The following is a 63384-nucleotide window of genomic DNA, read 5'->3' on the forward strand; positions in this document are numbered from 1 at the left end:
AGAAGCAAAGTTTCTCTGTGACCTTCTCCTGCCCTCCTGTCTCTCACCCCTCATACTCCCCCAAGGCAAGTCATAGAAACTAGAACCCTTTTCCCCCCAAAGCCAGCCATAAAGCCAAAAAATATGACTCTAACCTTCCTCTCAACCACCTTTCTATACAACAGCTGGCCATAAAGAAATTAAGACCCTCATTCCAAAGAGGTCCTACCCCATACCGGGGAGGAAGAAACGCTACAACAGAGAGGCCAAGAAGAATGTGGACAGGCTTTGCTGGGTTTCCCCACTCAGTCTATTTCCATTAGCTCATCTGTCCCTGCTTCATGGACTCCAAGCATAAAATCAGATCATTTCCCTTGCATCTTTAAGGGGTTTTCATTTCTGAAGGCTCCCATGTCACATAAACCTATGATTCAATAAATTATTATGCTTCTCTCTTGTTAATCTGTCTCTTGTTTAAGGCTGTCAGCCGTGACCCTTATGATATCAGCTCTTTCCTCCCCTACATAAGCAATTGCTCATTTTCTGTTTTTTCGGAAACACAAGATACCTTTTTAAAGCACCTTGGATATTTTAGAGACCTTTTGTAAAAATGCAACTTAATACCAAGGGGACACCTAATTCTTCCTACTTTGTTGTTGTTGTTGTTGTTTTGAGATGGAGTCGTGCTCTGTCACCAGGCTGGAGTGCAATGACACGATCTGGGCTCACTGCAACCTCCGCCTCCCGGGTTCAAGCAATTCTCCTGCCTCAGCCTCCCAAGTAGCTGGGACTACAGGTGCATGCCACCATTCCCAGCTAATTTTTGTATTTTTAGTAGAGACAGGGTTTCACCATGTTGTCCAGGATGGTCTCGATCTCTTGACCTCGTGATCCGCCCACCTCGGCCTCCCAAAGTGCTGGGATTACAGGCATGAGCCACCATGCCCGGCCCTCTACTTCTTTTAAGCACACAAGTAAGTTTAACAAAGTTTCAAAGGTTCAGGGAAAGGCTGGCCCTGTTTTAGATCACTTCCTCCATTGAGGATTGTTTCTGGTGTCAAGACAAGTTTTTCATTTACTCTTACATGCAGTGAGCAGAACCAAGTGTTTATAGGATAGCACAGTGTAGAGCTGTGCTGTCTCCACTGCCTAATAAAAAATATTACACAGCCAGGTACGTAATTTTAAGTTTCTAGTAGCCATATTAAAAAAGTAAAAAGAATCAAATGAAGTTCATGTTAATATATGTTATTTAACCCAATGTAGCCAAAAATGTTATCACTTTTAACGCACAATGTAAGAATGTATTAGTGAGATATTTGACATCTTTTTTGTGTACTAAGCTTTCAGAAATCAGGTGCCTGTACTCAGAGCACATCTCAGTACGGATTTTGCCACATTTCCAGTATTCAATAACCACATGTGACCAGTGGCTCCCACATTAGACCAGGCAGGCCTAGAGCAAATAAAAGCACCGGAAGCACCCAGAGACACCTTCTCAGTGATGGCCATTTAAAAAGTAATGTTAGACACAAAAGAGTACTTACCTGATGATCTTGTTCTGTGAAGTTCTAGAACAGGCAAAGCTAAGCTATGATAACAATCAGAACCGGGGTTGAGTGCGGGGCCTGGGGCGGATTGACAGAAAGGAGGTACCAGGGAACTTTGCAGGGTGAAGGAAATGGTCAATGTCCACTTTGGGATAATGGTTACAGGAGTGTATAATTTGTCAAATCCCGTCGATTTGCACACTGAAAATCGGACATTTTGTTGTATATAAACCATACATACAATTCTTTTCTATGTTGCCCCCAAAAAGCTATTCTGTAGCAGCAGCGTAGTTCGGCACTATGCGCCCTAACCATCTAGTACGGGGAAAACGCGGGGGTCGTTGTTTAAGGGGTGCACTGGGACCGGGGAGAGGACAGAAAGGCCATGTTACCGGCGCTGATCACCAGCCTCGCCGACCCCCGCTCGGGGCTTCACTTCCGCCAACGCCATCTCAGGGCTCTCCTGGCTCCCGAGGGCCGGGAGAAGTGGGGATCCGGGTGCGGGCGCTGGCGCGGGCGGAGGCGGGAAGAAGCGCGTCCCGGGGACGCGCGGAACAGGCTCCGACCGCACTGGGCACGGGCCAGCGTTCCCCAGTCCCCGCGCCACACCCGGCAGCCGAGGTCTGCGAGCGCGGGGTGTGGGAGGCGCGGGGCTGGCGGCCGGACTCGACTCAGCGCTGGCAGGGAGCCGGCGCCATCAGAGAGAGGACAAAGGAGCCCGGCCCCACAAGTGCACCGGGGCTGGGGGTGCAGGGCGGAGAGGCCCTGGGGACGAGGGATGGCCCGGGCGCCGAGGCCCTGGGGGTCTGGGACAGGCCCAGAAGGGAAGTTACCTGCGCGGTGGTGGTAGCACCGGGGAGGGTGGCCGGTGGGCACGGCGGGCTCCACCCCGCGGCTGGCCTGGCGCTCACCTGTCGGGCTGGGGAAGGGGTCGCTGCCGGGGCTGTCCAAAGCCGCCCCCGGGATCTTTCCACCGCCCACACGGGCCTCGGGGTGCGCGGCGCCCTCCTCGCCCACCTTCCCCTCTCCTCCCTGCTGCTGGCCCAGCTGACTCACGCTGGTGAGCTTGGGGTTTGCACCCGGGTTTGTGCAATGGTCCAAAACAAGCGCCTAAAAAGTGATTCCTCCAGCACAGGCAGCTCCCGTCACCCTCCGCTCTGGACGCACTGGGCCCCAGGCCTCGCCCAGCCCGGGGACCGCTCCTCCCTCCCGTGGCTCACTTTGCAAAGGCACTTCGAGTGCGCGGGTGAACTCCACGCTTCCCGGAGAACCCCGGCTTCCTGGCAAGCCGAGACCCTCTCTCGGGTCCTCCCGTGCAGATCTCACCCTTGTAAAGAACTTCACTGGTCACAAACGCTTGTGGATCCCCTACTACGCCCCAGGAACTGCAGGAGCGCTCAGGAGAGAAGGAAAAGGAAAGAGAATGCCTGCCTTTGAGGAGCTAGCTCACAGTCTGGTGGGAGGTCCACCCGTCTGTTGGAACCAGTAAGGTTCCCTAGAACAATACTTCGGCAGCAAAGAGCTGCGGGGGTGCAGTGAGGGGAGGAAGGCAATTAAGGCTTCCAAGAGTGACTTTTTTTTTTTTTTTTTGAGACGGAGTTTCGCCCTTTTTGCCCAGGCTGGAGTGCAATGGCGCGATCTGGGCTCACTGCAACCTCCGCCTCCCGGGTTCAAGCGATTCTCCCTGCCTCAGCCTCCGGAGTAGCTGGGATTACAGGCGGATGCCAAAACGCTCGGCTAATTTTGCATTTTTAACAGAAACGGGGTTACATCACGTTGGCCAGGCTGGTCTCGAACTCCCGACCTCAGCTGATCCTCCTGCCTTGCCTCCCAAAATGCTGGGATTACAGGCTTGAGCCACTGCACCCCGCCCAAATACTCTAAAAAGTCACTCTTCGGGTGACTCACGCCTGTAATCCCAGCACTTTGGGAGGCCAAGGCAGGCGGATCACCTGAGGTCGGGAGTTTGAGACCAGCCTGGCCAACGTGGTGTAACCCTGTCTCTACTAAAAATGCAAAATTAGCCGGGTGTGGTGGCACCTGCCTGTAATCCCACCTACTCCGAAGGCTGAGGCAGAGAGAATCACTTGAACCTGGGAGACAGAGGTTGCAGTGAGCCGAGATCAGGCCACTGCACTCCAGCCTGGGTGACAGAGGAGACTTTGTCTCAAAAAAAAAAAAAGAGTATTGGAGGATGATTGGTGCTGGGAACGGATACAGGAGGTTTTTCGGGTGAAGGCAAGAAGCAAACCACTGAAGGAAGCTAACATGGACAACAGAAGGGTCTGAAGTGAGATGGAAGGTTTTAGGAAAGTGGTGGAAATTTTGCATAACCAGTGTGAGATGCTAGAGCGACAAGTTAGACAAGAGTCACTGAAGACCTAGTGGAGTTTAGAAACCATCATCGTGTAGTGGTGTCCAGCTATAATCTGCTATAATCTGGCAAGGTATCTACAGAAATATAGCTCTTAGTTATGAAACCCAAGTTTCCTGCTTGCATAGAATAGAGAAGGACAAGAGGGTGAGGAGGTGGAGGGCACAGAACGACTGCGATTGCAGTGATGGGCCAGAGCTCTAGTCCTAGAGGACAGGAACTATTAATAAAACCAGCGGGGAGCTGATGGACTGGGAGACAGATGAGAGAAGGGCTCCAAGGCCAGGGCCTCTGAGGAGAGGACTGGCAAACTGGCAGCAGAGAGTGTGGTGCTGGAGTTCAGGCCTTCAAATGGATATTCCAGGAAATGAGACAGTTTGGGGTGTGGCAGCTACAATGGAATAGAAAAGTGAGATGGGCATCACTGGCCTTGGGTTTAGTGCCCACAAGGCTGGTGTGTTGGACATCGAGGGTCCCAAAAGGATGGCAGGAGGTGGAGGAGTCAATCGAGGTCAAGGAACTTTAGAGAATTGGGGTTGTGGGGTGGGTAGTGAGCCTGAAACTAATAGATGACTGTGACAAGGAAAGGGAGAAGGTTGCAGAACAAATGTCAGTGCCTTTCAAGACACAATGGAGGCCTGGCGCCATGGCACACCCCTGTAATCCCAGCACTTTGAGAGGCTGAGGCAGGCAGATAGTTTGAGTCCAGGAGTTGGTGACTCACCTGGACAACATGGCAAAATCTCATCTCTACAAAAAATACAAAAATTATCACGTGTGCTGGCATGCATCCCAGGGGAGGCTGAAGCAGGAAGATCGCCTGAGCCCAGGAGGTCAAGGCTGCAATGAGCTATGACCGTGCCACTGCACTCCAGCCTGGACGACAGAGTGAGACCTTGTCTCAAAAAAAAATCAATTAATTAATTTAAAAAAATAAACACGACCAGGCATGGTGGCTCACCCCTGTAATCCCAGCACTTTGGGAGGCCGAGGTGGGTGGATCACGAGATCAGGAGATCGAGACCATCCTGGTTAACACGGTGAAACCCCGTCTCTGCTAAAAATACAAAAAATTAGCCGGGCATGGTGGCATGCGCCTGTAGTCCCAGCTACTCAGGAGGCTGAGGCAGGAGAATCTCTTGAACCCGGGAGGTGGAGGTTGCAGTGAGCCAAGATCGCGCCATTGCACTCCAGCCTGGGCGACAAGAGCGAAACTCCATCTCAAAAAATAAAATAAAATAAACACAATGGAGTTTCTCCCCACCAAGGATGAAAGAACAGTGTTGTGGAGGAAGCAGTAAGGAACTTGGAACAATGATGTCAATTTCTGGGAAAATAAGCAGACGCTTCACTCATCAGGGTACCCTTGGGGGAGATCCAGGTCTCCATGGGTGTTGGGGGGTCCAGGGGAGGGACAAGGAACCACCTTGTCAAAAGGCTAGAGGCATAAACAAGTCTTCCAGAGGGCTCAGGGGAAAGAATGTTTGTGAAATGGGTTGGTATGGGTGCTAATACTTAATACCTGCCGCATATGTAAGGTTTCCTTCCACAGTTCCATCTTTCATTACCTTTTTAGAACCAGGACAGTTGTTATGATCCCCTTTTTAGAATGAGGGACCTGAGGTTCAGAGATGTGAAATGTCTTGACCAAGGGTACGTTAGTTAATATGAGTGGCAAAGCCAGGACATCAATGCACAGCCAGACTCCACCACAGGATGTGAGGCCTGATCCAATTGTCCTATTCTATTCATCCATGAGGCTAATGGATAAAAGATAATCTGTATATACAAAGGGCTTATTATAATAACTATTGTATTATTAATCTCAAATGGGAAAAATAATGAGCTGGAAAACAAATTTGATAACAGGGTGTGGATTGACTGAATTGTGTGGGATAAGGATGTATCCTCATTCAACAAATGTCAGTTCATGGCCCACCACCAGCATAACATTTTGCTGAATCCGCACAAGATGATTTTTTTTTTTTTTTTTTGAGATGGGGTTTCATTCTTGTCGCCCAGGCTGGAGTGCAATGGCATGATCTCGGCTCACTGCAACCTCCACCTCCCGAGTTCAAGTGATTCTCCTGCCTCAGCCTCCTGAGTAGCTGGGATTACAGGCGCCCACCACCACGCCCGACTAATTTTTGTATTTTTAGTAGAGACAGGGTTTTACCATGTTGGCCAGGCTGGTCTCGAACTCCTGACCTCAGGTGATCCACCTGCCTCGGCCTCTCAAAGTTCTGGGATTACAGGCATGAGCCACCGTGCCTGGCCAGATGATTTTTTTTAAATGAAAATGAAGCCCATCATTAAGTTGATTGCTTATGTTCTTCTTTTGTAATCTTTTTTTTTTTCTTTTTTTCAGTCAGGGTCTCGCTCTATCACCCAGGCTGGAGTGCAGTGGCATGATCACAGCTCACTGCAGCCTCCAGCTCCCAGGCTCAAGCAATCCCCCTGCCTCAGCCTCCTGAGTAGCTGAGATGACAGGTGCAAGCCACTACACCCAGCTCATTTTTTATTTTTTGTATAGACAGGGTCTCGTTATGTTGCCCAGGCTGGTCTCAAACTCCTAGACTCAAGCAATCCTCCCACCTCGGCCTCACAAAGTGCTGGGATTACAGGCATGAGCCACTGTGCCCAGCCTAATCTCTTATTTTTAAGAATTCTACCTTTCAGAAGAGTTGTAAAACTGTCTGTCCCTTGGTGACCACAGTGTTCACCACGATTTTGAGTGTACCTTAAGATAAAGCAGAGTAAGGCTGAAAGGGCTGGGCCCTATCTCTGCTGTGGGAAGGACCAGCACTATACTTCTTTTGCAAGTGAGGGAACTTGAGGGGCAAAAGGATGAGTAAAACCTCAAGTTTAGGCCAGGTGTGGTGGCTCACTCCTGTAATCCCAGCACTTTGGGAGGCCAAGGTGGGTGGATCACCTGAGATCAGGAGTTCGAGACCAGCCTGGCCAACATGGTGAAACCCCGTTTCTACCAAAAATACAAAATTAGCCAGGTGTGGTGGCAGGTGCCTGTAATTCCAGCTATTTGGGAGGCTGAGGCAGGAGAATCGCTTGAACCCAGGAGGCAGAGGATACAGTGAGCCGAGATTGTGCCACTGCACTTCAGCCTGGGCAAGACAGAGTGAGACTCCGTCTACATAAAAAAAAAAAAGTCAAGTTTATTCACCTACTAGATGGTGGAATTAGAAGCCCATCCTAGGCTTCTCACTCAAATTCCAGGCTCTGTTCAATCATACTTGAAGCAAATATCCTATTCCCGAAAGTCTCAACCACTTTCAGGTTCTCATTGACTTAATAAAGCCTAGAAAGGCATTGATCCTAAGACATCTTCTGACTTCAAAGCTGAATCAATACTTGGACTCTAAAAACAGGCTGGAATGTCATCAATGCCACTGAATTGTACACTAAAAAAATTTTATGTTTACTTCAATTTAAAATATTAATAGTGTAATATACCAAAAATATATATCATTGAATTGTACACTTCAATGGTATAAACAGGTGAATTGTTTAAATCTCAGAAAGCTGTTTGGGGGAAAGAAAAAAACAGGTTGGGCTTGATAACCTAAAATCCTGGACCTGAATAAAATGTAAATATAAGTCAGGCTGGAAAACTGGACAGCAGGGAAATCAGAGTTGTAATCAATTCCTCATGTATTCCCTCAGGTCACCGGAACTGTCCTCCTCTTCTCAAAATAGTTGGGGAGCAAGGAATCATGGATGTCCTTCCACAATTAATGACTGAAGACTGTGCTTGGGAAATGTGTCCATGAACTCCCTGCTCTGAAGGGGTAGTTATTCACATCACTAGTTTTTTGTTAGTTTTACATGTTATTGTGGGAAAAGTTAAAAATATAAAAAAGACAAATGTTTAATTACCCAGCTTCAACCCATGGCCAGGCTTGTTTCATCTATATCCCCCCCCATTCCCCCCACCCCCATCCTGTATTAATTTGAAGCAAATTCCAGACGTGGCATCATTTATTTTTTTCTTTTCTTTTTTTTTTTTTTTTTTGAGACGGAGTTTTGCTCTTGTCACCCAGGCTGGAGGGCAATGGCAGGATCTCAGCTCACTGCAACCTCCGCCTCCTGAGTTCAAGTGATTCTCCTGCCTCGGCCTCTCGAGTAGCTGGGATTACAGGCGCCCGCCAGCACACCCAGCTAATTTTTTGTATTTTTAGTAGAAACGGGGTTTCACCATGTTGGTCAGGCTAGTCTCAAACTCCTAACCTCAGGTGATCCACCCATCTCGGTCTCCCAAAGCGCTGGGATTACAGGCGTGAGCCACTGCGCCTGGCCCAGATATGGTATCATTTCTTTGGTAAAATCTCAATATGTGCGGTGGAAAAACAGATGGATAAACAAAACGTGGTGTATACATACAAGGGAATACTATTCACTCTTAAAAAGAAATTGACACAGCCTTGAAGACATTATACTAAGTGAAAGAAGCCAGTTACAGACAAATACTGAATGATTCCACTTATATTAAGGTATCTAGTCAGACCCATAGAGACAAGAAGTAGAATGGGGGGAGGAGGGGGATGACAAGGACAGGAATGGGGAGTTGTTTAATAGGTAGTTTCAGTTTTGCAAGATGAAGTTCTATTTTTCTTTTTTCTTTTTTTTTTTTTGAGACGGAGTCTGCAACCTCTGCCTCCCGAGTTCACGCCATTCTCCTGCCTCAGCCTCCCGAGTAGCTGGGACTACAGGCGCCCGCCACCACGCCTGGCTAATTTTTTTCTATTTTCAGTAGAGACGGGGTTTCACCGTGTTAGCCAGGATGGTCTCGAACTCCTGACCTTGTGATCCTCCCGCCTCGGCCTCCCAAAGTGCTGGGATTACAGGCGTGAGCCACCGCGCCCGGACTATTTTTCATTCTTTTAATTGCAAGATGAAGAGTTCTGAAGATTGATTGCTCAACAATGTGAATGTACTTAACAGTACTGAATTGTACACTTAGAAATGGTTAAGATGGTAAATCATATTAAGATGGTAAATTTTGTGTATTTTACCACAATTAAAATTTTGTAATTTCACAATTCCTTAATTTTATCAACTACCCAGTGTCCAAATTTCCAGTTCTTATAATAAGTATCATACTATTTTTTTCAATGTGTTTGCTGAATTAGGGTCCTAATAAAATGCACAAGGGGTCATGTGTTACATCTCTTAAGTCTTTTTTAATCTATAGGTTCCCCACCACACTCCTCTCTTCCTTGCAATTTATTTGAAGAAACAAGGTTGTCTGTCCTGTGGCTTCTCATAGTCTAGATTCTGCTGACAGCATCCCACTGTGTTGTTTAACACCTTATTCTGTCCTCTTATTCCCTGTTGGGCTTGGCGGCTTTGGGTTAGTTTTGAATTGGGCTCAGGAGGAGGCTAAAGACATCCAATTCTGCGGGAACGCAGCCCTGCGGGACCTGAAAAGGCGAGACTAAGTCACCAGCCAAGCTGCCTAGAGGCAATCTTAAAATGAGACTGGCTAGGACTGTGACAAAGACACCGTCCACATGCCTACTAGGTCAGTCACCTACAAAGCTGGCGAATGAGGAAAAGAGGGAAGGCAGGGCTACGCTGGGAAAGCTCTTTGTCCCCTATCCACGCGCACAAAACAGTTGTCACAACTGACGTCACCAGGGGCGGAGCCTTTGGACGGAAGTGACGCTTGCGCGGCCGCGGCGGAGTCGTCATAGAGGCGGGGCTGCGGCGGCTGCGGTGTTCCTCCGACTTCCGGACATCTCCCTGGGAGTCGCGCAGAGTGGAGTCAAAGGCAACCAGTGCTCGCTGCGGTCTCTGGGGATCGGGATCGCGGCGGCGGCCCCGCGAGCGGGATGTTCCGGGGCTTGAGCAGTTGGTTGGGCTTGCAGCAGCCGGTGGCAGGCGGTGGGCAGCCCATTGGAGATGCTCCACCCGAGCAGCGGTCCGAGACGGTGGCTGAGTCTGCGGAGGAGGAGCTGCAGCAAGCGGGAGACCAGGAGCTCCTCCACCAGGCCAAAGACTTCGGCAGTGAGTCTACCCTGGCTCTGGGACCGGGAAGGGGGGGCGCATTCCTCCTCTGGGACGTCCCTGGGGCGCGGGCCCGACTGGCTGGGGGATGAGGGGGCTGAGGTGGGAGGCAGGGGAGGAAGATGTGTCTGTCGGTCAGTCCTCTCCGGGTCGGGAGAGATTGGTGAGGATCTGGACGAGGCCAGAGCTTCATCTAGCAGTCAGGTCCTGTCCCTGAAGTTCCTGGTGACAAGTCTACAAAGTTTGCAGACATTGGAATCAGGTATGCAGTCAAGCAGTGTGACCCGACGTCTTCAGGTTTGACAAGGAATCTTTTTTGTTCAACTCGAAAACCTTCATTTACACCCCCCAAGATCGGGGATCGTTGGCGAGCTTGAATTGGTTGAAAAAATAATTTTTTGCCCCTAGGTCAGAACGTGTTGTCTGAAGTAAACTGACAGTTACTGAATGTCAATGTCTGCCCCGGTCAAATGCTTTTTAGGTACAGAGACCTTTTTCCTTAAGGAGGGAGAGAAAATGCCAACTGTCTGCTATACGCAAGTTGCAGTACTAGATGTTTTATGAAAGATATCCCATTTCATCTGTTAAACACCCCCAGTGAGTTGGGGGAACAAGCCCAGAGTTATTGGGCCAAAGTTATACTGATAGTGAGTGGTAGAAGTGGAATTTGAGCTTCGATCTGTCTCATTTTAAAGCCCGTGCTCTTTCCAAGTTTACAGTCTACAGGGGTTGGGGGACAGGTGATAATAGACGTGGAGTAAACACATGCTGTAGTAATTCTCATTTCTGGAGAGACCATGGTGGGCTTCAGTGATCAGAGAAAGCATCTTTGAGGCCGGATATGGTGGCTCACGCCTGTAATCCCAGCACTTTGAGAGGCTGAGGTGGGCGGATCATGAGGTCAGCAGTTCGAGACCAGCCTGGCCAACACGAGGTAACCCCGTCTCTACTAAAAATACAAAAAATAGCCGGGCGTGGTGGCGGGCACCTGTAATCCCAGCTACTCAGGAGGCTGAGGCAGGAGAATCGCTTGAACCGGGGAGGTGGAGGTTGCAGTGAGCTGAGATCGCACCACTGCACTCCAGCCTGGGTGACAGAGCAAGACTCCATCTCAAAAAAACAAAACAAAACAAAACAAAAAAGCATCTTTGAGGAGGTGAGCCCTAAAGCAGCCCAGCACTACAAGTGAGAGAACTGCAACAAAGGTAGATACTAAGTTCAGCAACATTTGAAGAATCTACTAAAAGATGGGGGTGGGGGGATGGGGGTGGAGACGGGGATGTGGGAGGAGAGTAGCCTGAGAGTAGATAAACACATATTTGAGTAAGAAAGGGCCTAACAGTTTTTCTGGAGACAGGGTCTCACTCTGTCGCCCAGGCTGGAGTGCAGTGGCACGATCTTGGCTCACTGCAAACTCCACCTCCAGGGTTCAAGTGATCTTCCTACCTTATCCTCTCCAGTAGCTTGGATTACAGGCATGGACCACCACGCCCAGCTAATTTTTGTATTTTTAGTAGAGATAGGGTTTCGCGATGTTGGGCAGGCTGGGCCCTAACGTTTAAAAGTTTACTGTGGGATGAAAGGACAGGGAAAACAGACATAATCTCAAACCATGACAGTATATAATCTCAGCCCAAGGCCCCCAGATAGAATAGTCTTGCTCTGTCGCCCAGGCTGGAGTGCAATGGCACGATCTCGGCTCATTGCAACCTCCACCTCCTGGGTTCAAGCAATTCTCCTGCCTCAGCCTCCTGAGTAGCTGGGACTACAGGCACGCGCTGCCACACCTGGATAATTTTTTTGTTTGTTTTTTGTATTTTTAATAGAGACAGGGTTTCACCATGTTGGTCAGGCTGGTCTCAAACTCCTGCTCTCAAGTGATTCACCCACCTTGGCCTCAAAGTGGTGGGATTACAGGCGTGAGCCACCGCGCCTGGCGCCTCTGAATATTTTCTAATAACTGCATTTTTCACATGGATGTGTACTTTGGAGCTAATGCTGCCATCTTTCTGCTCACCAGATTCTCTTTTGATATTTACGGAAGCTGAGGTTAGATGGAAGTACCCACAAACACACACACATTGTGAATTTAAACCTTCAGAATAAATGAGAATTCTTTCCTTTCTGAAATTTATGTGATTTTAGAAAGTTGTAAAGGTTCTAGTTCATATACAAACTGTGAGAGACAAGAGAGATGATCAGATATTTTTTATTTCTACATATTGATCCTAAGAAGTATATTGTCTTTAAGAAGACCCATTTATGTTTTGAAAACTGGAATTAAACATCTGTGAGCCTGACTCCCAGAGTAGGTTCATTTCTTAAGTCTTTTGAAATCTACATAAAATATCAGCCGGGTGCGGTGGCTCACGCCTGTAATCCCAGGAGCTTTGGGAGGCCGAGGCAGGCAGATCACGAGGTCAGGAGATCGAGACCAGCCTGACCAACGTGGTGAAACCCTGTCCCTACTAAAAATACAAAAATTAGCTGGGTGTGGTGGTGCGCGCCTATAATCCCAGCTACTCAAGAGGCTGAGGCGGGAGAATCGCTTGAACCCGGGAGGCGGAGGTTGCAGTGAGCCGAGATCGCGCCACTGCACTCCAGTGTAGGTGACAAAGTGAGACTGCATCTCAAAAAAAAAAAAAAAAAAAATCTCCTGGGAGCCCCGTTTGTTCTGCATATATTTGTTGAGTGCCTACCTTCAAGACTGGACACTAAATACTTCCTGGTTCCTGGTGACCTATTTATACATTCAGGCAACTCACCAGTTAGTGGTGGACACCCAGGCCTGCATTCCACTCCCTCACTCAAAACCAAACCTCCTGGTCTCCTGATTCTTGGCCCTCCCTCCTGATAAACTTACAACCTGCGATTGTCACTGTCTCCAAAGGAAGGAACAATTTATAGGAGAACTCACTTAAGAGCTCCTCCCTACCTCCCTCAAGGCCCCATGCTGTTAAGTTGGTTGGTTGGTTTTTGTTAAAGTCAACCAAATTAAAGCTTTGCCTCTACTCTTTCTTAAAAAAATAAATAAATAAAAAGAAATTCTGTACCTCTGAGAATGTTAAATATCTGAATCAGTCACACAGTTTACATCAGTGGGAGGATGGCCAAAGATGAGCTTTGTGATCTTTAGCTTTTTCTAAACCGCCCCTAAAACTATTCCATGCCTAGGAATGGAGAAAGGGCCATCTCCTCCTCCTTTGAAAAGTGCTATTAGTATTGCAGTGGGACTGTGTTAGACTGTCCTCCTTTTTTTCTGTAGGGAAAGTATATTTCAAGTTCCAGCTGCCTAACTTGCAAACTAAGAGGACTCCTAAAGTTAGAGTGTACAGAGGTGACTATGTACCTGCTTTGATGTGGAAGTAAAATATCTAATTGAGTTCTGATAACACACCCAGGTTTACAATGCAAACAGTCAATAGCTTGGATCCTAGGGCTTATGAACAATACTTTTTAAAATTGGGGATCTCGATTTGAAGAAGAAACTTAGGGACATTGCAGAAAATCTGAAAGGTCTTTTGCAGAAAAGAAGTCGTAGATGTTCCTTATGAGGATAGACCTGAGGCTGTGGGGTAGAAATGACTAGAGAAGTGAGAAGAATTTTCTGATTAGAGTTGAGTAACAGTAATTACTGGCTGCCCTTCTAAGTCCTGTGCTCCCTACCCCTGGAAGTGGGGCTACCTGGATAGGAAGGTCCATTCCCACACTAAGATGCTGAAATTCTAAAATTGTATGAAATATAGTATCTTTGAAAAATTAACCAACCACTTTATAAGAATATTAATTTCCTAAGACTTTGCCACTGTATGCTTATTCTCTTCCTATTCTTGTGGCAGGCCTTAAACTCTACCTTGCTCTGTGTTTACTTTAACAAATTTATGTTTTTTCTGACCTTTGAATCTGTTCCTACTTTACTTTATTCTTACCATTCCTTTCAGTTCTTCAAGCCCTTGTCAACTTGCTCAACTGACCTGAGGCAGTGTGGGATTGGAGCATGAGCTTGGGATTTAGAGGCGGATAGCCTGTGTTTGAGTTCCCTGCACTACTTACTGTCTTTATTGTTATATCATTTGCAAATTACAGAAAGTCCAGTGATCAGAGGCTTAATGAAAGGAACTTTATTTTTGTGTCAGGGAGTCCCCAAAAACCATCCCCAGGTTTGATGATTGGCTAGGAAGACTTATGGGACTCAGCATATAGTTGTATTCATGGCCGTGATGTATTGCAATGAAAGAGTACAAGAATAAAATCAGGAAAGGAAAAAGGCACATGGGGTGGAAGTCCAGGGGTAAGCAGGCACAGTAGAGTCACACAGGACGTGCTTAATTCCTCTAGCAAGGAGTTGTGACAACACGTGTGAGATGCTGTCTTCCAGGGAAGCTCATTAGAGACTCAGTGCCCAGGATTTTACTGGGGACTGGTCGCGTAGGTATCCTCTGCCTGCCACATATCCAAATTCCAGACCCTACAAGGAAAGCGGGAGTTCAGCATAAACCACAATGAGGCATTCTTAGCAGTTTAAGAAATGGTGGGAGCCCTCCCGAAATCTAAGTTCCCGGACACCCAGCCAGTGGCCAACCTTGAAAGCAAGCCTTTCCAAGGACAGCAGTCTCAGGCCTGCCATGTTAATGCTTTTCTGCAGAATCTCCAAGAAATGTGGGGATGGGAGGGAGGTCCCAGGGTCGGTTCCATGGCTCAACGATGTGATCAGGGAACCAATCTCTTCCACGCTTCCTCTCCTTCATCCACAGTGAGTTGGTTTCCATCCTCAGGCTGATCACTTCAGGCTCACAAGACAGCAACTGCAGTAGAAAGGGAGGACGAGGACTCTCCCCATAGCTCCCTTTTTATTAAGAAAGAAAATCTTTCTGGATGCCGACTTGCAGGTGTCCCCTTAAATTTCTTGGGGTGGAGCTGTCACATGGCTTTTCTAAGCTTCACGGGACTCTCAGCAAGTATGTGGCAGAGATCCTGACAGAGGTAGTGCCATTACCTTCGTTGGTGTGGACTTGTCAAGATTCATTCTCTGGGGCTGGCCACATGGGCACGCATCAAAATTGGGGTGGTTTTAACAAGGCAGAAGAGATGGGCTACTGGCTGGGCAGTCAGCAAGATCTGCCCCTATCACATAGGACAAATCATTTTTCCTCTGTGAGCCTCAGCTTCCCTTTTTTTGAACTGGGCAGATTATTCCTTCTCCTTGTCCCAGGAAGGTTATGAGAATAAAACGTGGCATAATTAAAATGAAGGTAAAATAACTACTTTAAATGTTAGCTGTCGGCCCCCACCTTCCAGCAGGTCGCTAAGTCGTATTCAGATATATTTGAGTTTGACTTCCTTTTCTTTGGCGCTACTTCGTTTCAGACCCTCACTTTATGGACTGAAGTGGACATTGTACTCCTGTTACTTCCTGTTAACTCCTATCTTAGTTTCAATTTTTTCCTAGCCAGTTCATAAAAACTGTCTTTGGCCAGGTGCGGTGGCTTACAGTTGTCATCCCAAAACTTTGGGAGGCCAAGGCGGGTGGGTTGCTTGAGCCCAGGAGTTTGAGACCAGCCTGGACAACATAGTGAGACTCCATCTCTATAAAAAATAAAAATCAAAATAAAAACTGTCTTCAACATGGTGTCAGCTGATCTCTTTGCAAAATTAATAAATCACTTCTTGTCTTTATGGACTTCTTCCCTGAAAATCTCTTGTCATGCTCTCCATCTCACTCCCAGGCCACTCTAATAACTCTATGGAGACAGTTCTCCCTCCATGCTGCCACATGTGCTTAATGAATAATCTTGTTCCTCTTTTTGTCTTTGATTCTCTATTTATTTGTTTTGCTTTAGAGATGGACGTTCCTGGAGGGCAAGAACTTGTGCTTTCTCAGATATTCAGTGTGTTCAGTAAACTCCATCCATGGAGTCATTAAAATCTAAGGAATGCAATGATTATGCTAAAATACCAGTTTTTAAATGACAGTTCTCCCTTGGAATAAAAATCATTGTTTGAATTCAAAATATGTTTCTGAGGAAAGGATAAAAGGAATTTATTTCCAAAAGAACCCTCTTCTTTCGGAACTTTAGATTTGTTTCTCTGACTGCAAAGCATGGTTTTGTTCCTGGACCAAACTGAGGGTCAGGCTGCTATTTCTCGTGGCCCAATAACAAGATGCAGGTCAACTGGGAAGGAAGAGAGTTTTTATTTCTGTAAGTGGCTCCAGGGAGAAGGCCTGGAAATTATCACCAGACCAACGCAAAATTAGAAAGTTTTCCAGAGCTTATATACCTTCTAAGCTATATGTCTACGTGTAAGTGTGCACTCATCTAAAGACATAGGTGATTAACTTCTTTTAATCTATAACTAAGGTCTGAGTCCTGAAGACCTTCCTCTGGAGCCTCAGTAAATTTACTTTATCTAACTGGGTCCAGGTGCTGAGGTGATTACCCTTATCTTGTCTCCAGCTAAATCATGGAGGTTTGGGGAGTTCCTTCAGACTCCCAATCAACTTGTTTGTGGAGGCCTGGGGAGTCTCTTCAGACCCCCCAGTAAAACTTACTTAATCGTGCTTTAAGGTTCAGGAAAGTCCTAGGCAAAACTCTTGGGCTTTTGTTACATCCCAGCCTTTGTATAAGGTCACTGGCTTTTAATATTTAACTTAACCACTCAGTCAGTACTGAAACAGTTGTGATGGAAGCCTATGTTAGTGAGTCCTGGCCTGCCGCAATCCCCACTGTCAATTTGCGCATGATTTCTATCATGCTTGTATATTTATTTATCATGAGAATCGTAGGGAGATGGGGCATCATAATCTTTCTGGCTACTTCTTGCTTAGAGGGGCTCATCATTATGGGGCACTGAATGCAGCACTGAAGTAGAAGAGGTCGACTTGTTCCCGGTAGCACTCTCTGTTTCAGAGGCTTAGAGGCAGCACCTGCTGAAACATAATAGTATGTAACAGCAACACATATAAATAGGTTACTGCTGTTTTCTTCTGAAGTTTAAGTTGTCTAGTCTTCAGTTCACAGGGCTTTAAGAAAGCACAGCTTAGGTTTCAGTGATTTCCAAATAGGAAAAATGGGGAAAAAGGAAAAGGAAAAATTGAAAACATTATTTTGAAGACCTGTGGCCAGAAAAATTAGAATTTAATCCAAACTGGAAAAAAAAAAAAACTGAAAAACATCAGGCATAGAATTTAACAACAGGTATACTATAGTTTTTGAAACATAATTTTTCTCTCTCTAGTTTCCTATTTTTATTAGAAGACAAATCATGGTAGGACCAATTTGCTTTATTGTACTTGGCCAGATTATTTGTATAAAGTACAGCAAGAAAAATCATTTTCTTTTAAAATAAAATTTTTTTATTTAATATATATTTTAAAAATTAAAAAAAAAAAACAGGCTTTGATGGAACTTTGTTCCATAGAAGGAATCTGAGATAAGACTTTTTTTTTTTTTTTTTTTTTTTTTTGAGACAGAGTTTTGCTCTTGTTGCCCAGGCTGGAGTGCAATGGCATGATCTCGGCTCACTGCAACCTCCGCCTCCTGGGTTCAAGTGATTCTTCTGCCTCAGCCTCCCAAGTAGCTGGGATTACAGGCATGCACCACCATGTGCAGCTAATTTCGTATTTTTAGTAGAGACAGGGTTTCTCCATGTTGGTCAGGCTGGTCTCAAACTCCTGACCTCAGGTGATCCACCCACCTCGGCCTCCCGAAGTGCTGGGACTACAGAAGTGAGCCACCTTACCTGGTAAGATAAGACCTTTTTAAAGCCAAGCCCAGCCATGGATTTGTACCATGAAATACCTATGACTTGGGTGAATTCCTCTCCTCTTGAGGTCCCAAGATAACTTGAGGTTCCTGGCCTGTCAGAAGGTGACATTCTTTACTTACCACAGATCAGAAACCCCGTACAGGGACTGTGTACACAAAATATGAGGGCAGTTTTCCAAGGGTTTTCTTGGCTCCCTAAGTCAAGTTTGATTCATTAAAGGAAAACACACCATTCCAGTTAAAGCCTTGGTAAAATAACCAGTTTTTCCAGTTGTGTCCTGTTATAAATGAAAACAGATTCTTATTGAACTTATGCAAATAACTATATTGCCATAATTAAGAATACTCACAAATAGTTTCCAAATTCTGGAGAAAATTGGGTGGAAACAAATATGCTCCACATTTTGTTCATGGGAGTATACTAAATTGTTAAAAGCTGTCAGTAGCTCAGAAGAAAAGTTTCCTTGACTCTGAAAAGTAAAACAAAGGATTAGCAATATTTTAAGCAAAAACTCAAAAAGATCACTCCAGTCTCCTATTCAGTTCATGCAGTTAATTCCTGTCCTGCTTGATATTAATGAACATGTTAGCTCTTCAGGAGTCCTGAACATTTTTCCTCTATTCTGATGTCACAATCTCCAAAGTTATCAGAAACCTGCAATCAAGAGCACTTGTTAGAGCTTTATAGCTGTTTATAAAATCAACTTCTAAAGAGGACCAAAACAGCCAGGCACAGTGGCTCATGCCTGTAATCCCAGCACTTTGGGAGGCCAAGGCAGGTGGATCACCTGAGGTCAGGAGTTCAAGACCAGCCTGGCCAACATGGTGAAACCCCATATCTACAAAAATACAAATAAAATTAGGCATGATGGCGGGTACTTGTAATCCTAGCTACTTGGGAGGCTGAGGCAGGAGAATCACTTGAAACTGGGAGGCGGAGGTTGCAGTGAGCCAAGATCATGCCGTTGCACCCCAGCCTGGGCAACAGAGTGAGACTCCACCTCAAAAAAAAAAACTAAATAAAGAGGACCAAAACAAGACAACAATTGTTCATGGATGACAAAAAGTTTTCGGGTAGCCATAAAGACATAGTTGAGGCTGGGCATGGTGGCTCACGCCTGTAATCCTAGCACTTTGGGAGGCTGAGGTGTGTGGATTGCCTGAGCTCAGGAGTTTGTGACCACTCCAGGCAACACAGTGAAACCCCGTCTCTACTAAAAATACAAAAATTTAGCCAGGCATGGTGGTGCGCACCTGTAATCCCAGCTACTCAGGAGGCTGAGGCAGGAGAATTGCTTCAACCCGGGAGGCAGAGGTTGCAGTGAGCCGAGATCACACCACTGCGCTTTAGCCTGGGCAACAGAGCGAGCAGCTATCTCAAAAAAAAAAAAAAGACACAATTGACAAAATCTGTTACCTCTGTGGCACACAATAATTTAACATAATTATAATTATTACTGATAACGTATACTGATATATCAGAATTATAGGAGTTTCACATGATTTTGGAACACATACCAATAACATACTTACACATATATGGCCCAAAGAAAGTCAAACCCCATTTTATATTTGGCAATGCTTCCTGTGTGGTTTTTGGTACTAAATAAGCCAAATTTCACCTTTACGTTAGTGTACTATTAATGTTAAACCCAATTCTTATTAAAACCTCATAGACATATTGACACAATTTTAGTGTTTGACCATAAGGTAAGATTTTTATAGATCTTTTATAACCCTTTATAATTTTCGTTAAAGAGCAGGTTAGTGCTTTCAAAGAAACCTGTTATGCTTTTATTTTATTGATTTTATCGATTTTTTTTTTTTTTTTTAGAGACAGAGTCTCACTTTGTCACCCAGGCTGGAGTGCAGTGATGTGATCTCGGCTCACTGCAACCTCTGCCTCCTAGGTTCAAGCAATTCTCCTGTCTCAGCCTTCCAAGTAGCTGGGACTACAGACATGTGCCACCATGCCCAGCTAATTTTTGTGTTTTTAGTAGAGACAGGGTTTCACAATGTTGGCCAGGCTGGTCTTGAACTCCTGACCTTGTGATCTGCCCACCTCGGCCTCCCAAAGTGCAGGGATTACAGGCATGAGCCACCGCACCCAGCCTATGTGCTTTTATTTTAATACTCAATTTACAGAAAAACTGGATGATACTCTTTTAACTTTAGCCAGTATGTTTACACACAGAATTTCCTTTACAATCAATCTTCCACAACTTGCTTAAACCTTCATCTTTATTTTATCCAACTTAAAACTATCCTTTAATATCTTTTAATCTAGGCAAAAATCCACATTTTCATGCCTCCTTATAATCTTTTTACCAAAAGCATATTTTACTTTCCTTGTAAATATGCTTTTTACCAAAAGCATATTTTACTTTTCCATGTAAAACTTTCTTCAGGCCGGGCACGGTGGCTCACACCTGTAATCCCAGAACTTTGAGAGGCCAAGGTGGGTGGATCATGAGGTCAGGAGTTCGAGACCAGCCTGACCAACATGGTAAAACCCTGTCTCTACTAAAAATACAAAAATTAACTGGGCGTGGTGGCAGGTGCTTATAATCCCAGCTACTCAGGAGGCTGAGGCAGGAGAATCGCTTGAAACCAGAAGGTGGAGGTTGCAGTGAGCCAAGATCGCACCATTGCACTCCAGCCTGGGCGAAAGAGCGAAACTCTGTCTCAGAAAAAGAAAAAACAAACAAACAAAAAGTCTGTTTCTTCAGTAGTGTTAAATACATGTTACACTGTTAACTCTTAGCAACCTTTACTTTCGGTGAAAACCTTGGTAAGTTTGGGATTTTATGTACTAGGTGTGGAGTCTAAGATGTAGACAGAAGTGCAGATAAGGTCTGACTTATTCCAGCATCTAACTCCATGTGTCCCAGGCCTTATCTAGCTGTAAAGCAGGCAAGTTGTACAGCTGAGAGTCATAGTGGCATTTTATAAAGCATTTAAGAGACCTAATCACCTTTAAATTGTACAATATTTGTTGCATAAATTCCCTTTCATAAATTCTTTCACAACTTACACAGACAAGCTATGACATACCTTGACTTTCTGACTTGTCCTAAGCATCCCTCTTTTTAAACATCCAGTTACTTTACTTTAGGACAAGAATTTGCCATACAAGATCCTTTCTTATATAAAATCTCTTTTCTCTAATACCTTTTGCATAGCTAGGGGGCATGGCTAATTTCACATGTCTCCAGGCCTTTTGTAGAATCTAATGCTCCAAAATAAATCAAACAATGTTTAAGTCAAAGAAGCAGTTTATGATGCAAAGCATTTAGCAAACCTAATATTTGACCTGCATAATTTAGACCAAATGTTTACATTTTGAAGATATTTTATTTTACCAGTAATCTTTAAAACTGTCTTTATTTTTATAACTTTCTTTATATCTCTCTTATTTCCTGGTTTCTTTTACCATGTTTTATATATAACCTTTAAATAAGCTTTGAGTTAGACAAAAATTAGTTGCCCTTTAAAAAGGACACAATGTTTAGAAAGAATGTTTTCCTACAATATATTTTTATTGGAAAATACCCAAATAATGAAATATCTGTTATTTAATATAACTTTAGATTCAAAATTATGACATTTGTTTATGAGTATCCCATTACATTTATCTAATTATTTATTTTAATCATTTACCTAGATTATTTATGAAAACTGCAATAGTCATCATTGAAAGTTATGAGACCGCCATTGCAAAATTATAACTGAGACAGTGAAAGTGATCTGCCGTAACTGACTCCATCTTGCTTCTAGCCTCCAAGCTATTCTTGTTCATTAACTTAGTTTATAGTTTAGCTTTGAAACAAAGATGATAACCGTCCTTTCCCAGAACAAACTTCCTTTATGTCTGTGGACTAGACTGCCTAAGACCACAAGATCAGAAGTTAGGGTATTTTACTAAATAATTCAAGATGTAGCTATCTTCATTAAACCAATATCAGTGTTTCATTTATTAAAAATTACACAAGCAGCCGGGCACGGTGGCTCACACCTGTAATCCCAGCACTTTGGGAGGCTGAGGCAGGCGGAACATCTGAGGTCAAGAGTTCTAGACTAGCCTGGCCAACATGGTGAAACCCTGTCTCCACTAAAAATATAAAAATTAGCTGGGCATGGTGGCAGACACCTGTAATCCCAGCCACTCAGGAGGCTGAGGCAGGAAAATCACTTGAACTCAGGAGGCGGAGGTTGCAGTGAGCCGAGATTGTGCCATTGCACTCCAGCCTGGGCAACAAGAGCAAAACTCTGTCTCAAAAAAAAAAAAAAAAAAATTACACAGCAAAGTTCACTCTGTTTTGGGCTGAGTTATCGTTTTGTAGCCTCTATGCCAAATTTTGATACCTTACAGTATTTGGCAGAGATAAGTATGAAATTGCTTGATCAATAAATGTAAACAAAAATATATGCTGGCAACTCTGAAGACATTTCTAATACTACTTTACCAGTAATTTTTAAAGCTAGCTTATTTATTAAAGATTTTACTTAAGTCACATAAACTTGAAAAAGCATTTGACTAGTCTTTCTTTTTTTCTGTTAAAGTATTTAAGCACTTTTATTTTTCTATGAGCCAACTAATTAGAACTCTTTCGTATATTTTCAGTAGTGAAATAGTTTGGTCATGCTTTAAGGTTCCGGAAAGGCCTTGGCAAAAAACTCTTGAGCTTATGTTACATTCCAGCCTTTGCATAAGGTCACTGGCTTTTTTTTTTTTTTTTTTTTTGAGACGGAGTCTCGCTCTGTAGCCCAGGCGCCCAGCTAATGTTTTGTATTTTTAGTAGAGACAGGGTTTCACCATGTTAGCCAGGATGGTCTCGATCTCCTGACCTCGTGATCTGCCCGCCTCGGCCTCCCAAAGTGCTGGGATTACAGGCGTGAGCCACCGCGCCCGGCCCGGTCACTGGCTTTTAATATTTAACTTAACCACTCAGTCAGTACTGAAACAGTTGTGATGAAGTCCTATATTAGTGAGACCTGGCCTGCAACAGTTTTACAAACTAGTGTGGCTGTCTACGCATTTTATCATACCACTCTGTACAAGTAGAGTAGTCATAACTAAAGAGAAACAAGTGATTTCACTCAATCTCAGCATTTGTTCTGTCACTCCCCATTCATCCATTCAACAAGTACGTACTGGTCGCTGGTCATCTGCTGGGGATATAGTGGGGTATCAGACAGCCCACGTCCCTACACTCATGGGGCTCAGCATGGGCTTTCAGTCTGGCTGAGAAGACATTCACCAAGTAATCGGTAGAGTGTTTTGAAGATTGTTGATCAGGCAACAGTCTTCAAAACACAGGATGTGCGGAGGGAACACATCTCAGGACATCCATCGTAGTCAAGGGAATATTTCCTAAGGAGAAGTGATATTTAAGTGGAGACCCACAGCATATGGAGAGTTAGCCAGATAAAGAGAGAGCAGACAAAAATGTTTCAAACCAAGGAGGCCTCCTTGGAGGTAGTGAAGAATTTCCATGTGATCATATGACTGTAGACTGGGAAGAAGGAGAAAGATGAGAACTAGACCAGAGATAAGTAGCAAGTAGCTTCCTGTGGTATGTCCTGGGGGTGTTTTGTTGGGGTTGACAGATAAACACTACCAGACACAATGGGAGAAAGTAGATTGTTAAATGGGAAGCTGGTGAAAGGATCATTCAGATGGAGTGATAATATTACTGGCTCCCAGACACCTATACAGTCTGCTGGTTTCCTGGAAGTAATACCACCCACAGAATGAGGATGGAATCTGTTGTGCAGAGCTCTCTTTGCCATTCTTATGGGACCTTCTCCACCTGCCTGCCCCTTCAACAGGTGTAAGTAAGAGAGGCAAGACCGCCCTAATGTGCCAGCTATTTCTCATGAGAGGAGGATGTCAATTGCCTGGGAGCATCCCCCAGCAGGTCCAGCTTCAAGACCTGCCTCAAGTCTCTTTCAGCAGCCTGGATTCTGTAGGATGTGGACTTTGAAATGATATTTGTCTACAAATTAGCCCTTTTTTTTTTTTTTTTTTTTTTAGACGGAGTCTCGCTCTGTTGCCCAGGCTAGAGTGTAGTGGCGCAATCTCGGCTCACTGCAGTCTCTGCCTCCCGGGTTCAAGCAATTCTGCTGCCTCAGCCTCCTGAGTAGCTGGGATTACAGGCGCACGCCACCATGCCCAGCTAATTTTTTTGTGTTTTTAGTAGAGACGGGGTTTCACCATGTTGGTCAGACTGGTCTCGAACTCCTGATCTGCCCGCCTCGGCCTCCCAAAGTGCTGGGATTACAACAAATGAGCCCTTATAGTGCAATAGAACCTTGACACATGTCTTTTCACGTCTTCCAGAAAGCTAATTCTGTGGTTTTGTTTTGTAAAAACTGGAAGTTTTGTGGGTTCCACTTTTAATCTTGTTCTACTTATTTGCTCATTATTATTAAGAATGATTTCTAGTCCAGGCTTGGTGGCTCACGCCTGTAATCCCAGCACTTTGGGAGGCCGAAGCGGGTGGATCACCTGAGGTCAGGAGTTTGAGACCAGCCTGGCCAACATAGTGAAATCCCATCTCTACTAAAAATATAAAAATTAGCCGGGTGTGGTGGCAGGCGCCTGTAATCCCAGCTACTTGCAGGGCTGAGGCATGAGAATCACTTAAACCTGGGAGGTGGAGGTTGCAGTGAACTGAGATCTGAGATCACACCACTGCACTCCAGCCTGGGTGACAGAGTGAGACTTCATCTCAAAAAAAAAAAAAAAAAAAAAAGATTTCTGTTTCTACTAGGGCTTGCCAAGATTTCTATTTCTTATTTAAAATTCCCCCAGATTTATCATGGGACATGTTAATTTGAGAAAGGAGGGGCATTTTTTCTTTGAACAGGAGGGAAGGAGGAGAAAATAAAGATGGCATACATGAGATCTAGAAAGGAAGGAAAGTATAAAGGAGCCTTGTTCTTCCTGGCAAAGTAGGAGGGTAGATTATTTACTGAGATAAATTAGAACCAGAGACTTGAGCAAGAAAATTTTGAAGCAGCTACTGGGAAGAGTATACTAAGGGTCTTTGAAAGAGATGAATGAGGCCAGGCCCGGTGGCTCACGCCTGTAATCCCAGCACTTTGGGAGGCTGAGGCAGGCAGATCATTTGAGGCCAGGAGTTCGAGACCAGCCTGACCAACATGGTGAAACCCTGTCTCTACTAAAAATACCAAAAAAATTAGCCAGGCATGGTGGCAGGTGTCTGTAGTCCCAGGTACTCGAGAGGCTGAGGCAGAAGAATCGCTTGATCATAGGAGGCAGAGATTGCAGTAAGCTGAGATCACGCCACTGCACTCCAGCCTGGGTGACAGGGTGAGACTGTCTCAAAAAAAAAAAACAAAAAAACAAAAAAAGAGATGAATGAAAGGCCCAGTATGATTGGCCAGTCCACCAAGAAAGTGGTGCTTTTCATCACTGTCAGTGCTTCTCATTACTTGTTTCAGGTCCTTATGAACAAGGAACATGCCCTAATGCTTTAGATTCTCATAAGATCTCTTTAAGGGAAAAATCTCAAACATAATAACCACAGATTCTTTTTATTCTTTACAGACTATTTATTTAACTTTGCATCTGCTGCCACAAAAAAGATAACTGAATCAGTTGCTGAAACAGCACAAACAATAAAGAAATCCGTAGAAGAAGGAAAAATAGATGGCATCATTGACAAGGTATATTCAATTATCTTTTGGAAGTAGAAATGTATGAAATTCATTATTTCCTCTTGATTGTTTCTTCTTCTTATGAACATTTTTTAACCTAAGTAGAATATCATATTCTGATAAAAATGTTAATTGTTGAGATTTTTGGTTTTTTCCTCTCTTTGTATAACAAGTAAGTATCATTAAATTACAGTACTTGATTTAAATAGCTGTTTTTATTTTAATATATTACAATCAATACATTGATACTTGGGGGTTATACTAAACTTTTCATGTTGTTTGTTTGTTTGTTTGTTTTGAGATGGAGTCTCACTCTGTCACCCAGGCTGGAGTGTGGTGGTGTGATCTCAGCTTACTGCAACCTCTGCCTCCTGGGTTTATGCAACTCTCCTGCCTCAACCTCCCAAGTAGCTGGGATTACAGGCATGCGCTACCACACCCAGCTAATTTTTGTATTTTTAGTATAGACGGGGTTTCACCATGTTGGCCAAGCTGGTCTCGAACTCCTGGCCTCAAGTGATCCACCCGCCTTGCCCTCCCAAAGTGCTGGGATTACAGGCATGAGCCACCACGCCTGGCCAACTTTTCATGTTGTGAGTTTAACTTTATAACTGTTTGAGGATATATTTATGCCTTTGCATCATGCGACTAAGGTCCTAGCCCATTAGGAACAACCCTTTTAAGACTCTAAGGAGTGAGTTTGTTTTTTGCAGTGGGCCTATGGCATTTCATTTATGTTGGTAGATATTTGAACTAAGGAAGTCATCAATTAAACCTTAGATACATTGCTATTTAATTTGACTATGTATTTTTTTTAACAGACAATTATAGGAGATTTTCAGAAGGAACAGAAAAAATTTGTTGAAGAGCAACATACAAAGAAGTCAGGTATGGTATAGGTTTGTCTTAATTAACCTGCCAAGTTTTATTGAGCACCTGTTATGTGCTAGATACCACACTGAGGGTCTGAGAACACAAAAATGCATATGCAATGGCCCCATCCTTTGGGTAGCACAAAGACTAGTGAGGGAGACAAACCCATAAACTTCCATGATTTAAAGGAAGGGACTAGATTGTTTCTGGGTGAGGGCTGCCAGTGCTGGCCCCACTGGGGAGCTGGCTGTGAAAGGGGCAAGTAAGCTTTCAGTTCTGACTTTCTCTTTTCTTTTCCCCCACCGAGATGGAGTCTTGCTCTGTCACCCAGGCTGGAGTGCAATGACGTGATCTCAGCTCACTGCAACCTCTGCCTCCCAGATTCAAGCAATTCTCCTGCCTCAGCCTCCCGAGTAGCTGGGATTACAGGCACGAGCCACCACACCCAGCTATTTTTGTGTGTGTGTTTTTTTAGTAGAAACGGGGTTTTACCATGTTGGCAGGCTGGTCTCGAACTCCTGACCTCGTGATCCGCCCGCCTTAGCCTCCCAAAGTGCTGGGATTATAGGCATGAGCCACTGCGCCTGGCCTCAGTTCTGACTTTCTACCACATGCCCAGCACAGTGCACAGTATGCACATGACCGGCATTTAGCAAGTGGTGGCTCCGTTCCTGCTGTCTTCAGGAGAAAAAATGGAAGAGCTTCCGAGGGAGGCGAGTGACCGCACCTGCAGTGACAGAGGGCCGTAAAGAGTCACGGGTGTTTGGAGAACATACTCAATACATTACTGCTGACACATGCCTCTGAAGTTATAAGGCCTCAGCATGCCTACTCTTACCATTTTGTAGCACCCGAACACAAAACCAGCCTCGTGTCTTTAGATTTGGCAAAAGTAGTATAACTGTAATCCCAACACTTTGGCAGGCCAAGGCGGGAGGATCACTTGAGCCTGAACTTCGAGACCAGCCTGGGCAACATAGTGAGACCCTATCTCTACAAAAAAATTAAAAGAAATTAGCCAGATGGGTGTGGTGGTGCACACCTGTAGTCCCAGCTACTTGGGAGGTTGAGACAGGAGGATCACTTGAGCTTGGGAGTTTGAGGCTGCAGTGAGCTATAATCATGCCAGTGTACTCCAGCCTGGACTACAGAGTGAGACCCTGTCTCAAAAAAAAAGTAGTAGAAAACAATTCAGTTCGAGTTGTGCCACAATTAATCCCATGGTGAATTTCCATCAGGCATTCTTGCACCTAGGTAAACTCAAAAGCATGAGCAACTCTTTTAGACAAGTGAGGTATACAAGTTAGCATCACTTAGTGATTATTTGGAAGCAGCAAAAGTGATCCTGGCTTGGGGACTTGCTGTAGGAGCTGATGCCTCTGAGATACGAACTGTGAGGGCGTGGGGGTGGAAGGTTTGGAGGCAACTTCAGTTTTGAAGTGAGTTAGACATCCCGGAGATAGGAACATGTAGAAAGACAGGAAAGAGAACACAAGTGCTTTATCTGGGGAAAATTTCCTTCTTTTTTTGCATCAGCCACGTTTCAGGTCCTCGATAACTACATATGGCTAATGGCTTCCGCACTGGACAATGCAGATATAGAACATTTTTGTCATTGCAGAAAGTTCGTTTGCTCAGTGTGGCTCTGAATTAAATAAGCAGGCTCCTGCAGCAGTTTATTCCTGTTTGAAGCATGAAGCAGAATTCAATCTAGTGATATAGATTATTATCAAGTCACATAAAAACCATGAGAGTAGATGAGCTCCTCTATGGAAAGTGTGTCAAGCATGAAGGGAGATGAGCAGAAGCTCCACAGTGTTTAGGGAGGGGAGGAGGGGAAGGAACTGACATCACTGAGTGCCTGCTGAGCAGCAGGCATTTTATATATAACATCTCATTTCAAGACGCAGTCAGGGCCAGGCGTGGTAGCTTCATGCCTGTAATCCCAGCACTTTGGGAGGCTGAGGTAGGCAGATCACTTGAGGCCAGGAGTTCGAGACCAGCCTGGCCAACATGGCGAAACCCCATCTCTACTAAAAATGCAAAAATTAGCCAGGCTTGGTGGCACACACCTGTAATCCCAGCTGTCTGGGTGGCTGAGGCGCAAGAATTGCTTGAACCTGGGAGGTGGAGGTTGCAGTGAACCGCGATTGTGCCGCTACACTCCAGCCTGGGTGATAGAGCGAGACTCTGTCTCAATAAATAAATAATAAAGATGCAGTCAGCAAGGGTAAGTAATTTGCGGAAGGTCACTCAGCTGGTAAGTGATGAAACTGAAATTTGCCTTCAAAACCAAATACAAAAATTAGCTGGGCCTAGTGGCATGCGCCTGTAATCCCAGCTCCTCGGGAGGCTGAGGCAGGAGAATCACTTGAACCCGGGAGGCAGAGGTTACAGCGAGCCAAGATCATACCACTGCACTCCAGCCTGGAACAGAGCAAGACTCCATCTCAAAAAAAGAAAATAAAAACAGTGCCCATTTACCCAAGAGAGTGGACAACTAGGAGAGAGAAGTAGCAGAAGCCCAGAGAGGGGAGAGTTTCCAGGAGAGCAGTCAGCCATGGGAGGCAGGGCCAAGAGGTCCACTTACAATGACCATGAGAAGGGCACCTTGGAAATGTGTTCCATGCGTTTCTTCACTTCATAATCACAGTAACTCTATGAAGTACTTACTGTTACCTCCGTTTTCCAGATAAGGAAACTGGCCTAGAGAGAAGAGAACTAAGAAGTGTCCTTGGGGTTGGAGAACCAAGAGGTTTTGGTCACTCTAAAAAGAATAATTTCAGGAACTCGGGGTGGGGAGCATCTCCTCATACAAGTATCTTAGGAGGGCCTCATTATCTGAGCATAAATAGCACCAGGAGAGACTACCCAAGGTGAAGAGACTTGGAATGGAGACTAAAGTGTGTGAGAAAAAATGTTTTGGGGGCTTTACCCTAATTTTTTCTTTAAAATGTGCAAATATGTTTAGATTATCTTATCATTAATAGAATTTGGATTATAATTGCCACCATTTGCTGACTTGGGATAAGCCAAAGAATGAAGCGTGTGCTCATCTGCCTATCCATCCCTGTGTCCATCCACACATGCATGTAACTTTTCTCTCAGTGGGCTCGTGATATGATATGTCTTCCCTCTGACTCAGAGCATAATAGTAAAGGGACTATTTCTGCCAAAATATTCCAGGACAGCAAAGCATTTGCTCTCCAAGGGCCTGTCTTAATTGCCCCTTTGGTTTTCAAATCACACTCTCTCTCTCTTTTTTTTTTTTTTTGAAACGGAGCCTGTCTGTTGCCCAGGCTGGAGTGCAGTGGCACCTTCTCAGCTCACTGCAACCTCTGCCCGCCGGGTTCAAGCAATTCTCCTGTTTCAGCCTCCCGAGTAGCTGGGACCAAATCATTCTCTTTTAAAGCACTTGCTGGGTCACCAGCCTTGTGTTTCCTTCAGGCATAGGTGCCCTAACTGCCAGGTCCTCCTTATTGTTTGCTTTGTGGTGATGCAGGCAGCTATCCCATGTCACTTTACTTTGACTTTGTGAAGCACCGTGCGTTTTGCAAGATTTGCCTTTTCACTTTGTGTTGCAAGACCAGTAGGGCTAGAATCTAGTGTTAAGGCAGCAGGAGTGATTCAGTGGCTTATGAATTAGTCCACATTTTTGTGACTTCTGCTTCCCATCCTAATCTTGCCGCTGTGGGTTGCTGAATGAGGCTATTAAGGGCCCCCTGCCTGTGTGTCTTCTGTGCCGATCACGCAGATCTACAGCCTTCACTCTGCTCTCTAGCTGCTCCGTGCTGCTTACACGGGAGAGATCTTCAGACGAGCTTGCCATTGTTTTTGTTTCCACTCTAAACACCCCCACCCCCATCCACCACTGACCTCCTCTTCCTAGTCCAAGATTGGGCTCCTAGGTCACCAGAAAATCTTGTAGTTCTCACCTCTCCAGAGGGTTGTCATTTGTCACCTGGCACGGCACTTACAGTGCTGGATTCTAATCACCTCTATCTTGTGAGCCCCAGAAAAACATGGGCTAGATCTTGGCATTCCCAGCATTTAGCTTCTAACGGCTCATTGAGGATTTGATTCCAGCCCTATTGTTTACTGCCTCCAACTTGTGCATTTCTTTTTTTTTTTTTTTAGCTCCTGAAAACCCTCTTCTTATTCCTAATCACCTGTCTTACAACATCACCTTTTATCATGAATCAAGTACAGTAACTTTCTTTTTTTTTTACTCCAGAAATATACTTACCCATTTTTCTTTCATTTTTTTAAGTAACTTTCTAAAAATTTTTCTATTTGGAAAAAATTTTAATTTACAGAAGAGTCGCAAGAATAAAAATAGTACAGAGAACATCCATATACCAGTACCTAAATTGCTCTAGCTTTATTCTGTTTGCCTTATTCACGCCCTCTCTCCAGCTCTTGCTGTGTGTGTGCCCTTTTTTTCCTTGTGTGTACACAAATGTTCAGTACACATTTCCTAAGAATTAGGGATATTCTCTTTCATAATCATAGTATAGTTAACGGCATTAGGAAATTTCACCTTGATGCAATACTTTACTGTTCATCAGTTAATTTTGTTAGTTGACCCAGTAATGTCCTTTATAACATTTGTCCCCCTCGTATAGGATCCAGTTGAGGATAAGGTATTGTATTCTTTGTCATGTCTCTCAGCCTTCTTTAATCAGGAACATTCCAACATCCTTTCTTTGTCTTTTATGATATTAATGTTTTTGAAGAATACTTCTCTGCCTTTTTTTTAATAGATTCTTCCTCATTCAGGCTTTATCTGATATTTCCTCATAACTAGACTCAGATTGTCCATTTTTAGCCAGCATACTACATAGGTGATGATGTCCTCCTCAAGATACCACATCTGGAGGGCCATGATGTTCATCTCTCCCTCATTGTTGATTTTGATCACCTGATTAAGGAGTTGTCCAGTTTCTCCACTGTATCATTTAAGTAGAGTTTTTTGGTTTTTGTTTTTTTTCTGAGACAGGGTCTCAACTCTGTCACCCAGGCTGAAATGCAATAGCGGAATCACAGCTCACTACAGCCTTGACTCCTGGGTTCAGGTGATCCTCCCGCCTCAACCTCCCAAGTAGCTGGGACTACAGGCACGCACCACAACATCTGGCTAACTTTTGTATTTTTTTGTAGAGAGAGGGTTTCGTCATGTTGCCCAAGCTGGTCTGCAACTCCTGGGCTCAAGCAATCCACCCACCTCGGCCTCCCAAAGTGCTGGGATTACAGGTGTGAGCCACCATGCCTGGCCTCAAGTAGAGTTTTTTTATTTTTTACCAAATGCATATGTGCATACAACTCATAATAATAAGTCTGGTTATTACGGTTAATGTTCATATTTGGAACTTATTGGTAAATTACTACTTTTAGTGGTCATGCAGAAACTTTCATGCTTTGAAACCATAGACGGCAGTGTAACCATCATGACCTATTTTTTTCTCTTTTCTTCTTTGCCATTAAAAACTGTATAGAAGCAGCTGTGCCCCCATGGGTTGACACTAACGATGAAGAAACAATTCAACAACAAATTTTGGCCTTATCAGCTGTAAGTATCTTGTGGTACCCCAGATAGAACATACTTTCTTCCTGTCATGATATATCTCTGTTGATATGACTTTAGTAGAATTTATTTTTCTATACAGTTTTTAAAATATTTTGAGATGTTAGGAATGTACACATTAACACATGATGTGTACATTAACAAAATGTACACATAAAATTTATTTTTTATTTTTTTATTTTTTTTTTGAGATGGAGTCTTGCTCTGTCACCCAGGCTGGAGTGTAGTGGTGCAATTTTGGCTCACTGCAACCTCCACCACCCGGGTTCAAATGATTCTCCTGCCTCAGCCTCCTGAATAGCTGGGACTACAGGCGTGCACCACCATGCCCAGCTAATTTTTGTGTGGTTTTTTTTTTTTTTTTTTTTTGAGACAAAGTCTCGCTCTGTCACCCAGCCTGGAGCGCAGTGGCACGATCTCGGCTCACTGCAACCTTCTCCTCCCAGGTTCAAGCGATTCTCTTGCCTCAGCCTCCCAAGTAGCTGGTATTACAGGTGCCCGCCACCACGCCCTGCTAATTTTTGTGTTTTGAGTAGAGACGGGATTTCACCATGTTGGCCAGACTGGTCTCGAACTCCTGATCTCGTGATCCACCCTCACCTCAGCCTCCCAAAGTGCTGGGATTATAGGCGTGAGCTACCACACTCAGCCTAATTTTTGTGTTTTCAGTAGAGACAGGGTTTCACCATGTTGGCCAGGCTGGTCTCGAGCTCCTGACCTCAAGCAGTCCATCTGCCTTGGCCTCCCAAAGTGCTGGGATTACAGGTGTGAGCCACCATGCGCTGCCAAAATTTTTAATTTAATTTTTTTTGTTTTGTTTTGTTTTTGTTTTAAGAGACACAGTCTCAATTGGTCATCCAGGATAGAGTACAGTGGCATAATTATGGCTCACTGCAGCCTTGAACTGGGCTCAAGTGATCCTCCGGCCTTAGCCTTCCAAGTATCTGGGACGATAGGCGTAAGCCACCATGCCCAGCTAATTTTTAAAATTGTTTTTAGAGATGGGTTCTCACTATGTTTCCCAGCCTGGTCTCGAACTCCTGGCCTCAAGCGATCCTCTTGCCCAACTTCCCAAAGTGCTGGATTATAGCCGTGAGCGACTACACCCTGTCCGCTTCTATTTTTTTTTTTTTTTTTTTTTGAGAGTCTCACTGCACTCCTGCTGGTCAACATAGCAAGACTGTCTCAAAATAAAGAAAGAATATAATATTTCCCCAGTCTATGATAAATTGTTATGTAGTAGGCCAGGTGCAGTGGCTCACACCTGTAATCCCAGCACTTTGGGAGGCCAAGGTGGGTGGATCACTTGAGGTCAGGAGTTCGAGACCAGCCTGGCCAACATGGCGAAACCCCATCTCTAGTAAAAATACAAAAATTAGCCAGGCGTGCTAGCACACACCTGTAATCCCAGCTACTCGGGAGGCTGAGGCAGGAGAATTGCTTGAACCCAGGGGGCAGAGGTTGCAGTGAGCTGAGATTGCACCACTGCACTATAGCCTGGGCGACAGAGCAAGACTCCATCTCAAAACAAAAATAAAATTTAAAAAAAAGAGTGGGCGCATTGGCTCACCCCTGTAATCCCAGCACTTTGGGAAGCCGAGGCAGGTGGATCACGAGGTCAGGAGTTTGAGACCAGCCTGGCCAAGATAGTGAAACCCCATCTCTACTAAAAATACAAAAACTAGCCAGGCGCAGTGGCGGGTGCCTATAATCCCAGCTACTCGGGAGACTGAGGCAGGAGAATTGCTTGAATCCAGGAGGTGGAGGTTGCAGTGAGCCGAGATTGCGCCACTGCACTCTAGACTGGGCGACAACCCGTCTCAAAAAAAAAAATTGTTATCTATTAATCGCATTTTGTGGAATACCCTGTGTTTTTTTCTTTTTTTATCAAAGGACAAGAGGAATTTCCTTCGTGACCCTCCGGCCGGCGTGCAATTTAATTTCGACTTTGATCAGATGTACCCCGTGGCCCTGGTCATGCTCCAGGAGGATGAGCTGCTAAGCAAGATGAGATTTGCCCTCGTTCCTAAACTGTAAGCAGAGTGTTCTCCAGCGTTTCCTCATGGCCTCCGTTATGTGCTCAGTATCAGCACATAATGATGGAAGGGGCCAAAAGGGTCTCTATCTGTTCATAAAAGCAGGCCCCGCAGCCCTTTGGCAGCTCCCCTGGTCAGGGCACCCTGGAATCAAAACCAAGGTCTGACTTGGCAGGAAATACAGGGTAGAGCTGAAATGTGCTTTTCTATCCCAGTTACAAGGTAGAACACATTTCCCTACAGAAACCACAAACATGCTGCATCACCCTGAATCACATTCTGGTCTCTGAGGCTCATCAGGATCTTTTTTCCAAGCTGACTGCGTTTTCCATTCAGGCTCTGCCCTCCAGTGGCAGTGTTCCTGCTCTCTGCTAAGGCTTTTCCTCCAACAGCTCCTCTGGGCTCCACATATCCCAGCTTGTCCTGTAGGCTCCAGCGCATGCATGATGCATTCTGGAAGCCTGCCTTGGTGGTGCGGCCAGCAGGGGCCACCTTCCCCGCTGCTGCCTCCCTTGGGTGTTCTGTCTCAAGCTCTTCCGTGCTTTCTCCAGTCCAGTCCCTTGTATTGAAGCTGTTGCACGTTTGGAGTCAGCGTTCCTTCTTACTCTGTCAGTGTTCCCTTTCTCTTAACCTTGTCATATGGGTGCAGTATCTTACTGTTCCCTGAGTACGTTAGTTACAGTTCTCTCAAAAGACTCCTTTTTCAGCTGGGTGCGGTGGGCAATGCCTGTAATCTCAACACTTTGGGAGGCTGAGGTGGGAGGATCACGTGAGGCTGAGTTCGAGACCAGCCTGGGCAACATAGCAAGACCACCATCTTTACAAAGAAACCAAGAATTAGTCGGGCGTGGTGGTGTGCACCTTTAGTCCCAGCTACTCAGGAAGCTGAGGCGGGAGGATCACGTGAGGCCGAGTTCGAGACCAGCCTGGGCAACATAGCAAGACCACCATCTTTACAAAGAAACCAAGAATTAGCCAGGCGTGGTGGTGTGCACCTTTAGTCCCAGCTACTCAGGAAGCTGAGGCGGGAGGATCACGTGAGGCCGAGTTCGAGACCAGCCTGGGCAACATAGCAAGACCACCACCTTTACAAAGAAATCAAGAATTAGCCGGGCGTAGTGGTGCGCACCTTTAGTCCTAGCTACTCAGGAAGCTGAGACAGGAGGAACACCTGAGCCTGGGAGGTCGACGCTGCAGTGAGCCATGATCACGCCACTGGCATTCCAGCCTGGGCAACAAAGTGAGACCCTGTCTCAAATAAAATGTCTTTTTCTATGCTGTTTCCTCCCTCGGGACTCTTTTGTTTGTTTGGGGATCTGTCGTTTATGTGCCAGACTCTCCTTACCTGTCCCTTCGCATTAGCAGTGCCATACTGAAAGGGTACATGGCCGCTGAATGTGGGGACAAGCCTTTTGGCCTGGAGAGGCTCAGTAGCTGTGGGAAGGTAGCTTGTCCCCAGAGGACTCCTCGGCCTCCTGCCTGGCTGTAGGCAGGACAATGGGAAGAGCCAGTTGATAGGCAGACTATCCCTTGACCCCTGTGGCTTGACCTTGATGTCACACCCCCAGTCTCAACTGTGCCACCGGTCCCTGAGTGTACAGCAGCTTGGCTCCCCTCCCCACATGGGCAGAGCAGGGCAGGGCAAGTTGGGAGGCCCAGGGGCTCTCTGGGCTTCCACCCTTGCTGCAGACAACTCAGTACAGTTTTCTCTGGTCAACAAAGTAGACTGCTGTTTGCCTAGGCCGGGTGCAGTTGCTCATGCCTGTAATTCCAGGACTTTGGGAGGCCAAGGCAGGCAGATTGTCTGAGACCAGCCGGGGCAAATAGTGAAACCCTGTTTCTACTTAAAAAAAAAAAAATACAAAAAATTAGCCTGGTGTGGTGGCACATGCCTGTAATCTCAGCTACTCGGGAGGCTGAGGCAGGAGAATTGCTTGAACCCGGCAGACGGAGGTTGCAGTGCGCCGAGATCGTACCATTTGCACTCCAACCTGGGCGACAGAGTGAGACTCTGTCTCCAAAAAAAAAAAAAAAAAAGATTACTGTCTGCCCTTGACATTTCCACTTGACAGCTTTCCACTTGACTGCCCTTGACAGCTTCCACTGTCCTCTCCTCTGTCATTCTCTTTGTCCTTGTGTTTTTATGTATGTAATTCCTTTTCTGTTACTTTCTTGGCATCTTCAGAGGGAGCACAGATGAACACATGTTTGTTTTGCTATGCTTACCCAGCCACATAGTGGTTTTAACAAATATTTGCTAGCCTTTTGGTTCACACAGCAGCACAGGTTTTCTGTCTGTGAAAACACCACTCTGGGAGTGTTCTTCCAGACTCAGAATAACAGTTATATGGAATCTTTTTTTCTTTGTAGTGAAACTCTTCCCTCCATAATTATTAACATATTAGTGGTAAATTTCTAGAGCCCTCCCCAACCCTCCCATAAGAAAAGTATGTTTTATGGCCAAAAAAAAAAAAAAAAAATCTCATTAGAAATTTCATCTTTAGACTTTGTCTTTTTTCTTTCTTTTTTTTTTTTTTTTTTTTTTTTTTGAGATGGAATCTCACTCTGTCGCCCAGGCTGGAGTGCAATGGCGTGATCTCGGCTCACTGCAACCTCCGCCTCCTGGGTTCAAGTGATTCTGCTGCCTCAGCTTCCCAAGTAGCTGGGATTACAGGCGCCCGCCACCACACCCAGCTAATTTTTGTATTTTTAGTAGAGATGGGGTTTCACCAGGTTGGCCAGGCTGGTCTCGAACTCCTGACCTCAGGTGATCCACCCGCCTGGGCCTCCCAAAGTGCTGGGATTACAGGCGTGAGCCACTGCGCCCAGCTAGACTTTGTCTAAAATAGCTGTGGTTAAGGATATTTTTAGTTAAGGTGATTTGTTTTGTTTTGGAGACGGAGTTTCGCTCTTGTCACCCAGGCTGGAGTCCAATGGCTTGATCTCGGCTCATCGTAACCACCTCCCCACCTCCCAGGTTCAAGCGATTCTCCTGCCTCAGCCTCCCGAGTAGCTGGGATTACAGACGCATGCCACCACGCCTGGCTATTTTTTGTATTTTTAGTAGAGACAGGGTTTCGCCATGTTGGCCAGGCTGGTCTTGAACTCCTGACCTCAGGTGATCTGTCCGCCTTGGCCTCCCAGAGTGCTGAGATTACAGGCCACCGCACCCAGCCTAGTTAAGGATATTTTTTAAATGTACCATCTAATCTATTTTTTACTACATATGCTCACAAAATCATAGGAATTGACTTTTTTATTTTAAAAAGTGTTATTTTTTAGAGACAGGATCTCTGGAATGCAGTGGCACAGTAGCTTACTGTAGCCTTGACCTCCTGGACTCAAGTGATTTTCCTGTCTCGGCCTCCCAAGTAGCTCAGAGGCCTGTGCCGCTACGCCTGCCTAATACTGTTTTTAACTTTTTTAGAGATAGGGTCTTGCTGTGTTGCCCAGGCTGGTTTTGAACTCCTGGCCTGAAGCAGTCTTCCTGCCTCAGCCTCTCAAGTTGCTGAGGTTATAGACGAGAGCCACCCACGCTCCTGGTAGAATTGAATTTTGAAGAGTTTGTATATATAATGTGTATGTGTATGTGCTTGTGTGTGTGTGTTTCAAGCTCTTCCCTCAGAATTTGAGGCTGTGCCTGTTCTGAGTAACTGACTCTGAGGGAAGGGTACCCAAGCTCCGGGGTGCAGGTGCCCTTTACACTTGCAGCCTCCATCAACTTGAAGACCTTTTGAATCACCCTGAGCCATATGCTTGGCTCCTGCTGTGGCTCTCAAGACCAGCAAGAGGCCCTGAGTGGCTGGAGCCTGAGGCCTGTGGCCTGGGGTGCTCATAGCAGGCATGTAGCTGTCCACAGTTTTGGTTCTTTACAATTGTGGACCGCCCCCTCTCACTGTTGACAGTAATTTTAGATTTTTTGAAACTGTCTGAGAATTGGTATTTGGCAATTAGTGTTTCTAATTTGTCACAGGGCAACCTGCCAATCAAATATTTCAATATGACTCCAGTTTCCTCCTACTAATTTTGTTGAGGATTACTTAGAAATTATAGTTTTTATTTATAAGTCCTTATCTGTTAGAAATGCTTGCTGAAGCGGAGCGCGATGGCTCACGCCTGTAATCCCATCACTTTCGGAGGCCGAGGCGGGCGGATCACCTGAGGTCAGGAGTTCGAGACCAGCCTGGCCAACCTGGTGAAACCCCGTGTCTACTAAGAATACAAAAGTTAGCTGGGCATGGTGGCAGGCGCCTGTAATCCCAGCTACTCGGGAGGCTGAGGCAGGAGAATCACTTGAAAACCCAGGAGGCGGAGGTTGCGGTGAGCCAAGATCGTATCATTGCACTCCAGCCTAGGCAACAAGAGCGAAACTCCGTCTCAAAAAAAAAAAGAAAAGAAAAAGAAATGCTTGTTGAAGTATTTACAAATGAAAGAATGTGATGTCTCTCATTCGCCTTAAAATATTCCAACCCATTCCCAAAGAAAAGCATGTGTGCAGGGGAGGGGAAGATAGATGGAATGCAACTGGTGAAATGCTGATACTCACGGTAGGTAGGTCACAGGTACATGGGGTTCATTGTTCTAGTTGCTCCACTTCTGTTTTGTCGAAAATTTCCATAACAGAACGAAAACAAGCTGTCAGACACAAATATACGGTTTCCAGACTTTTCCTGCCTGACACACAGAAGCACAACTTTGCTCTTTGAAACACTTTTTCTGAACAGAAGCCATCATTAACTAGGAACACTTTAGAAAACAAAACACTTGCTCTGGATTTCAAACTGCATATTAGTAGCTTAACCCTTCCCTGTGGTAGTCTAATGCTGTGACCGAGATAGGGTCCTGCTGGTACATCACAAGCACCCTCTGAGGCCCTCATTCTGATGACAGTAGGGAAATCACAAGTCCTTTCCTGCCTTGGCCTTGGCCTGTGACATTTGTCCAGTGTTTCTCGGAGGGTTTTCACAGGATACAATGCCTTAAGATAGTCCAGGAAAACAAATAGATAAGTGTTTGAGAGTTGCTTTGCTCAATTAATTTTTTTCTTTTTTTTTCTTTTTTTTTTTTTTGAGACAGAGTCTCGCTCTGTCACTCAGGCTGGAGTGTAGTGGTGCGATCTCGGCTCACTGCAACCTCCACCTCCCGGGTTCTAGCGATTCTCCTGTGCCTCAGCCTCCCAAGTAGCTGGGACTACCGGCGCACGCCACCACACCTAGCTAATTTTTGTATATTTAGTAGAGACAGGGTTTCACCATGTTGGCCAGGATGGTCTCAATCTCTTGACCTCACAATCTGCCTGCCTCAGCCTCCCAAAGTGCTGGGATTACAGGCGTGAACCTCCGTGCCTGGCCGTGATTTTTTTTTCTTTTTAAGACAAGGTATCTCTCTGTTGCCCAGGCTGGAATACAGTGGTGTGATCATGGCTCACTGCAGCCTCAACCTCCCAGGCTCAAGCAATTCTCCTACCTCAGCCTCCCTATGAATAGCTGGGATTACAGGCACATGCCACCATACCCAGCTAATTTTTTATTTCTTGTAGAGTCAGGGTCTCACTCTGTTGCCCAAGCTGGTGTCAAAGTCCTGAGCTCAAGTGATCCTCCTGCCTCAGCCTCCCAAAATGCTGGGATTACAGGTGTGAGCCACTACCGTGCCCAGCCTGGATTTCTTTACCAAAGGACTTGACTTCTCAGAACCTTTAGTCGTCATCTGTATTGTGACTCTTCCCCAGAGGGTGACACAGACTATTTCTGCAGTGTGCCTCTATGACCGCACCTCTCATATCAAGAGGGAGAGACTATGGAAAACAAAGCAGTCCACATGTTTGTTTTTATTAATCAAGACAGCCAACAGTGCCCACGATCTACCATAGGTACCTAGAATACCTAAGTCTCATTTTGGGCATTTCACATAGCTCAGACTTAAAAGTGAATTCAGGCCAGGCGCGGTGGCTCACACCTGTAATCCCAGCACTTTGGGAAGCTGAGGCAGGTGGATCACTTGAGGTCAGGAGTTCGAGACCGTCCTGGCTAACACAGTGAAACTCCGTCTCTACTAAAAATACAAAAATTAGCCGGGTGGTGGCGTGTGCCTGTAATCCCAGCTACTCGGGAGGCTGAGGCAGAATCACTTGAACACAGGAGGCGGAGGTTACAGTGAGCCGAGATTGTGCCACTGCACTCCAGCCTGGGTGACAGAGGGAGACTCCATCTCAAAAAAAAAAAAAAAAAAAGTGATTTCAAAGATATTTAGGCAGCCTACTACCTCATGGGAAGGCTCATTTCACTTTTGTTTGGCTCGAGTGTTATGGCTGAAGACCCTGGAACTTATCAGGACAAACAGGCCCAGTTCTTAGTTCCCCCAAATGTCTTAGCCCCTATAATCCCTCACCATCCAGGTGTTTTGCCTGTAAATACCCTTTGGTTTGTCAGTGTCATCGTTAAAGTGAGTCCTCAGGAGTGAATATAATGCGTTGTCTTAATTGCAGAAAGCACACCATAGCATATCTTGTATGTTTTTGATGCAGCCTAAGATTTCATGAGCTCTTTTAGCAGTTGTAGCATACTGTGGTTTGCTCAGCTAAACTCGTGGTCAACTATAATCCCTTATGAATTGCTATGAAGCCCAATATCCCTCTTGCCAAACTAATTCCAAGAGATGTTACAACAGTTGTGTGGCCACGTGAGTTTGGGAAATGCTGCTTGGCATGTAGTAAGAACTTAACAAGTGAGAGGTTATTATTCCTGTGACCATCTATGATGGCAGACAACTTGTCTTATTCCCCCAGCACCCAGCATAGCGCCTGATGCACATGGCACCATAATTCCACCGGTAAATGTTGGTGGCATTAATAAAAGTGGGGCTGTGTCTGGCAGCAAATTCCATCTTGTTACCTGTCCTCGCTTGTATAGGTAATCGTGCATTTTGCCTCTATCACTTACATGCTAGCTTCCAGGCCTAGCTTCTCCATTCACAGGTGTGACAACTGTGCATTCTGATGCCTCATCTAAGATAAGCTCTGTCCAGATTCACAAGCCTGAGTCTCATTGTTTTCTGCTAGTTCTCACTGATTTTTTTTTTTTTTTTTTTTGAGACAGAGTCTCACTCTGTCACCCAGGCTGGAGTGCGATGGCGCCATCTTGGCTCATTGCAACATCTGCCTCCCCAGTTCAAGCGATTCTCCTGCATTAGCCTCCCAGGTAGCTGCGATTACAGGTGTGCACCACCACGCCCGGCTAATTTTGTATTTTTAGTAGAGACAGGGTTTCACCATGTTGCCTAGGCTGGTCTCGAACTCCTGACCTCAGGTGATCCATCCTCCTTAGCCTCCTAAAGTGCTGGAATTACAGGCATGAGCCACCGCACCTAGCACTGACTGATCGTATTCTACTCTTTCAAAGTCTTTTTCTGTCAGGCTTTCTTCTCAGTTTTCCCCCCATTCTAAGAACCTTGCATCCCTTCTAAAAAAACGGGATAGACTGGGCGTGGTGGCTCACGCCTGTAATCCCAGCACTTTGGGAGGCCGAGGCGGGCAGATCACGAGGTCAGGAGATCTAGACCATCCTGGCTAACACAGTGAAACCCCGTCTCTACTAAAAATACAAAAAATTAGCCAGGCATGGTAGCACGTGCCTGTAGTCCCAGCTACTCGGGAGGCTGAGGCAGGAGAATCGCTTGAACCCAGGAGATGGCGGTTGCAGTGAGCCAAGATCACGCTATTGCACACCAGCCTGGGTGACAGAGCGAGACTCTGTCTCAAAAAAAAAAAAAAAAGGGATAAAGAGGCATTCTCCCACCCTTTTGTCATTTCTACTTGCCAAAAAAAAACAACAAAAAAAAATTAGAACATAAAATGAGCCACTCTTCCAGGCAAAAACAAACAAAAATAAAATTTCACACACCCTGCAGGTCACCAAAGCCATTCCTTGGGTGTGTACATGTTTGTGTGCCTGTGTATGTGCTTTTTTAATGCTTTTTTTCTTTTCTTTTTTTTTTTTTGATACGGAGTTTCGCTATTGTCGCCCAGGCTGGAGTGCAATGGTACAATCTTGGCTCACTGCAACCTCCGCCTCCTGGGTTCAAGCAATTCTCCTGCCTCAGCCTCCTGCATAGCCGGGACTACAAGCATGCACTATACCCAGCTAATTTTTGTATTTTTCATAGAGACGGGGTTTCACCATGTTGGCCAGGCTGGTCTCGAACTCCTGACCTCAGGTGATCTGCCCACCTTGGCTTCCCAAAGTGCTGGGATTACAGGCATGAGCCACTGCACCCGGCCTTTTTTTTTTTTTTTTTTTGAGACAAAGTCTTACTCTCGTCCAGGCTGGAGTGCAGTGGTGCGATCTTGGCTCACCGCAGCCTCCACCTGCTGGGTTCAAGCGATTCTCCTGCCTCAGCCTCCCAAGTAGCTGGGACTACTGGCACATACCACCACATCGGCTAATTTTTGTATTTTTTGCAGAGATGCGATTTCACCATATTGCCCAGGCTGGTCTCAAACTCCTGACCTTGCATTCCTCCTGCCTTGGCCTCCCAAAGGCACTGGGACTACAGACGTAGGCCACCATGCCTGACCCATTTTGCTTTTATTTAGTTTTGTTTTTTGTATTCAACCCTCAAGATTTTTATTTAATTTCTCTGAAGCGAGCACAGTTATCAATGGATTATTATTATTATTATTATTATTATTATTATTATTATTATTTTGAAACACAAACTTATGGAAAAATTGGAGGTACAACATAAAGAACTTTTCTCCAAATCACTTGAGACCTAATGTTGCATCACTCCCAAATGCCGTAGTGTTTTACAAGCATTCTCCTACATGACCACAGTGTGCCCATCCAAATCAGGAAATGATCATTTACGCGTTATTACCATCTCACTCTCAGACTCCATTGAGGTTTTTCCATTCGTCCCAATAATGTCCTTTTTAGCAAAAAAGCCCAGTTCACACTCACAGGTTACATTTGGTTTTCATGTCTCATCAATCTCCTTATGTCTGTTGCATGCTGTCAGGTGGCACATGCAGCCATTTGTCCCATTACTGTTCATACTTGGGTCATTTGATGCAGGTGGTGTTTGCCAGGTTTCTTGACTGTAAAGTTACTCTTTTCCTCTTTGAATGTAATTAGTATTTTGCTGGGATGTGCTTTGAAACTGTGAATACTCTGTTCATCAGACTTTCCATGTATTTATATTTGTACAGACTCATGCAGTGGTCTGTAATTTTGATGCTCAAATTATTACCAATTTGAGGCCAGGCATGGTGGCTTACACCTGTAATCCCAGCACTTTGGGAGGCCTAGTTGGGAGGATCACTTGAGCCCAGGAGTTCAAGACTAGCCTGGGCAACATGGTGAAACCTCATCTCTACAAAAAATTAGCCAGGCATAGCTGGGCATGGTGGTGGGCGCCTGTGATCCCAGCTACTCAGGAGGCTGAGGCAGGAGAATTGCTTGAACCTGGGAGGCGGAAATTGCAGTGAGCCAAGATCGCGCCACTGCACTCCAACCTGGGTGACAAAGTGAGACTCCGTCTCAAAAAAAAAAAAAAAAAAATTAGCAAGGCATGGTGGCATGTGCCTGTAGTCTCAGCTACCCGGGAGGCTGAGGCAGAAGCATCACCTGGGCTGGTGAGATCAAGGCTACAGTGAGCCATGTTCACGCCACTGCACTCCGGCCTGGATGACAGAGTGAGACTTTGTCTCAAAAAATAATAATAATAATTACCAATTTGGCCAATGGGAGACTATTCAAGCTGACTTGTGTCTTTCTAACTCGTCCCCATCATTTCTTCACACGTTTCCTTGCTTTCTGGCACAAGATAGTATTCTTCCTCTGCTCTAACCCTGGAATCAGCCATTTCCCCAGGGAGCTCTGGATCCTTTTAGTGGAAAGTCTAAATCTTGGTATTTAGAAAGCAAGATCTGGATGCTAGGTGTGCTCATTGCCATTGGGGTGCCACTGCACTGCATGCTCTCAGTGGACACAGCCAGGGAATGTGTGTGTGCTCATTTCTGTGTGGAATGAAAACCATGTGTTCATGGTGCTACCTCATGACGGAGGTCATTTTTATTTTTTCCCTTTCCATGTTTGTAACTCTCCTCTCTGATGGTGAGAAACCTGGTTTCTACTATCTTTAATATTTTTACTTATTCCCTGTGCATGTGGCTGATCTGTCATTTTTGCTGCCACTCACTCCTCTGCTCAAACACCCTTCTCTCCCTGCTTGGTTCTCACTCTCCGTTCCAGGCCACCCCCCTGTGTGGACACTTACCTCACCCACTTGGGCACCAACACATCACACCAGGTGATTCTAATAGGTAGCCAGGTTTGAGAACCACCAAGAGTTTTCAGGTTGAACTGCACTTCAATCTTTTTATCAAGCATTTCCCACCCCATTGCTAACTCTTACTGGTTACTAGTTATTAGCAAGCTGCCAAACATTCTCTTTCATAAGGAACAACAGCCACAATGCTTGCTTCTCACTGCTGGAAGGCATTTAATCCTCTTGAGAAACAGCAAGTGATTGGTGGAGTCCTGGCTCTGCTTCTGGTTTCCCAGGTTGATTATGCTAGTTTCACAACAATGCCATGTTTTCTTCTACCGAGAGCAGTATTGGTATCATTAAGATACCAAGAAATGCTGAGGTTTCATTGGTATTCTGTAACTTGTATTTTGCTGCTACGGGGAAGATAGCTGTTAGGTTTATCCTGTTGTTAGCTTTCAATTCTAAAGTGAATATGGGCTGGGTGCGGTGGCTCACGCCTGTAATCCCAGCACTTTGGGAGGCCGAGGCGGGCAGATCATGAGGTCAGGAGTTTGAGACCAGCCAGGCCAACACTGTGAAACCCCGTCTCTACTAAAAATACAAAAATTAGCTGTGCATGGTGGCGGGCACCTATAATCCCAGCAACTCGGGAGGCTGAGGCAAGAGAATTGCTGGAACCCAGGAGGCGGAGGTTGCAGTCAGCTGAGATCACACCACTGCACTCCAACCTGGGCAACAGAGCAAGACTCCATGTCAAAAAAAAAATTGTTAAAGCCAATATGAACCCCCTCTGAACCTCACTCAGCTTTGAAAGTGCTCTTGCAAATCATCTACTCCAGTCCCCTCTACAACAAATAACCCCTGCGTGCACTTGTCTGTGTGCGTTCTCAAATGTGTTCTTGTCTGTCTGCTTTTTATTCATTTTTAATTTTGCCTTTTTCCACTGTTCTAATTTGCCTTTCTTTAAAAGTGTGAAGGAAGAAGTGTTCTGGAGGAACTACTTTTACCGCGTCTCCCTGATTAAGCAGTCAGCCCAGCTCACGGCCCTGGCTGCCCAACAGCAGGCCGCAGGGAAGGAGGAGAAGAGCAATGGCAGAGAGCAAGATTTGCCGCTGGCAGGTATATTCTGGGTAGAAGACAGCACTCTACAGAAAAAGTTGTTCTTAGAGACTCAAATGAGCTTGACCTCTTATACGTACCAGAAATGTCATTGCCTTAGGGAAAAATTCTTTTCTTCCCAGAGGAAATCTTCATTTTTCTCTTACTGCCTTCTCTCTGACCCAGCTCACACATGTCTTCCCCAAGCTTTCCTTTACTTTGCTTATCTCCTTTCTCATTCCTTGTTTTCATTTTTGTTTTTTTTTTAGACACGGGTCTCACTATGTTGCCCAGGCTGTCCTCAAACTCCTAGACTCAAGCAATCCTCCTGCCTCAGCTTCCCAAGTAGCTGGGACTTACAGGCATGAGCCACTGTGCCTGGCGAGTTTTTTTTTCTTTTTATTTCTCTCTCAAACATCCGTCATCTTCCCCCCCTCTCATTTTTGGCCCTTAACCATGTGATTCTTTATACTTCTGTCCTCCACCCTGATTCAGTCCACCTCCTTTTTGTTTGTTTCAACCTGATGTTTCTCCAGTGTGTGCAGTCTGTAGAGCAGAACAAAGCTCCATTCCGCTCCCAAGTTACAAGGATCTATCTAGTTCTGAGCTAGGCACTGATGAACATTGGACTCATTGTGACACTAACTTACCCCTGGTTGTGGGAATGTGTTTTATAATAAGGGTAGCTGTTTGAAATCTGTAATAATTAAAATAAGAAACACATTTTGTGTCATAGTTTAAATTCTTAGTGAGTACCGGCTGTGTATAGTAGGTACTCATTACAACTGGACATTTATCCCACAAGAAGCGGGGTGATTTAATTCACGAAATTTTAAATGATTAAGCAAAACAGCATGTCCTGAGGTACAGGTTATACAGAATACTAGGACAGGATCTGACACTGCCGTCAGTGTCAGGGAAATGGAGTGAAGTTGCTCTACACAGGAAAATTTGTCATTTTGTATATCAGTGTTAACATGCATCCCAATTGTCTGTTATTCTTTAGCATTTATGTTAATTTTGTTGGAAAATGCCATTTTGCCAAATACTGCCTTGTTTAACAAAATGGACTTATGACAGTATTCCATAAAGACTGCCTTTTTCTAGCACTCATATCAGCAGGCAAACTTGATAAATAGCTTAATTCTCATTATTCTAAAAAAGTACAGAACTATTCTTCAATGAATTTTGCTAACACTGTAGTTAAAAATTATTTCCTGCTGGAAATTTTATGTAAGGATATGTATTGAATATGATGACATGTTAAAAATATCCCCAGGAGGCTGACGCAGGAGGATCACTTGAGCCCAGAAGTTCGAGTCCAGCCTGGGCAACATAGTGACACCCCATGTCTAAAAATAAATAAATGGATAGGTAGATAGATAGATAAAAATATCCCCAAAGTAAGAGGTTGAGATGGTTTCACCATGGCTGTTTCTTATAACTTAAGAAAAGCTGAAAGCATAACATAAAAATTCATTTCTGAAAATTATTTAGTATCATAATACTTGTGGATATTTTACTGTGATTATAATATGTATTCAGAACTGAACCAAGCAATTATTGTCTCTCTTATTCTCACTTCTTAGAGGCAGTACGGCCCAAAACGCCACCCGTTGTAATCAAATCTCAGCTTAAAACTCAAGAGGTAATCCAGTTTTACATTGTACCTAGTAGTTGATATCTGGAAATAAAGTAACTGTGTTAACTCTTTCTGATACCATTTAAAACTATGTATGAATATGGGTTTGGAAGAAGCAGCATCTGGTACTTGAATAGTCAAGGAACTAGGGCTGAGACTTGAGGACGATTTACTGGCATATGTAATTCTAGATGTGCTCATCAGGGATTGCAGAGAAGGGTTGGAGTGATTCAAACTGTGAAGGAGAATAATAGCCTCAGGTGGTAACTCATGTAGTTACCAAGCAACTGCAAGTTAGAAGGTTGGAGAGCAGTGCTCATTGTCTTACAGCTCGCAGAGAAAAGAAATAAAAATAGCACGGCATTAAATTGTGAGACAATAGCAAACCAGAATAACACAAATGTCGCTTAGCAAACCATTTCGAGAGCTCATTTGTTGCATTTCAGGATGAGGAAGAAATTTCTACTAGCCCAGGTGTTTCTGAGTTTGTCAGTGATGCCTTCGATGCCTGTAACCTAAATCAGGAAGATCTAAGGAAAGAAATGGAGCAACTAGTGCTTGACAAAAAGCAAGAGGAGACAGCCGTACTGGAAGGTAAAAAACAAAACAAATCAAAGCAAAGAAACTATTCGTCTCCCTAATTCCAAAGCTAATTGTAGAAAATTGTTATTCTGAAGCCAGTGCACAAAAATGTGTTGTAAATTTTGCATCAAAATTGATTCTTGCCAGAGGCAGTGGCTCACGCTTGTAATCCCAGCACTTTGGGAGGCCGAGGCGGGCAGATCACGAGGTCAGGAGATCGAGACCATCCTGGCTAACACGGTGAAACCCCGTCTCTACTAAAAATACAAAAAAAAATTAGCCAGGCCTGGTGGTGGGTGCCTGTAGTCCCAGCTATTCGGAAGGCTGAGGCAGGAGAATGGCATGAACCTGGGAGGCGGAGCTTGCAGTGAGCCGAGATCGGGTCACTGCACTCCAGCCTGGGTGACAGAGCGAGACTCCGCCTCAAAAATAAATAAATAAATAAATAAAAAATTTTTGGCCCTGGTGCAGTGGCTCACATCTACAATTCCAGCTACTCGGGAGGAAGCTGAGACGGGACAATCACTTGAACCCGGGAGGCGGATGTTGCAGTGAGCTGAGATCACACCACTGCACTCCAGCCTGGGTGACAGAGCAAGACTTCATCTCAAAATAATAATAATAATAATAATAATAATAATAATAAATTTTTAAAAGCTGGCATTCTGCTTGACTGTAGACATGTACATGGAAGATTCTTTTCCCAGCTGCTGCATGCCAAAAGAGCATTGCTTCTGGGAAGGAGCAGGCTGCTTTTAAAAACCAGTTTTCTTTTTGAGATAGGGTCTCACTCTGTCACCCAGGCTGAAGTGCAATAGTGCCGTCATAGCTCACTGCAGCCTCAAACTCCTAGGCTCACACCATCCACCCACCTCAGGCTCCAATGTAGCTGGGACTACAGGCGTGTGCCACCACACCAGGCTAATTTTTTAAATTTTTTGTAGAGATGGGGTCTTGCCAGATTGCCCAGGCTGATCTTGAACTCTTGGGCTCAAGCAATCTTGCCACCTCAGTGTCTCTAAGTGCTAGTATTATAGGTATGTGCCATCATGCCCAGCCCAACAGTCTTTTTTTTTTTTTTTTTTTGAGATGGAGTCTCACCCTGTCGCCCAGGCTGGAGTGCAGTGGTGCAGTCACGGCTCACTGCAACCTCCACCTCCTGGATTCAAGCGATTCTCCTGCCTCAGCCTCCCAAGTAGCTGGGACTACAGGCGCGCACCACCACATCTGGCTAATTTTTGTATGTTTTGTATTGCTATGTTGGCAGGCTGGTCTCGAACTCCTGGCCTCAAGTGATCTGTCTGCCTCGGCCTCCCAAAGTGCTGGGATTACAGGCATGAGCCAACATGCCTGGCCCCAATAGTCTTTTATATATTATATATCTTGGCTCCAGGACTAAATTGTAAGCTCCCCAAGGGCAGTTACACATTGTCTTTCTGTCCCCCTACAGTACCTAATGTGGAACTTAGCACTCAGTAAGCACCCTAATAAATATTTGTGAAATTGGTGGCTTCCTGCACAACACAGGGTGTCTTTTCCTTTGAGGTTGCTGCTGTAGAACGATTAAAGCATTTCATTTTTGTTTTCTCTATAGCTAAGTTTAAGGTTTATTTTTAAAGACAGGCTGGGCACGGTGGCTCATGCCTGTAATCCCAGCACTTTGGGAGGCTGAGGCGGGCGGATCACGAGGTCAGGAGATCGAGACCATCCTGGCTAACATGGTGAAACCCCGTCTCTACTAAAAATACAAAAAAAAAAAAAATTAGCCTGGCGTGGTGGCGGGTGCCTGTAGTCCCAGCTACTTGGGAGGCTGAGGCAGCAGAATGGCCTGAACCCAGGAAGCGGAGCTTGCAGTGACCCGAGATCATGCCACTGCACTGCAGCCTGGGCAACAGAGCAAGACTCCGTCTCAAAAAAAAAAAAAAAAACAAAAATTAGCCAGGCGTGGTGGCGGGCACCTGTAATCCCAGCTACTTGGGAGGCTGAGGCAGGAGAATCGCTTGAACCCAGGAGGCAGAGGTTGCAGTGAGCCGAGACCACACCATTGCACTCCAGCCTGGGCAACAGAGTGAGACTCTGTCTCAAAAAAAAAAAAGAGACAAAAATGAATCTTAGCTTTACTTTTTAAATAGCCAGTTTGTTTTCTCACCATTTTATAACATTACATAGCAGATGCATTATCCTACACACACAGAGGTATATTGAGTGTCTATGTAGAAAGTTGCAGGTCTAAATCTCAACACGGAAGACCAGTGTGAGAGCTCCAGTCAGAACACCATGAGAGAGTCCAGGCTGACTTCAGACCCCGGTGTCTGTCTCCACTCTTAAGGAGACAGCTCTTTGTATAGTGGTTAAGCATAGACTGTGGAGCCTGCAGATGTGGTTCCATCCTTATATCTGTCGCTGTCAAACGGTGTGATCTTGGGCAAGTTGCTTAACCTCTCCTAAGTCTCCATTTCCCTATCTATAAGATGTGGCAAATAGTGATACCTTGTCCATGGACTGTTCCAAGGGTGAAAAGCGTGATACATAGAAAGCAGTTGGGCCAGTGCCCAGCCCAGTAAGTGCTCAATAAACATTAGCTGCTTTTGCTACCATCATCATCATTGGTAGTGGTAAAAATTAACTTGCAACCAAGTATTAATTATCATTTACCTATTTAAATAAAAGGAAATGCAGAGGCATAGGGAAAGCAAAATAACACCCAAAATATATTGATGACATCTGATACCTTTGCTTCTACATTAACAGATTTATCTTTCTAATTGTGTTTATCCTTGGTCACTGTTAAAATTTACTGAGTTTTTCTGAGCACACATAGTAGTGAAGCCTGAGATACTAAAAATTACAGCAGCTAGGACTTTACGTAGGTAATTGAGATGGACCGAATTGTGAACACCAGCATTATGAATTCAGAGAGAATCTTTTTCTTCTCCTTTGTTTCTTTTAGAGGATTCTGCAGATTGGGAAAAAGAACTGCAGCAGGAACTTCAAGAATATGAAGTGGTGACAGAATCTGAAAAACGAGATGAAAACTGGGATAAGGAAATAGAGAAAATGCTTCAAGAGGAAAATTAGCTGTTCCTGAAATAGAAGAATAATCCTTAACAGTCTGCAAACTGACATTAAATTCTAGATGTTGACACTTACTGAATCAGAAGGCATGAAAGAGTATAATTTTATGAAATTCAAAATTATTCTTTTTTCAAGTTGAAACTTGCCTCTTCTACTTTAAAAAAGTATATAGAACAGTTACTTCTAATAATCAGAAAGAGATGTTTTATAGAACATTTCTTTAATATAAAGTTAGAGATGTCTTCATAGGCAGTATGGCTATCTTTGCCACAGAAACATAAGTAAAATTTTAGAGTTCTGTTTTCCATGAGGTCAAAAATATAATTTATTCCTCAGTCATGGTTTTCTAAATATCTGTACTCCACATTCCATTTTAATTGATATGAGGGTGTTAAAGTACCTACTTAATGGGTTGATTACTATCAAAATGACCAAATATACCAAAGAACTTAAGAGGAAGCACTTTCAGAACTATTCACTTGCCAGGTATTTTCTAAAATTCCACCTGAAAGCCAAAAGATAAATAAGTTGATTTTAATGATATAAGCATCACACAATTTTACATTAAGAAATACTGTGCAGGCCATGCGTGGTGGCTCAGGCCTGTAATCCCAGCACTTTGGGAGGCCGAGGTGGGCAGATCACCGGAGGTCAGGAGTTCGAGACCAGCCTTGCCAACATAGTGAAACCCTGTCTCTACTAAAAATACAAAAATTAGCCGGGCATGGTGGCAGGCACCTGTAATCCCAGCTACTAGGGAGGCTTTTGAACCCAGGAGGCAGAGGTTGCAGCGAGCTGAGATTGCGCCACTGCACTCCAGCCTGGGCGATAGAGTGAGATTCAGTCTCAAAAAAAAAAAAAAAAAAAAAAGCTGTGCGAAAATATTTGTTTTTCTCTGGGGCCTTTTCTTTCTTTTCTTTTTAAACTATACCAGAAATTTTACATCACAGTTTTTATACAAAGTAGGACCTTCCATACTTTTTGTATTACAATAACCTTCAGAAGCCCATTCCCCTTAAAGTCTGTTGTTCTTGTTTTAATCATCACCACATATAAATGTTTTAGCTTTGTCTTAAACTGTGAGTCTTCATAAAATTGTGTTCCTCCGAGTTCACCTTCTAGGACTTTATTGATTAATCCTTCTCTTTCTGCTATACCAGCAGACACATATTCATAGAATATGATTATTTTTAAAGAACAAGGTGAGGAGGCTGAGGCAGGAGAATTGCTTGAACCTGGGAGGTGGAGGTTGCAGTGAGCTGAGATCACGCCACTGCACTCCAGCCTGGGTGACAGAGTGAGAGACTCCGTCTCAAAAATGAATGAATGAATGAATGAACGAATGAACAAGGTGGTTTAATGTCAGAAAACTTCCTAAGCATTTGCTCCCCAAACCTTTCATGTTTTTCAAGAAGCCTTTATTACATAAAGGGGAATAGAATTAAAATGTTTCTTTATAAGAAAAATATACATATTTGTGTTCTTGGCCCCATTAAAACTAGTCAGTAGTCCTTTGGCAAAGATATAGTCAACAAGAGAACTGGGTATGAGTCCAGGCATTACTCCTGTTCATAGTTGTGGATGCATGTGTCTGAGCCAGACTGTCTCAACTGGAGTCTCTTGGGTTATAGCAGTAAACCCGTGTATTCCATGAAACCACTGGGCCCATCATCAAAAGGTTTCCACTTGTGGTGCCACAGTTGCTTATTACTGAGTTTGGGTTCCAAGGTGACTGGCAACTTCTGAAATAATCTCATTGAAGGAAAGAGTTTCTTTTTTTTTTTTTTAAAGAGTTTGCTGGAGGAAAAGAAGCATGTTAAATGTTTTTAAGCAGCTAAAAGTCCTAGATGGAAGCATATCAGGATGTGTCGGTGCTTGGCTCTTAGTGAATGCACTAAAATTCTTATTGATAAATGTTGAATAAACACACACAAAAAAAAATCAGAGAAAGAGAAAAACCCTACAATGGCAATAGAGGTGTGTGACAGTTATTGCTATCAATTTTACATAATATCTCATTTAAAAACAACCTAATTATGCATTGCCCTGTGAAAATAAAAGGATAAAATAAGATTTTGTACATACTGTAAGAATACAGTTGTGCTGTATTTTTATGGATTCATCAAGGAGTAAAATGTTCTGCTTTAGTAAATTATATAGGTAACTGAAGTGTTATTCCTTTAAAGAGCAAAATAATTTATCACCATGTTCGGTGGAAAATTTCTAAGTATTTATTACATGCCTAGGGGTTAGCCAACAAGATATACCAAGCATGAAAACCTGTAAAACTTAATAAAATGCTAAAATATGAACATCACACTATGGAGATTATGCCTCACTACTCAAAGAGTGTGGCTCAGGAACCAGTGTAGCTTGGCCATGCCCTGGCAGTATGTTGGAAATGCCTGCCCCAGACCAGTTGATGTTACTAAGAACGCCCAGGGGATGAGAATGGACTTTATTTACAGTTTGGGAAGCACTGGTCTAATATGCTCTCAGGGAAGCTGAGGTTTCTACTGCTTTTTACTTTTTACCCTTCCACTAGATGTCCTTTGCAGCAGTGTTTTTCCAGTTGGCATTACAGGTGTCTCCTCTGAGGTTCCAGTTATTTCTATACTACCAAAATTAAAAAGACCCAAGGGCTGGGCGTGGTGGTTCACACCTGTAATCCCAGCACTTTGGGAGGCTGAGGCAGGCAGATTGCTTGAGCTCAGGAGTTCAAGACCAGCCTGGGCAACATAGGGAGACCCCTGCCTCTACAAAAATACAAATGAGCCAGGTGTGGTAGCCCACACCTGTGGTCCTAGCTACTTGGAAGGCTGAGGCAGGAGGATTGCTTGAGCCCAGGAGATCCAGGCTGCAGTGAGCCATGATCATGCCACTGCACTTCAGCCTGGGTGACAGAGACCCTGTTTCAAAAAAGGGAGGGGGGGCAAGTTTTTAGGGGGATGAGAAATATTCTTGGTAAATCGGGCATTTCTTTTTTTGTTTGTTTTTTTTTCTTGGAGACAGAATCTTGCTCTGTCACCCAGGCTGGAGTGCAGTGGCTTGATCTCAGCTCACTGCAACCTCCGCCTCCCAAGTTCAAGCGATTCTCCCACCTCAGCCTCCACAGTAGCTGGGATTACAGGCAACCGCCACCATGCCCAGTTAATTTTTTTGTATTTTTAGCAGAGATGGGGTTTCACTGTGTTGGCCAGGCTGGTCTCGAGCTCCTGATCTCAAATGATCCGCACGCCTTGACCTCCCAAAGTGCTGGGATTACAGGCGTGAGCCACAGCCTTAATTGGTAATTTTTGAAAAAAAAACTAGAGAAACATTGTTTCAGAGATAAAGCAGCAATTACACTTGTACTCCCAGTGATTTAAGATGCACTATTGTAATCAAGATGATTTGCTTTAATCAAAATATTGTTAAAAATAGGATTTCAGGACATTTAAAAGGTTTCAGCAGAAATCTTATGATTATGTCTGACTTGCAGTATTTTATTTGCCTCTTTGACGGCTTTTTTTTTTGAGACAGAGTCTCACACTGTTGCCTGGGCTGGAATGCAATGGCGCAGTCTCAGCTCACTGCAACCTCCGGCTCCCAGGTTCAGGCAGTTCTCCTGCCTCAGCCTCCCTAGTAGCTGGGATTACAGGCATGCGCCACCACACCCGGCTAATTTTTGTATTTTTAGTAGAGACAGGGTTTCACCATGTTGGTCAGGCTGGTCTTGAACTCCCGACCTCAGGTGATCCGCCCGCCTCGGCCTCCCAAAGTGCTGGGATTACAGGCGTGAGCCACTGCGCCCAACCTTAATGGCTTTTTGGTATTAAAAACCAGGACTCTGAATGTGCATCAATAATTCAAATAATTTTATATAGTTACTCTTTCTAGTAATAGTGAGATACCCCCCTCCATTTTTAAGTAAAGATAAACATTTTTTAATTAGGAAAATTAGGCACATTTAATTTTAGCAAATTTAGTTTTTCAACTTTTTTTTTTCTTTTTTTTTTTTTTTTTGAGATGGAGGCTCACTCTGTTGCCCTGGCTGGAGTGCAGTGGCCACAACCTCGGCTCACTGCAACCTCCGCCTCCTGGGTTCAAGTGATTCTCCTGCCTCAGCCTCCCGAGTAGCTGGGATTACAGGCGTGTGCCACCACACCTGGCTAATTTTTGTATTTTTAGTAGAGACGGGGTTTCACCATGTTGGCCAGGCTGGTCTTGAACGCCTGGCCTCAGGTGATCCGCCCACCTCGGCCTCTCAAAGTGCTGGGATTACAGGCATGAGCCACCATGCCCAGCCAGTTTTTCAACTTTTAAAAATAAAAGTGGTAGAATTTTTTTTTTTCTTTTTGAGACAGGGTCTTGCTCTGTCGCTCAGGCTAGAGTGCAGTGGTGGGATCTCAGCTCACTGCAGCCTCTGCCTCCCAGGCTTAAGGGATCCTCCCTCCTCAGCCTCCCGAGTAGCTGGGACCACAGGCATGCACCACCACGCCTGGCTAATTTTTGTATTTTTTGTAGCGATGGGTGTCTCCCCATGTTGCTCAGGCTGTTCTTGAACTTCTGAGCTCAGGTGATCTATCTGCCTCGGCCTTCCAAAGTGCTGGGATTACAGGCGTGATGAGCCACTGCATCTGGCCAAAAGTGGCAGAAATTTTGATATGGTTTATAATCAGTTTTATTGTGGGGAAGATGGGCCATTTTAATGAATGATTATTTCTATTGGCTAAACTACCGAGTCACGACATGACAAATACACATGAAGCTTTAATCACATGCAGTTATATACTTCTCACAAATCATCAAATTATTTATCTGGTCTTCACACTAAGGGATTTACTTAGATAAGCCATCGATGATTTCAGTTGTTAAAAGTGTGGCTTTTTAAACAGCATTTATTCAGTGCATCCTGATTTATTTCAAAATGAAAAATTGTTACCTTTTTTTCTGAATAAATAAAGCTTACTTTTAGTGGCAAGGTATAAGTTATAATGGTTGTTCCTGGATAACTAAAAATTCAGGCAAAGAGGACCTGTAAATATTTCAAAGCCATCTGGTATGTAGGCTCCTATTGTTAGAATTTAAACTGCCTCGAGATAGTATTGCATTTTAAGAACACATTTTGCTTTCACTGTAGACTTCTCAAATTCAATGGGTTGTCCTTCATAATAAAAGACCATTCTAACCCACGGTCAGGAGCTCTGGTATTCCAAGGCTGTTGTGGGATTTTTCCTTCACTGCCACCCGCCCCCAAGGAGTGACAATATATAGTGATTTTTCTTGTTCTTCCCTGATAACCATAACGAACAGTGAGTATGCTTTCTGCCAGCCAGAGCTAAAACTCAGCGACGTTAACCAGCTCCTATGACCTAATAAATAGAGATAATAGATCAATTCATCATAATGGAGGTTTTGAGTGACTACTCCTACAGTACCCAGTGTCCAACTGTAATCAGCATAATAGCAATAAAGTGCATAATGTTCTCTGCCATTACTGCACTTAGACAATGAAAAAATCCTGATACAGCAAAATGACCATGTCACTCGGCAATTTTAAACTGTTTCATGGAGATTTACTTTAGGGTATAAGTGGCATGTGAGAACTGAGCTAAATAATATGCCACTATCAAAGGAGTGTGGCACAAGAACACTGTATTGATGCCACTAACAAAATTGTTGAGTGTTCATTGTTAATTGGATTAACAGAGTACATACTTGTGAAATTGAGGCATGAAAATAGATACTATTTAAAATCTGGGGCCAGGTGCGGTGGCTCACGCCTGTAATCCCAGCACTTTGGGAGGCGGAGGCAGGTGGATCACAAGGTCAGGAGTTTGAGACCAGTCTGGCTAACACAGTGAAACCCCATCTCTACTAAAAATACAAAAAATTAGCCGGGTGTGGTGGTGTGCACCTGCAATCCCAGCTACTCGGGAGGCTTAGGCAGGAGAATTGCATGAACCCGGGAGGCATAGGTCACAGTGAGCTGAGGTCGCACCATTACACTCCAGCCTGGGTGACAGTGCGAGACTCCGTCTCAAAAAAAAAAAAAAAAAAAAAAAAAATCTGGATAACACACAAATGTAATTAATAAAAATAGGCCAGGCACAGAGGCTCACACCTGTAATCCCAACACTTTGGGATACCAAGGTGGGCGGATCACTTGAACCCAGGAGTTTGAGACCAGCCTGGGCAACAGGGCGAAAGCCTTTCTCAATTTAAAAAAAAAAAAAGCCAGGCGTGGTGGCGGGCACCTGGAGTCCCAGCTACTCGGGAGGCTGAGGTGGGAGGATGGCTTGAGCCCAGGAGGAGGCGATTGCAGCAAGCCACGATCAGGCCACTGCACTCCAGCCTGGGTGACAGAGCCAGACCCTGTCTCAAACAAACAAACAAATAAATAATAATGAGCTCGTGATGGATGTCTTGATGTCCACATTACCATGCTTTTAGAAATGGACTAAACCAGTCAATCTCCTGGCAGCGGGTAGTCATCCTCAAGCGTGGCTGCACAATAGGACCTCCTGGCAAGTCCAGGTGCTACTGATGCCCAGGCTCCCCTGCAGAGATACTGATTTATTTGGCCGGGGATGTAGCCCTGAGGGTACAGGGTTGTTTGAAACTCTCCAAGACTTTGTAACAGCAGCTAAGATTGAGAACCACGGGGCCCAGGGAAAGAGACTCGAGTGGAAAGTCAGGAGACTTGGTGAAAATACTCAGCCTGACACACTCAAGCTTCTTTATCAGTACAATGAAAGGGTTGGACTGCACGTTTTTTAACAACCTATGTCTAAAATGTCATCCTATTTTTAAAGAGGCCTTTGTAAAATAAATACTGTTTTAGTTCTGTTTTCAAAGTGGGGTTTTGTTTTTTAGTTTTCTGAAATGTACAATATCTTAGGTTCTCACATAAATATATGCATGTATCTCCACTCCATCCACAAACCCCACTGAATGACAGTAAAGGAATGAAAAGAAAAGCTATACATTCATAGTGACAAAAACAGAAGGGTCAGCAACAGCCAAGTGATAACAAGAACACTTTCGTGCTTCAGAAGCCTGGAAATGCTCAGGAATTCTGGAGGTGCAGTAACTCGGAAGGCTGAGGAAAAGTTGGTATCAGGGTGGGCAATTTGTGGTCTCTGCCACAATCTACAACTGAAAATCAAGGGCAAGTGGCGTAAGCATATTGTTATGAGACACAGACACAAACAGACAAAACTGCTAAGTTTTAAATGGCTCCTGAGAAGTGGGAATTGGGGATGTGAAATGGCCTTTGCAAAAAGTGTAACAGTGACAAAGTTATGGCAGTGTGTAGATCTGACCTAACTGACTCCATCTTGCTTCTGTGTTCATTCCTGGGCATAGGCCAAACTAACTTTGGGAAGAACTTTAACTTTGACATAAAGATTGTAACAGCCCTTTCCTGAAACAAACCCCATTCTTGCATGGGAACCACACTGCCTTTGTAGGACTAACAAATGAGCCACAATATTATGGTTTAGTGTCACAGCTGTTTTAGAATTTATCTAGCAGGTTTTCTGGTCTTTACTGGAAAGCCCAAGAAAGTAAAAATAGCCGGGTGCGGTGGCTCACGCCTGTAATCCCAGCACTTTGGGAGGCTGAGGCGGGCGGATCACGAGGTCAGGAGATAGAGACCATCCTGGCTTACATGGTGAAACCCCATCTCTACTAAATATGCAAAAAAAAAAAATTAGCCGGGCGTGGTGGCGGGTGCCTATAATCCCAGCTACTCGGGAGGCTGAGGCAGGAGAATGGCATGAACCCAGGAGGCGGAGGTTGCAGTGAGCCAAGATCGCGCCACTGCACTCCAGCATGGGCGACAGAGCGAGACTCCGTCCAAAAAAAAAAGAAAAAGCAAGTAAAAATAATAATAATAATAAAAGAAAAATAGCCCGGGCACGGTGGCTCATGCCTGTAATCCCAGCACTTTGGGAGGCTGAGGCAGGCAGATCACCTGAGGTCAGGAGTTCGAGACCAGCCCGGCCAACATGGTGAAACCCTGTCTCTACTAAAAATACAAAAATTAGCCAGACATGGTGGCAGGTGTCTGTAATCCCAACTACTCAGGAGGCTGAGGCAGGAGAATTGCTTGAACCTGGGAGGCAGAGGTTGCAGCGAGCCGAGGTCGTGCCATTGCACTCCAGCCTGGGCAACAAGAGCGAAACTCTGTCTCAAAATAAATAAATAAATAAAAATAAAAAATAAAAAAATAAAGAAATTATGGTTCTGGAGTCTTGCAGCTAGAGGCCACAAGATTCTAAACCTCCTCAATTGCTCCTAGGGATAACATCACTACCCACTACCATAAAACCTAAGATTAGGTGCTGAAGATATTTTTCAGTCCATGGATTAGCTGGTGCCACCCAGATCAATAAACTGGCTCATCTGGTGTTGTGGCCCCCACCCAGGAACCGACTCATTGCTAGAGGACAGCTTCGACTGACCTCCTAGGATTTCATCTCTGACCTGACCAATCAGCACTCCCCACTCCTTAGCCCCATACCCACCAAATTATCCTTTAAAAACCTCAGTTTCCAAATCTTCAGGGAGACTGATTTGAGGAATGTGAAACCCAAAAATCTGAGACAGGCCTCAGTTAATTTAGAAACTTTATTTTGCCAAGGTTGAGGATGTGTGCCTGTGACACAGCCTCATGAGGTCCTGACAACATGTGCCCAAAGTGGTCAGAGCACAGCTTGGTTTCATACATTTTAGGGAGACATGAGACACCAATCAACATATGTAAGATGAACATTGGTGTGGTCCGGAAAGGCGGGACAACTGGAAGCAAAAGCGCACAACTGGAAAGGGGAGAGGGCTTTCAGGTCACAGGTAGATGAGAGACAAACCGTTGCACTGAGTTTCTGATTAGCTTTTCCAAAGGAGGCAATCAGATATGCATTTATCTCAGTGAGCAGAGGGATGGCTTTGAATAGAATGGGAGGCAAGTTTGCCCTGAGCAGTTCCCAGCTTGAATTTTCCCTTTAGCTTAGTGATTTTGGGGGCCCAAGATATTTTCTATTCACAGTAATAATAAAACTCCGGTCTCCTGTTCAGCCAGCTCTGTGTGTATTAAACTCTATTGCAATTCCCTTGTTTTGATAAATCGGCTCCATCTGGGCAGTGGGCAAAATGAACCCATTGGGTAGTTACAAAGAGAGAAGCACTGGTCAAGGGTCTCTGTTGTTTTAAAAGCCTTGTGTAATTTGACTTCTAAAATTAAGGACATGCATCTTTTTTTTTTTTTTTGAAACGGAGTCTTGCTCTGTCGCCCAGGCTGGAGTGCAGTGGTGCGATCTCGGCTCACTGCAACCTCCGCCTCCAGGGTTCAAGCGATTCTCCTGCCTCAGCCTCTCGAGTAGCTGGGATTACAGGCACCTGCCACCATGCCCAGCTAATTTTTGTAGATTTCTTTTAATACCTAATTTTGACACGGGTATGGGGAAAAAGCATAAAAATACTGTAGATGGGAGTGTAAAATTGTTAAATCTTTCCAAATGGCAGTCGGGTAACAAGCATCAAAATGTTAAATGTGAGGAACATTTAACCCGACATTTCTACTCTTGGAATTTATGCTAAGGAAGCAATTAGATAAGCAAGACTTTGAGTATACAATAGAAAAATTGGCAGGTACCTATATGTCATACACCAGAATCTTGATTTGAACAAATGGTGGTTCATCCACATGATGGAATTGTGTGCAAATATTTTAAGTGATACATTTTATACCCACCAGATGGTCAAAAATGTAGAAGTCTGAAGGCTGGGCGCAGTGGCTCACACCTGTAATCCTAAGACTTTGGGAGGCTGAGGTGGGCAGATTGCCTGAGCTCAGGAGTTGAAGACCAGCCTGGGCAACATGATGAAACCCCATCTCTACTAAAATACAAAAATTAGCTGGGCATGGTGGTGCGCGCCTGTAGTCCCAGCTGCTTGGGAGACTGTGGTGGGAGAACCACTTGAACCTGGGAGGCAAAGGTTGCAGTAAGCCGAGATCGTGCCACTGCACTCCAACCTGGGTGACAGAGTGAGACCCTATCTCAAAAAAAAAAAAAAGTAGAAGTCTGAAAATATCAAGAGTTAGTAAGCATGTGAAACAACAGGAACATCGACGTGCTATTGGCGCAACTATGCACTGGCACAATCTCTTTGGAAGTAAGCCAAAACTGGCATTACTTCAATGAAAAGTTGAATATGTACTTCTCTTTGCCCAGCAAGCAGTTCCTCTCCTAGGGAATACCAAATGGTATTAACCACTTATGAAAATAACTACCATTACTTAGTAAAGTGGAAGATAAAAACATCATATGGCATGTGCTAGTAGGTGGCACATGCACGACTGTCAATAAAAGTGATGTTCTAGTGACCTCAGGCTGCACCCAACCCAAATGTGCATCAACAGTAGAATGGAATTATAATGACAGTGTGATAACCATAGCGAAGAGCCAAGAACACGAAAAAATAACAGCTGTGCACAGTGCTGTGAGTGAATCTATGAATCTCATAAATGTAATGTTAAACAGAAAATGCAAGATTGGAGAGAAGACCTATGTAAACTCCAAATACAGGTACAACTATACTACATATGTAGTAGAACTAAAAGAAACAGCTACCATAAAAGTCAGATATTACATAGCATAAGAGAAATCAAGAAACTACAGCTACATAAAACAAGGAGAAGACAGGTCCCAACATTACACACCTCAATAAAATACCCAGTTAAAACTCTACTCACTGGGCCTGTTGGCTCATGCCTATAATCCCAGCACCTTGGGAGACCAAGGCTAGCAGATCCCTTGAGCCCAGGAGTTCTATACCAGCCTGAGCAACATAGTGAGACCCCATCTCTAATAAAAATACAAAAAATTCACCAGGTATGGTGGCATGCACTTGTAGTCCTAGCTACTCGGGAGGCTGAGATGGGAGGATCACTTGAGCCTGGGAGGTCAAGGTTGCAGTGAGCTGTGATTGCACCACTGTACTCCAGCCTGGGCGACTGGGCAACTGTCTTAAAAAACAAACAAACAAACAAAAACCCAACAAAGACTGTCTCAAAAAACAAACAAAAAACCCCCAACAAACTCTACTTAGTTTTATTTTTGCTTAAATCTTTAATAAAAGGCAAAGCCAGGCACAGTGGCTCATGCTTGTATCCCCGCCGTGGGAGGGTCACTTGAGCCGAGGAATTTGAGACCAGCCTGACCAACAAAGTGAGACGCTGTCTCAAAAAAAAAAAACACAAATAAATAAAATGTAAAAATATAAAATTAGCTGGGCATTTACCACTGTAGCAAGAGAGTGGTCTAAGCCCAGGAGGCCGAGGCTACAGTGAGCCATATTTGTACTACTGTAATCCAGTGTGTGTAGCAGAACAAGACCCTGTCTCATAAAATAGTAACAGAATTAAAAAAAAAAAAAAAAGACTAACTCCAGTAATCTAAAAACAAGAAAGAACAACAGCAATCTTGGAAAGGCAGTTGCCAGGTAACAGCCACCTCTGGTACACTGAGGGTGAAATTAAGCCCAGCTCAAATACATACAGCACTTCTTTCAGGCGAATGTGTAAGGAAAAGTATCATTCTTCAAAACAGCAGGTTTAAAGGACACCTACGGCTTTTAACTTGTAAATATATTGCATGCAGTGCACCATGGTTATGCAAATGAAGCTGAGTCATTGCCCTATAGATTAATGCCGTAGCTCCCAAGCATGGCTGCAGCCTGCAAGGTAGGGAAAAGGCCCAGTCCAGAGTCCACCCGGGAAACTCAACCAATTTGTTTTGTTCACCGATGCCCTGACTGTGATTTCTTTTGGATAAAGGATTTCTTGAATGCTTTCAAAAATGACGTCAAAGCGCTACATTTGACATAAGAGAAGGTTCACAATATAATGTTAAATGAAATATAAAAGGCAATTTACAAAAATATTTAATACGATTACACTTTTTCTTCCAAAAGTGCCCGCGTATGTGTGTGTTGGGCATGCTTTTGTGTTACCGGTGGAGGGTGTCCAGGTTCTTGGCGTTTTGAACAAAGAATTGGACAAAACGCACAAAGCAAGGAAAGAATGAAGCAACAAAAGCAGAGATTTACTGAAAACAAAAGTACATTCCACAAGGCTGGAGCAGGCCTAGTACAGGGGCTCAAGAGCCCCAGAATTTTCTGGAATTTAAATACCCTCTAGGGGTTTCCCATTGGTTACATGGTGTACACCCTATGTAAATGAAATAGCGGCCTGCAATCAGTCTGTTTGGTTGTGGAAAGCAACCAATCAGAGGATGAAGTGTAGTTACAAAGTTAAACTCACTCCTATGCAAACGTCTGATTGGCTACAGAAAGCAACCAATCAGGCTGGGCGTGGTGGTTCACGCCTGGAACCCCGGCACTTTGGGAGGCCAAGGCGGCTGGATCACCTGAGGTCAGGAGTTTGAGACCAGTCTGGCCAACATGAGGAATTATCTCTACTAAAAATAAAAAATTTAGCTGGGCGTGGTGGCACGTGCCTGTAATTCCAGCTACTTGAGAGGCTGAGGCACAAAAATCGCCTGAACCTGGGAGGCAGAGATTGCAGTGAGCCAAGATCGTGCCACTGCACTCCAGCCTGGGCCACAGAGGTAGACAACTTCCCCCCTACCCCCCCCAAAAAAAAAAAAGAAAGAAAGAAAAGAAGGCAACCAATCAGAAATGCTTTCAATTTTCCATCTGCCGCACAGAAAGGTGGGGTGGGGGTGGGGTGGATTTGCAAAGGGAGTAGTTTACAATCCTTTTGTTATTTACCTGTGGAAAGTTGGGATGTTCCTTTTGACTTGGTTTTTTTTTTTTTTTTTTGAGACGCACTTCACT

The 63384-nt window shown here is 44.6% G+C and overlaps 2 protein-coding genes and 1 non-coding gene across 8 annotated transcripts in view; 2 read left to right on the top strand and 1 right to left on the bottom strand.

Moving 5' to 3' along the window:
* Positions 1-3305, bottom strand: part of CTPS2 (CTP synthase 2) — a 123014-nt gene extending 119709 nt beyond the window's left edge. The window contains exons 1-2 of one of the 6 annotated variants that reach the window (XM_063601605.1): positions 2363-2683; positions 1527-1550 (exon numbers count right to left, since the gene is read on the bottom strand). The gene's annotated coding sequence lies outside the window, so the exon portion shown is untranslated. Of the gene's footprint in view, positions 1-1526; positions 1551-1921; positions 2218-2362 lie in introns of those variants that run through there. The other 5 variants (XM_034950606.3, XM_034950605.4, XM_034950608.2 and 2 more) reach the window with 5 other exon arrangements.
* Positions 3306-9590: 6285 nt separating this feature from the next.
* SYAP1 (synapse associated protein 1) lies at positions 9591-55501 on the top strand. The gene is made up of 9 exons (XM_003819524.5): positions 9591-9927; positions 25270-25388; positions 26201-26267; positions 31748-31821; positions 33730-33869; positions 45112-45260; positions 46829-46887; positions 47328-47475; positions 50414-55501. Exons 1-9 carry the CDS (start codon positions 9753-9755, stop codon positions 50539-50541), a joined length of 1059 nt encoding a protein of 352 aa, XP_003819572.1. The 5' UTR covers positions 9591-9752; the 3' UTR covers positions 50542-55501.
* Positions 55502-58022: 2521 nt separating this feature from the next.
* LOC112438841 (U7 small nuclear RNA) lies at positions 58023-58084 on the top strand. Its single transcript, XR_003027161.1, has one exon. It is a non-coding gene; the product is annotated as a U7 small nuclear RNA (small nuclear RNA).
* The last annotated feature ends 5300 nt before the right edge of the window (positions 58085-63384 follow it).

Source organism: Pan paniscus, chromosome X (assembly GCF_029289425.2).
Source record: "Pan paniscus chromosome X, NHGRI_mPanPan1-v2.0_pri, whole genome shotgun sequence".
Classification (NCBI taxonomy): Eukaryota; Metazoa; Chordata; class Mammalia; order Primates; family Hominidae; genus Pan; species Pan paniscus.

Bases quoted from the DNA above. Each gene is read 5' to 3' on its own strand.
- SYAP1 (XM_003819524.5), top strand. From the start codon at position 9,753: ATGTTCCGGGGCTTGAGCAGTTGGTTGGGCTTGCAGCAGCCGGTGGCA. The intron at 25,389-26,200 runs GTATATTCAATT...TTTTTTTAACAG, and splicing joins TAGATGGCATCATTGACAAG to ACAATTATAGGAGATTTTCA. The intron at 26,268-31,747 runs GTATGGTATAGG...AAAACTGTATAG, and splicing joins GCAACATACAAAGAAGTCAG to AAGCAGCTGTGCCCCCATGG.